Genomic DNA, 72,089 nt, shown 5'->3' with positions numbered 1-72,089 from the left:
GCCACGGCACTCACTCTAGCCCGGGCAACACAGTGAGACTCTGTCTCAAAAAAAAAAAAAAAAAAAAATACCGTACCCATACTTGCAGGATTCCAGATCTGCATGTAGGAAGGGCCGATTTTTCCTGCAGGAAAAGTGGGTTCTGCAGGGCCAACTGTGGGATTTGAGTATACACGGGTTTGGGTGCTGGAACCAATCCCCCAGTGTACCGGAAAGGACTATGGGCGAGAGTGTAGGGAAAGTCTCGCGTCTACTGGGTGGAGAGTAGGTGCTGGCACAACTAACTCTATGAAGGAAAGTTCGCCGAAAGCTTTAAATGTGCATTTTCCACATTTGACCCAACAATTTCACTTTTAGGAATTTACCATATACTCCCATGTGCAAAATAATATGAGGATATTCACTGCTGCATTGTTTGTGCAGCAAAAGATTAGTAATAACCTGTGTCCCCATCACTGGGGTCACATAGGTTATCCTGTTAAATTACGCTGCATGGCACACAATGGAAAGTTATGCAGCTATTAAAAGAATGAGGCAGGTCTCTACGTACCGATATGAAATAATCTCTGAGATATACTATTGAGTGATAAAAGCAAGGTGCAAAATAAGGAAAAGGAGAAGAATAGAGAAACCCCCATTCAAGATGAGTCTCCAAGCCAAAATTCCAAAACACATGAAGAAAGTTAATAAGACACCCACAAAACCAACAGATGAAAGATGAATTCCCTCTGGTTAAAATTAATATAATAATAGCACTGTCTGAAAAATTTTAAAGTGTGTATGTTTGATCTCCTTGCAAAGAAAACTAAAGGAATAATATTTGAAAAACCAAGATTATGACATAAAAACAGGCAGAAGTAAAGCAAGACCATTTGGATACTTAAAAAAACATAAATATTGGAAATAACAAATATAGCCATTGAAATAATTCAATAGAGTTAACTCTAGCTTTAACAGAGTGGAAGATTCAACTGGTTAATTAGAAGATAGTATCAAGTGTCCCGACCCTCGGGACCTTCTGTTACTCGTGGAGGTCAAGGGGGACCGTGCCTGAAAGAGATGGGCAAGAGAAAGGAACGAGACCAAGCAAATGGTTGTCAAGGTCTGCTTTACTTGGATTTTTAGTAGGTCTTATAAGCGTACAGAAACAAGGAAGTAGAAACAGGGAAGTAGAGTGGGGTGACGATGAGGCTTGGGTTTGGGCCGATCAGCCCCAATCAGCCAGGACTTATCAGTATCGAGGCTGTCTGTGACTGATTACTCAACCCCAACCCGGCAGGTGGTCGGGAACAATTGCAGTTAGCACACCCTGGAGCATTCTGTCAACGGAAAAAAGCCAAGTCTGCAAAATAATTTTAAAGAGATTTATTCTGAACCAAATTTGAGGACCATGACCCGGAGCCACTGCCAAGAGGCCTTGGGCAAGTGGACTCGCTGTGGCTGGGTTACAGTTTGGTTTTTATACAGTTTAGAGACAAGGGTTATGGGTAAAGCCATCAATCAATGTGTGGGAGGCATACATTGGTTTGGCCCAAAAAGGAGGGCCATCTCAAAGGGGGGGGGGCTTACAGGTTATAGGTGGGTTTAAAGATTCTTTAGATTGTAATTGGCTAAAGACATGAAGCTTTGTCTAAAGAGGTGGAATGTTTTAACATAAACTGTTTACCAGAGATAAGCCACCATTTGTTGCAAATTGAGGGCCTGCAGGTTTGTCTTGCATACCCTTAGGCCTGTTAATGGGTTACAAAGGAAGTCTCCAAGAAGGGGGGGGGCATGATAAGGCCTGTCTGACCTCCCTCCTCCTGGCAGGCAACTTTGCCCTTGAATATTCCTCTGGCCACGAGGGGGTCCATTCAGTCAGCCGGTAGGGGTTGAGCATTTTAGTTCACAATTTTCCCCTATTGGCCAAGATCTGTCATAGGCAGCATCTATGGCCAAACTTTTATTTTGTCCCATCCGTTGCCAGGATGGTGTGGCTACCTGCCCTGGGTCCATCTAGTCCCTCGGTGGGACCCTTGTGGTCAAGAGGACAGAAGAGCCAAACTGGGGCTTATAGCCAATTAAATAAGCCATACAGGATGGGAGGGAGACAGGAACTCATTAATACGCTAAAATTCTTTAGATGACATAAGAGTAAAATGCAAAATATTAAAGGCAAGGCTACAAAGCTAATTTATCTACAAGTATTGAGATATACTATATTCTTGGGTTTAGTGGTAGACTTGTAGCAAATATAAGCATCATTAATATTTAAGCTAAGGAAGTTTATTAATTTATACTAAGGTGGCTGATAAATTACTCATTATATTTTTTTTGTATAATTTATAACTGATAAAAATTACACTCAGTAAGTTTTAAGTTTATAAAAAGCAGGAAAAAAAAGAACTTTTATGATTGGGATGGATATCTGCAGCATGTGGCCTGAAAAGACAAAGTATTTCTTTTAGTATTTCTTTAGGCTTTTGAGCGTCCCTCCTATATCTGGAGGGTAACTAATTCTATTCCTTAGAATTGGCCCTTACAATCTGGCACGCCCCCTTTTCTGTGATATTCCCTGGGCTCAGAGGGAGGATATTTGAACAGGGCTTTGGGAGATTCCATGGTTTTAAGGTTTTAGAGATTAGGTAAACTTGCTCATTACTTAAAATTTGTCAGGACTCTGGAAAACAAAACAAAAGAATTAGTAATGTTTTAAATAGAGTCTTTTTTTTTTTTTGAGACAGAGTCTCGCTTTGTTGCCTAGGCTAGAGTGAGTGCCGTGGCGTCAGCCTGACTCACAGCAACCTCAAACTCCTGGGCTCAAGCGATCCTCCTGCCTCAGCCTCCCGAGTAGCTGGGACTACAGGCACGAGCCACCATGCCCGGCTGATTTTTATATTATATATGTTAGTTGGCCAATTAATTTCTTTCTATTTTTATGGTAGAGACGGGGTCTCGCTCAGGCTGGTTTTGAACTCCTGATAAATAGAGTCTTTATATGAAAATTTAGTTCCGTCTCATGAGGTTTGAGTTAGCTATATTCATGGTCATATCAGATTTTTTTTTTTTTTTTTTTTTGAGACAGAGTCTCACTTTGTTGCCCAGGCTAGAGTGAGTGCCGTGGCGTCAGCCTGGCTCACAGCAACCTCAATCTCCGGGGCTCAGCGATCCTACTGCCTCAGCCTCCTGAGTAGCTGGGACTACAGGCATGCGCCACCATGCCCGGCTAATTTTTTGTATATATATATTTTTAGTTGGTCAATTAATTTATTTCTATTTTTGGTAGAGACGGGGTCTCGCTCAGGCTGGTTTCGAACTCCTGACCTTGAGCAATCCGCCCGCCTCGGCCTCCCAAAGTGCTAGGATTACAAGCGTGAGCCACCTCGCCCGGCCATATCAGATTTTTAATTAAAGTCTTGGAACTTTGTTTTGTTTTAGTTCAGTGGTATATATAATCTCTAAAGTTATTAGAAACCAGTATTTAAGTGGATTTGTCAGTCCTTTCTATGGCCTTTATTTGAAGAAGCCAATTTTAGACTTAGCTAGAAAGAACCGCTTTCTGAAATGAATCAAAGTAAAATAATAACTTAAAAGATGATAAAACTTGACCAGCCATGGTTACAGACAGTTGACAAACCAAATTGGTTATTTTGTGACATAGCAATTTACATAATAACCATAATTATTACTGATATACATACCAAGACATGCCAATATTTTGTAAAACTAGTATATTAATAACATATAAGTACAGCCCAAAGAAAATTAAACATCATTTTATATTTGACAATGTTCCCTGGATGGTTTTGACACATTAAATAAATCTAATGTCTTTCTTAGACTTTTAGTGATCTTAATGTATAAAAAGCTAGTTTAAGGTCAAAAGGCTGGATTTAGAATTTAACTTTTGGAAAGGTCATCAAATATCAAAGGCTTAAAGCATTTGTTCATATATAATTACAAACCACTATAAAATAATTTAACAAAGAAAGAGAGACATCAAATAAATCTAAAGGTGATAAAGTTATACAGATATAAATCTTAACCTTTTTTTTTTCTAGTTAGTCAGAACCTAAAGAGAGCACAGGGATTATCTGACAAAGTATAAAATGTTTTACCAAAGCATAAAATGCCAATTACCAAAATTAAACAAAAACTTTTTGTACTACACTACCTTTTATATTAAAAGGAAAAAAAAAACATGTTATAAAATTAAAATGAGTACACACTATGTTATTTCATTAAGAGTAAATTAATATTGACAGAAATCTTTGTTTTAGCCAAAATTATTTAATAAATTTTCTTTTATAAACTTTATCTTTACCTGCACGTACCATACACCATTTACAAAACATACTTTAAAACTTTTGATTTTGTCCTAACATTCTCTTTTCCTAAATAACCATTCATTCTAGGACGAAAATTTCATGGAAGATTCTTTTTTTACATTATTCTTTCTGTTAATCTTTTTTACCTTACATTAACCTTTCTTATCAAAAATATATTTCTATATTCATTGTCTCTTTACATTTTTTTCTTACACAAGTGGAATTTTGTTTTTATTTTCTTTCTAAATTTATTTTGATTCAGGCCTTATTAGACAAAGTTACACATTTTAATAACATTCTGTTTTATATTCTTTGGTACACCTTATATGTAGAATTACATACAATGACTAGAATTCTTATTTTTAGTAACTTTAAATTTTAGTGAAAACTTTAAAAAGTAGGAAGTCATGAATTGTTTATCCTAAGACACTTGTCATGAAACAAGATTGTAGGTTACTGTAAAATTATAGCCAAATTAATAATTCAAATATATATATATATTTTAAGTGCCAAAATCCTATTTTTTTTTGAGAAAGGAGACTCAGTGTCTCAAACAAGTATAAGACCTAATAGACAGACTGCAGTACAAGTTAATAAGGAAGCTGAATCTGTGTCTTTTTTGCAGTTTATTAAAAGGTGAATAAAAAATCTTGTTATTCCTATTAATATCATATGACAATTTAGTTTAAAAGAGAAAGCCAAATTTCATTGTATTAGTGTACTAATATTAAAGTTAATCTTAATAAAAATTTATAAACAAATCCATTTAATTTTAACCTATAAGACTATAAGACTTTTATTTTTTTTTTTTTTTTTTTTTTTTTTTTTTGAGACAGAGTCTCGCTTTGTTGCCCAGGCTAGAGTGAGTGCCGTGGCGTCAGCCTAGCTCACAGCAACCTCAAACTCCTGGCTCAAGCAATCCTGCTGCCTCAGCCTCCCAAGTAGCTGGGACTACAGGCATTCGCCACCATGCCCGGCTAATTTTTTGTATATATATTAGTTGGCCAATTAATTTCTTTCTATTTATAGTAGAGACGGGGTCTCACTCTTGCTCAGGCTGGTTTCGAACTCCTGACCTCGAGCAATCCGCCCGCCTCAGCCTCCCAGAGAGCTAGGATTACAGGCGTGAGCCACCGCGCCCGGCTATAAGACTTTTATAAACCTTTTATAACCTTTAACTTTTATATCCACTTAATTTTTAATGATCATTTACATATTGGATAAGTAGTTTTAAAAAACCAATTAAACAAAATAATGTACTTAAACAGAACTCTAGAACAAATGGGCCTGACTGACATTTATAGGACATTTTACCTCAAAACCACTGAATACACATTTTTCTCAACAGCTTATGGGTCATTTTCTAAGATTGACCATATCCGCCGGGCGCGGTGGCTCACGCCTGTAATCCTAGCACTTTGGGAGGCCGAGGCGGGCGGATCGCTCAAGGTCAGGAGTTCGAAACCAGCCTGAGCGAGACCCCGTCTCTACCAAAAATAGAAAGAAACTAATTGACCAACTAAAAATATATATACAAAAAAAAAAAAATTAGCCGGGCATGGTGGCACATGCCTGTAGTCCCAGCTACTCGGGAGGCTGAGGCAGTAGGATCGCTGAGCCCAGGAGATTGAGGTTGCTGTGAGCCAGGCTGACGCCACGGCACTCACTCTAGCCTGGGCAACAAAGTGAGACTCTGTCTCAAAAAAAAAAAAAAAAAAAATTTAAGATTGACCATATCCTAGGACACAAAGCATATCTTAAACAATTTTTTTAAAAAAAATAGAAATTATACCGTGTCTCTTTTCAGATCACAATGGAGTAAATGTAGAAATCAACCCTAACAGGAACTCTCATTTTTACACAAAATCATGGAAACTAAACAACCTTCTACTAAATGATCACTTCATAAACGAGGAAATCAAGATGGAAATCAAAAGATTTTTTTTGAACTAAATGACAACACAAGTTATCAAAACTTGTGGGAGTAAAGTTTATTTTCATAAATGCTTATAAACAAAATTATCTTTTAACAAAACTAATACTTATGTTATAGGGTTGTTTTTCTTTTATCTAGAAGTTTTAATTACACGTGCTAATCATAATGTCAACTCTTAGAAAAATTTAGGAAGTTAAACTTTGAACTGTTAGTCACTAATTTTATTAGTATTCCTAAATATAAAGCTATGAAGGTATAAACTTATATTTAAGAACTTATGTTCTAGTATTTTACCTTATAAATGACCTATTTATAAGGGACATATAATGACATTTTAGGATCATTTTTTTTAACGTAACATAATGACTTTAAGATTTTAAATTACATGAAAATTTTATTTGTATTTATTGCATTTGTATTTACTTAATTTATATTAGCAGCTTACTTAGATCCTCGCTATTAAAAGTTTAAGTTACTTTTTTATTAACCATTTTTATACCCTGTAAATTAGATATATATAACAGAACATGGATCAAAATACAAACTCAAATCTTATTAAAAATAAGCATTTTAATAAGACTTGTTATTTTAAACAAATATAACATTATTTTTAAATTTTGTAAATATAGTGGTTATTTTAGAATATCTTGTTTAAAAGTACTAGCCAATTAGATCTTTCCAAAGCCTTTATATATATATATATTTTTTTTTTTTTTTTTTTTTTGAGACAGAGTCTCGCTTTGTTGCCCAGGCTAGAGTGAGTGCCGTGGCGTCAGCCTAGCTCACAGCAACCTCAAACTCCTGGGCTCGAGTGATCCTTTTGCCTCAGCCTCCCGAGTAGCTGGGACTACAGGCATGCACCACCATGCCCGGCTAATTTTTTTATATATATATCAGTTGGCCAATTAATTTCTTTCTATTTATAGTAGAGACGGGTCTCGCTCTTGCTCAGGCTGGTTTTGAACTCCTGACCTTGAGCAATCTGCCCGCCTCGGCCTCCCAAGAGCTAGGATTACAGGCGTGAGCCACAGCGCCCGGCCAAAGCCTTTATTTTAAGCTAGTTTTTTTTAATCCCATCAACATAAGATCTCCTGACTGTAGACTGAGGAAAAAAAAAAACTTTCAGCACCAATTGTTAGCACCTCAAACAATGATATAAAGCGGTTAACATGCTTTTTACATGAGACTCAAGATTAAGCTGTTTTTTAAAAAAAACTATCTAAATGGTCTCAAAACAATGTTTAGTGCATAAACTTGAGCACATTTATAGAGTAAGATTACATTGAGATTCTCATGGATTTTAACCATCATTCACTTTTTATCTTAAAATAAATTGCTATATAAAAATTAATAATTTAGAATTTTTTTCTAGGCAAAAACTCTATTACAGTAACACAATGTAATCATAACCAGCTAGATTGTAAAGAGTAGGACAAAAATGGACAAGACCAAGGTAACACTAAAGCTTTCAATTTAAGATCTTTCAACTTTCAGGACAACTTTGAATCCCTAACAGTACTGTTAAATGAGTTGAACACACTTTGTGCACAGGCATTGAATGACTGGAGGTAAACTATTTCTGCAGTTAGGATTAAAAGATCAAAACCAAAATGTTTTTTTTTTTTTATACACCTTTAATGATTAAATTTGGTTTTTTTTTCCTTTATTTGTTGTTTTATTTATTCTAATTTGCTGACTCAGGCACATTTGCATTTTTACCTTAAAGTTAAACACATAAGTATTTTTGTTGGTAACCCAGATTTAGTTAATATCATTTGACCAAATATTAATTTTACTTTACTTATCAAAAATCACCCATTACTTTGTCTTTGGCTGAGTTTACATTTTTATCAAACCTTTACACGTCAAGAACTTAAAAATGTCCAGTAAAACCCAGGCAAAAACAAATGTATGCTGACAGTTTGAAAGCATTTTTACTATTACTTTACTAATAACACCTTATTTATTAATAATAACACAGCTTATTTGCCAACGGTTACTAAATTCACATGAAGCATTTGGGTTTAATTTATGAGCGCTTCCTTAATTTTAAAACAGTCTGAAACCTATAAGCCTGACACCTGAAACATGTGATACATGGACAGACATAAAACATACCCAAACATATACACTCTCTCAGACGCACACATACAAAGTTCTGATAAATTTTACCTTGGAATGTTAGCCATGAAATGGTAACACAGACTCACCAGTCTGTAAAAGAAAGCTGGATCTAAATTTCTTCTGACGAGACTGGAACTTGTACACCTGGCAAACTTTAGTTGACCTGATAGGTAACTTAATTAGGCCTGTGGATCAAAGTTTTGGGTAAAGCAGTTTCTATGGCAGTTTGATTTTTTTTTTTTTTTTTCAGTGCAAAATGAGTTTTCTATGTTAGCATTTTAGCTAGAACTGGCTGCAAGGTCTCCAGGTAGCCTTTCAATTGTAAATACCACAAACAATGAGTTATCTTAACATCACTAGGAAAAGTTAGCAGATTTTAGAGTAGCCAGAAAGGAAGAGAGAGATAGCTTGAGACGTTTTAATAGTGGGGGGTCGACCATTTCAGCTCTGAATTTTTTTTTTGATGTAATTTTGCCCTTTCTTAAAAACTTGTGCACAAGAATTAGCTATAACTAGCTGGAGCCCTAGAAAACCTGGCATGCCTTTGAATCTTTTCATTTACAAAAATACTTGCAAGTAGAGACGCCACAAACCAACTGGGGTGCCCCAACAGGAGTCATTTTTCTTGGCCTTCCTCACTCTTAAAGAATTTGTTTGTTTGTTTTCAAGGAACCGAACTGTGGTCTAGGGTTTGGTATGGTGGATCAGAGTGTGCAGCTTGTGGGTGGGGCTCCTCAGTGTTTCACCATTGAGTCGGTCCCACCCTCTTACGTGTCTCAGTTTCTCTTCGAGGGTCTAGTACCTCCGAGCGGGCTCAAAACGCCTAGTGCTCAGCTCTTATGTGCGTTTCCTGACCGAGCCTTCTTTTAATTAATTTGTTGGGGGGTTCCCTGTGGGGCTACTCGTGCCTCGGGGAATCGCCCCAGGCAACTCCCATTCAGGGCCCTGGTCACCCAGGGCTGCCTTGGGTCTGGGAGGAGTGAGCAGCCCCTTATCTTTCGAGCTGAGAAACTCAGTCTCTCATCTATCTACAAGTAGCACAGGTGGGTTCCTTGCGCAAATGCGCAGACAAGCCAATAGAAACTAGTTTTGAGAGGAAAAAAGGCAACGGAGAAAGCCCTTTAGAGTGCACCTCCAAACCTAAATTAGGATCCCAAACAACAATTCCTAGGAAGAACCAGCTCAGAATAAACCAAGACCATTAACTAAAAACGGGAGGTCCGGATCTCAGGAGGACTTACCAGTCCCGCCAAAGGAGAAGCTGGGAGTCGCCTGGCGCCCAGTCCGCGCTGCTCCTTAGGCGGCCCTGAGTCTTCTCTGAGGTCCTGCCGACTACCCCAAAATTGTCAACAGAAAAAAGCCAAGTCTGCAAAATAATTTTAAAGAGATTTATTCTGAACCAAATTTGAGGACCATGACCCGGAGCCACTGCCAAGAGGCCTTGGGCAAGTGGACTCGCTGTGGCTGGGTTACAGTTTGGTTTTTATACAGTTTAGAGACAAGGGTTATGGGTAAAGCCATCAATCAATGTGTGGGAGGCATACATTGGTTTGGCCCAAAAAGGAGGGCCATCTCAAAGGGGGGGGGGCTTACAGGTTATAGGTGGGTTTAAAGATTCTTTAGATTGTAATTGGCTAAAGACATGAAGCTTTGTCTAAAGAGGTGGAATGTTTTAACATAAACTGTTTACCAGAGATAAGCCACCATTTGTTGCAAATTGAGGGCCTGCAGGCTTGTCTTGCATACCCTTAGGCCTGTTGATGGGTTACAAAGGAAGTCCCCAAGAAGGGAGGGGGGCATGATAAGGCCTGTCTGACCTCCCTCCTCCTGGCAGGCAACTTTGCCCTTGAATATTCCTCTGGCCACAAGGGGGTCCATTCAGTCAGCCGGTAGGGGTTGAGCATTTTAGTTCACAAGCTGGAGGGTGGGGTGCTGTTTTTGTCCTAGGAATTTTCCAGGGCAAGGCTCCTGAGTAGGACAAGTCATAGGGGTGTTGAGGGTCCTGGCTTCTAACAATCAAGGAACTTACCAAAAATACACCATGAGAGACAGAAACTGAGATAGATGATAAAGCTTTGTTTTTGTTTGGGGACAAGGCCTCACTATGTTTCCCCGGCTCCTCTTGAACTCCTGGGCTCAAGGGATCCTCCCACCTCAGCCTCCTGAGTAGCTGGGGGATGTAGGCACATACCACCATGCCAGGTAGATTTGATGATGATTGAAATGGAAGGTCATTGAAGAGGTTCCAACACAAGTCTAATTGAGCTGCAGAAGTATAGGATAAAGGGAATAACAGAGAAGCAAGATGTATTTTCCAGAATGAGGAAGACCATGAATGACTGAAAATGGTTCCAAGTATAGAACAAGATAAAGATGTATTCATGCCTAAGTCATTAAAGTGAAACTATAGAACACCAAGGATTATGAAGCAATCCTAAAAAACAAAACAAAAAAACCCCCATCTTTTATTATATAAACAGCCACAACAACGAATTGTGAAATGTACCCCAATGTACCAATCACCCAACTTCAACAATTATCAACTATGTCCCATCCAACCACCACCATTGCCCTGTTTCTCCCTTTGCCCTACAATGAGTTTATTAAAGTAATTCCCAGATATTTCATCCATTCATAGTACTGTATATATCTCCCTAAGAGATAAAGACATTCAATTTTTAAAAACACTATCTAAAATACTCTTATGTGTGAGCAGATTAATGATTCCTTAAAATCTAAAACATAGTTCCTTAAAAATAAAGCTGTTAGCTAGTCACTGTTCAAATTTCCCCAATTGTCTCAATAGCTTTTAAATAGTTGGTTTGTTTGAATCAGGATCCAAACAAAATCCACATATTGCTTTTATTTATTTATTTTTTGTTGTGTTTTTTGAGACAGGTTCTTGCTCTGTCACCCAGGCTGTAGAGCAGTGTCATAATCATGGTTCACTGTTGCCTCCAACTCCTTGGCTCAAGACATCCTTCTGCCTCAGCCTCCCAAGTAGCTGGCGCCACCACACTCAGCTAATTTTTTAAAAATTTTGTAGAGATGGGATCTCACTATGTTGCCCAGGCTGGTCTTGAACTTCTAGTCTCAAGTGATCCTCCTGTCTTTGCTTCCCAGAGTGCTGGGATTACAGACATGAGCCACTGTACCCACCCTTGCTTTTAGTATATATGTTTCTTACAGTGTTTTAAAAAATGTTATAACAGTCCAGCCGTTTTTGGCCATCTGTTGAAGAAAGAGTCATCTACCCTATAGAATTACACACATTCTGGATTTGGCTGATTGCATCCTTGAGGTGCTGTCTAACATGCCCCTCTGTCTCTGCATTTCCTGGAAGCTGGTAGGTGGTTATATCCAGAGGCCTGCTGGAATCCAGATGTAATTTTTTGGCAAAATCGCTCCATAGTTGGTGCTGTGGCTGTATACGGTTGATTCTTGAATAACAGGTTTAAATGTGTGGGTCCGCCTACACACACTTTTCTTCCGCACCTACCATCTCTGAGACAGCCAGACCAACCCTTCCTCTTCCTCCTCAGCCTACTGGAAGTGAAGATGATGAGGATGAAGACCTTTTATTATGGCGGGGCGTGGTGGCTTACGCCTGTAATCCTAGCTCTCTGGGAGGCCGAGGCGGGCGGATTGCTCGAGGTTGTGAGTTCGAAACCAGCCTGAGCAAGAGCGAGACCCCGTCTCTACTATAAATAGAAGGAAATTAATTGGTCAACTAATATATATAGAAAAAAATAGCCAGGCATGGTGGTGCATGCCTGTAGTCCCAGATACTCGGGAGGCTGAGGCAGGAGGATTGCTTGAGCCAGTAGTTTGAGGTTGCTGTGAGCTAGACTGATGCCACGGCACTCACTCTAGCCTGGGCAACAAAGTGAGACTCTGTCTCAAAAAAAAAAAAAAAAAAAAAAAAAAAGCTTTAAAGTAATATATATTGACATTTGAGGGAAGTAACAGAAAGGAACAGAAAAACAATCAAATTGCTGTTAAGAAGGAAGAAAAGAAAGATTTCAACAGAAGGCAGGGAAGAAGAAAAATAAGCAAACAAAAGAGATAAGGTAATAAACAGGAAAAAAACACAAAATAAGTCAGTCCCACTGCATATTTCTGTAACCACTATAGATATACTCACCAACGAAGGCATAATATACGGAACTGAATTGAAATAAACAAACCGTGAAGCTGCCCATAAGAACCTCACCCAAATCTTCCAAAGAGCTCTCAGATTCTTCCAACTCTGATATAACTTGTGTGTTTTGGAATTTTTGAGACTTTGGTAATCTAAATTTTAGTTGAGGAAGCAGAATCAGAGAGGTAGAGTTACCTACACAGGGCTATGTATTCATGAGGGCCAGGGGAAACTGGAAACTGGATCTCCTTTCAATCCAAACATTTTTTTTCCCCATTCACCTGTGACTAATGATTTATTAACAGCAGGACATATGAGAGGCTAAGGCGGGCGGATTGTTTGAGCTCAGGAGTTCGAGACCAACCTGAACAAGAGCGAGACCCCCTCTCTACCAAAAATAAAAAAAATTAGCCGGGCATGGTGGCGCTTGCCTGTAGTCCCAGGTACTCGGGAGGCCGAGGCAGGAGAATCGCTTGAGCCCAGGAGTTTGAGGTTGCTGTGAGCTAGGCTGACGCCACGGCACTCACTCTAGCCTGGGCAACAGAGTGAGACTCTGTCTCAAAAACAAACAAACAAACAAACAAAAGAACAGGACATAAGATTAGTCTAGAACAGACACAGGATTTCATCAGATTTAAAAATTTGCCACACTTTATGAACAATAAAAAAAACAGTGTTGGTCGAAATGTGGAGTGGTGAAGGCTTGAGAGCAATTTGTCAGGCCCCTATAGTCATATGTTCCCTGAAAAGTTTGGAAGGAAACATACCCAAATTGGTAAGAGTGATTCCCTCTTTAGTGGGCAGGGTGAGTTGGGAATGAGTGGTGGTAAAAAGAGACTGTGTGTGTGTGTGCTGTCTTTATAATTTTCTATGGGGAATATGTTCATATATTATGATTTGGTTAAGAGATTTTTCTATCTCCATGGCCACCTCTGAGTGACATGCCATCTCTCTCTGGAGAGTGGCTACAAACTCTAGCCCTGCCCCGACAGACATCCAGGGGAGGTGTGGCCGTGGGTGTCGATGACGCCTCTCGTGGGATACTTCTTTATCCCGGTGGGGGCCTGGTGCGTGTCAACCCAAGGTGAGGTGTCCTCCTCACGGGAAACTCGTTTATCCTGGAAGGCACCCTTGTGGCTCTTCTCTGGCCTGCCTGTGTCCAGCTTATTCGTACCCAGAGAGCCACTCTCTAGGAGAGCCCTCACTGGGAGGACAGTTGGGTTCAGGTGTTTGGGTCAACAAAGTACGTGAAGTAGCAGAAGCGGTGTACTGCTCACAGGTCCCAGAGACAGGAGCAGTGGCCACAAGGCTGACAGAAGTCCAGAGGCAGCAGGTGCTCCACAGCAGGTGGGGAGAGAGAGAGAGAAGGATCTATGGAACCAAAACCTTTACTAGAGCCCAGGACAGTCCCCAAGAAGGTTTCTCATGGGGAATTCTAACTGGTGGGTGCTAAACAACCAGGTACCAGCTCCGTGGAAGTGCCCTGTGGCCCAGAGGTTGTCACCCACTGTGGCATATCTGCACAGTCCACGTGGGATGCAGGGTTACTGGGACAAGTAGGTCGTACGTATCTGGCTGCCCCATGGGGAGGTGGTCACTGGAAGGCAGGTGTGTAGGGCTGATATCCAGATGGGCCACACTGAGGAACTGGGAGGAGGTGGAGAGCTGGAAACCATAAGCCCTGCTTCTGGTGTGGGAAGGCAACACTGAAAATGGAACCAAGGCAACATAAATTCTAAGAATTTACTGTACTCATTAATTCCTTACAATGGCTCTGTATCTGTTAGGCTTTTTGGGGTCATGTATATAACCAGTTAAATATGGAAAGAGAAGAGGGGTGAGGCCGGGCTGGGTGGCGCACACCTGTAATCCTAGCACTCTAGGAGGCAGAGGAGGGTGGATTGCTTGACGTCAGGAGTTCGAAACCAGCCTGAGGAAGAGCGAGACCCCGTCTCTACTATAAATAGAAATTAATTGGCCAACTAATATACATATTAAAAAAAAAAAAACATTGGGCATGGTGGTGAATGCCTGTAGTCCCAGCTACTTGGGAGGCTAAAGTTTGAGGTTGCTGTGAGCTAGGCTGACGCCGCACCACTCACTCTAGCCTGGGCAACAAAGTGAGACTCAATCTCAAAAAAAAAAAAAAAAAAAAAAAAAAATGTAGGTCAGCACTACCTTCACTTTACACACTGAGAGAAAGTAGACTCATAAAACAAGTTACCCGAATCAGTTAAGTGTTGGAACTAAGTTTTAGACCCAAGGATGTGTTTGTGAAGTCCACATTCCACGGCACCACGAATGGGATGTGCTGCTTTCTAGGACAGCCTAGCAAGCTACTGCCTACTCAATTCCGTGGAGCAAGGCTGCTCTTCCTGGGTCTTGGGATCTTGCATCCATGCTATATGACAAGGAATGTCTTACGGGGCTAGACTTGATCTAGTGACAGCAGGTGCAGAAGGCTGGGCAAACTGTGCCATGTCTAGCGTTGAGCGTGGAGTCAGCCTCAGTCTCAGCCAGCCAGGCAGGCTGTCAGAGAGGAAGATCGTGCACTGTGGGAGAGGCGTGCAGCAGCACATCTGTGCCCTGTGTTTGGACAGGCTGGCGGTGGCCCTGGCAGCAGCTGTAGGTGCTGCAGGCCCGGGGACCAATAGATCAGATCAGCAACAAGTGTTACTGGCTGTCACCCTCTGATGTCCTGCATTGTTCTTCCAAATGTGGTGCTGCCTCACTTCTCTCCAAATCTCAGGAAATGTCTTACGATCAATGCTAACCTTGAACCAGCCAGAGAAGGAAATCCTGTTAAAGGTTTCAGAGTATACTTCTTACAGAAGATCAGAAATGCCAGAGGCTTGCTGTCCTATCACCTTATAGCTTAGACATGCGCCTTAGGATAAACCAATCAGACTGTGTCTGTGGTTTCAATCTGGAGCCACAAGACAGCAAGGACAGTGGTGAATTCTTCCTGTTCTGTCAGACCAGTTCCCACAGTTCATGTCTGCAGCATGAACTGAGGAACCACGGGGCTAGGTTTCTGTGACCTTTGGCAATGTTCTAAGCTCCCCAGGCCTGTTTCTACAGCTTTAAAATGGGCATAAAATGCCTGACATATGGTGTGGTAGAATATTAATTGCATAAACTATCTTAGGTTTGAAACTTCATTGGGTTGTTGCAAAGCATCATACCCACCCCTGCCCATGTTATCTTCTAAGCCCAATTCTCTAGGCTTCCTGGTGATTCCATGAGCCAGCCTATGACCTTTCCCCAATATATTCAACTTTCACTTGGTTAAGTTTGGCTTCCCACTAAAAGAACAGTAAGCACTACATCATGGGGTTAGTGGGGGTGTTAGTTCTCTGCGCTATGTACTGGGGCTGCTGGCATGACTTTTGTCCTTAGGGTTAGGGTCATTGACAAGTTAATGGTTGAGAACCTTGCCCTGCCTCTCTCTCCAAAAGGCTAGTAATGATGCTTTGACGCTTCTTGATTCACCTCCTCTAAGATGTCTGCAATCAACCTTTCTCCCTCTTCTTGTGATCGTGAAGGCTCATCCGCTTGAGACTTGTGCACCCAACCTCTTTCCAAATGCCTGCTGGTTGGGGAAGTGGTTTCACCTTGGTGATGGGCACCAAGGTCTTATGATGTCAGGTCTTTGGGCTTCACTTGTCCATGTCAACCCAAGGGTGAAATCCTCACCCAGGACGAGTTCCTTGTTCTGCTATAGGATACTCTTCACTGCTGTGAGCCTGAAACGAAACCTCACAGAGGACAATTCCTCTCAACAGTTCAGAATCTGGATCTTTCAGTCATACAAAATGTTTTTTTATAAAGTAAAGACACAGGAGACTGAAAAAAAAAAAATTTATTACTAAAGATGTGAAGGCATTTACAAAATGCCAAGGAAAATCATTCCCTGTTCATTTTTTAAATCTCAGAGCCTCTGAGGCCTGAACATTCACTAGGTACCAGAAAACAATGCCACTCTTGCACAGCGTGAAGGCTATTTTTGTTTCTCAACACCCCAGTATTAGTTACCCAAAGTTTGCCTCTACTGGGCCCTGACTTATACTTATCGAGTCTCTGTGCACATGTTCAGAGTTTCCTGAGCTGCTCATAAGAGTCACAGCTTCACTTCAGTGTTCCTGCAGGTAGAGGTATGCATAAAATCCTTAGTGTTATGTTCTCTGAGTACTGATAGCAGCTGGAAAATGAGCAAAGGGTAGTACTTAGGAATCAGCAAATTAAAGCCATAAATCTAAGGTGGACAATTCTTCTCCTCAGCTGAAACAGGGTGGATAATGCTTTTATATGAGATACTGTATGGTTTTGTGTACACAGCACACAATGTTTAACAAATTTTATTTCATCTAAGTCTACAAACAGATTTAGGGAAAACCTCCAGACTATTTTCCCGAATGACATAGCAAAAAAAAAAAAAAAAAAAAAAAAAAACAAACATAAAAAAAGAAGAGAGGCGCCCAAGGGAAGATATTTTTACAAAATCTTGGTGGAGAGGCACCCCAGGGATGATCTGGCCTCAGTAAAGAGGCAATTTTCCTGTAGCTAAACTGACCACAAGTGGGAAGGCTGTCCATAGGAGACAGTGGCTGCTTGTATCCTACAGCTTCTAATATAAGCAGCAGCTCCATAGTCACCGAAGGTATTGTTCATAATATACCTTAGTGATATGGGTCCATGATAATGTAGCTTTTATAACATATCCATGGTAAGTACACATTTAATACAAATCAGAAATTCATGAAACTATAAGCCATTTACAACATATAGGACTGTCCCTATACAAAGGGTTCACAATCTGAACTGGCCTTTAAAAATGACAAATAGTCTTAGTATAATATTGTAAACAAATGACTCCAATATAAAAAAAACAAAACATGTAGTATAATATGTAATTATTAAAGACTTTAGGTAAGATTTTCAGAAAACCCAGGGATACATTTTATATCACAAAATGGTCCATATCGCCCAAAAATGTCTTTTGATTGGACAGTAAAATAGTATTTGTTGGAAGCTAAAAATTGAGATAAAGTACATGCCATCGGGAGTGGTAAAGCTTTAATTTCTCCGATTTTCTTCCAAATCAGCTTATTATTAGGGATCTCATGACACAGGAAGAGGTGGTAGCTTTCCACAGGAGCACACTTGGGATTGATTTTGGTGATGTTCCAAGTCAGGGCAATGCCCCTGGGTCTCAAAACCCGTTTCACTTTGAGCTCAGGCTTCTGGGGAGGAAGTGTGTCTCGGATTTTGTCCACCAGTTCAGGTAGTAGTGGTGGTGGTTCTGGGAGAGGTGGCAGGTGCTCAAAGGACTCAAGAACCTAAAAACACATTTGTAAAAAAGTTAAGCAAGCTGGCTTGGTGGGTATCAATTATTTTAAAGTGGTCAACAGCAGTTGTAAAAATATGTATTTCCCATTCTTCAATCCTTTTGTAAGAATAATAAAAGGATATTTCAAGAATTATGTGAGGCTGCCTGGGCGCGGTGGCTCACGCCTGTAATCCTACCACTCTGGGAGGCCGAGGCAGGCAGATTACTCAAGATCAGGAGCTCAAAACCAGCCTGAGCGAGACCCCATCTCTACTATAAAAAAAAAAAAATAGGAAGAAATTTATTGGTCAACTAACATATATAGAAAAAAAAAATTAGCCGGGCATGGTAGCACATGCCTGTAGTCCCAGCTACTCGGGAGGCTGAGGCAGGAGGATCGCTGAGCCCAGGAGATTGAGGTTGCTGTGAGCCAGGCTGACGCCACGGCACTCACTCTATCTAGCCTGGGCAACAAAGTGAGACTGTCTCAAAAAAAAAAAAAAAAAAAAAAAATGCTTATCCAATTTGTTGGATGAAAAAAATGTTTTTAAATTCCTGTAGTGTAAAATTGAATTGAATTATTTTAATTGTGTAAGTAGATTCACAATAGCACTTTCTTTTTTTTTTGAGACAGAGTCTTGCTTTGTTGTCCAGGCTACAGTGAGTGCCGTGACGTCAGCCAAGCTCACAGCAACCTCAAACTCCTGGGCTCGAACGATCCTTCTGCCTCAGCCTCCTGAGTAGCTGGGACTACAGGCATGCACCACCATGCCCGGCTAATTTTTTTATATATATATATGTCAGTTGGCCAATTAATTTCTTTCTATTTATAGTAGAGATGGGGTCTCGCTCTTGCTCAGGCTGGTTTTGAACCCCTGACCTTGAGCAATCCGCCCGCCTCGGCCTCCCAGAGAGCTAGGATTACAGGCGTGAGCCACCGCGCCCGGCCAATAGCACATTTTTAAAAGCACATTAAAGTGTTTTTTTAAGCTGAAATGTGACTCAAATATTTCTTCAGAGTAAAATAAGGTACTTCCCACTCAATTTGGAATGAATAGCTGATACAGAGCAATTCATATCAGTACCTGGGCTGCATTTTGTGTGGCTAGGGTTGTTTCTTTTGAGTTTAAAACAGCTTTTGAAGGTGATTCCAGGGTGGATACTGGATGTTCTGTGAACAATACAAAGTTTAAAAAGTAAAATTTATCTGTAATAATTCCATAGCCTTTAAGCAAATACTTTTAACTCTTGGATAGTAAATAAATGTGAACTAAACTTACAAGACTGTGAAATATGAAGATACACTTTTGATAAGGCCCAAAGGTAACAAATCCAGAAAATTTTCCTTTAGGGTGACAGAAATTCCCTTCTTAAGGTAAATACTTTGGTCATTATGCAACCAGGAACTAGGTACATCTACACATAGGAGAGGGATCCCTGTTCAATGATCTTAGAGGCAAATTTTCTTCTAGTAGGTCAAAGATATCCACAAAAACAGAGACATTTATAATCATGTATGAATATGAGACACATAAGTCCTAGGAATTCAAACTAAGAATCATGCAGGCTAGAAGTTTTCTTCCTTTCCTTTTCTTTTTCTTTTTTCTCAAAGTTAAAGAAATCTCTGATAGGGTCTGTGTTAATCTGGAGGGAATTAGGTATAAACTGTGGCCTGGGGAAAAGGATGGGGAGGAGAGAGGGACAGAAAGGAAAATGGAAGAGAGAGACGGTGAGAGGAAGAAAGGGGGTGGGCAGAAAAAAAGGGGGTGGGAGGGAAAGAAAGAAGGTGGAAGTAGGCACAAGAATGGTTTAAAAACCGGAGGCCGGGTGCGGTGGCTCACGCCTGTAATCCTAGCTCTCTGGGAGGCCCAGGCCAGCGGATTGCTCGAAGTCAGGAGTTCAAAACCATCCTGAGCAAGAGCGAGACCCCGTCTCTACTATAAATAGAAAGAAACTAATTGGCCAACTAATATATATAGAAAAAGTTGGCCGGGCATGGTGGCACATGCCTGTAGTCCCATCTACTCGGGAGGCTGAGGCAGCAGGATTGCTTGAGCCCAGGTGTTTGAGGTTGCTGTGAGCTAGGTTGACGCCATGGCACTCACTCTAGCCTAGGCAACAAAGCGAGACTCTGTCTCAAAACAACAACAAAAAAAAAAAACTGGGGAGAATAAATATAGATAAGAAAAGGGGCTTCATGGTAGAAAGTATTAGAGTTGGATAACTGAAAGTGCCAGAAATTTGAACATATCTAAGAAGCAGTAAAACCATTTTAGGTCCATTGCATGACTAGTGATATAACTATTTAATGTGCTTTATGAATCCCAAAATTAAATTATTTTTATTTTGACTGATAAGGATGAACAAGATTCTGCATTATGTTTCAAAGGTAAATTTATAAGTCTTTTTATTCACTGGCATTAAAAAAATCTTTCCAGAAGAATTAAATGACTTTATGGTCTTAATCTAAGAGAATCTGTACTGCCTTTTCATACTGGTTTAATTAACTAGAACTAGATTTGTAAAATCATAATCTGCAGGTTATGGTTAACCTCCTCACCTCCCGAAGTGTCGGGATTACAACTGAGCTACAATGCCAAAACAAGGTTTTGTTTTGTTTTTTTAAGAGAACTCTCAACAAAGAAAGCATGGCTTTTAAAGTTTGTATTTTTGAAGTGATCTATTGAGACATAATCTATAATTTATACCCATTTTAAGTATGCAGTTCTTTGAATTTTGACAAATATATATAAACATTTGGGAAACAATCACCAAAATACAAACACAGAACATTATTAACCCAAAAGTTGTTTAATGTCCCCTTCTCAGTCAATCCCTCTCACCACTAACTCCACGAAACCACTTGTGTATTGTCACTAAAGATTACATGTCTTTTCTAAAATTTCATATAAATTGAATAACATAACATGTACAATTATTTTCCCCAGCATGTTTCTGAAGCATATATGGAACATGTAGTTGCATATATCAACATTTTGTTCACTTATATTTATTTAGTGTTTAGTTGTATAGCTAATTCCACAATCTATCCACTTGCCTGTTGACAGACACTTGGACTGTTTCTAGTTCTCAATTAGGAATAAAGCTGCTATGAACAAGTGTATAAAACTCTGTGGTAGATGTAGGTTTTCATTTCTTTTTGGTAAATACTTAAAAGAGTAAAATATAAAGTCATATAGTAAAGGTATAGTTAATGTTTTAAGAAAACTGCTAAACTACTTCAAAGGTGATTTTACATTCGTATCTGAATGAAAATAATGAGAATCCAAGGTTGTTCTACCATCCTCACCAACACTTCATGTTTTCAGTAGTTTTCATTTTGGTCATTCTTTTGGGTATGTAGCAGTATCATGTCTTAATTTCTCTAATGAATAATGATGTTGAGGATATGTTCCTGTGCTTATTTGCCAACCCCTTAGATTTAATAAAGTGTCACCTACTTGCTTTGGGTCTAATTTACTCTTCTCTTAGCATCATACATTCATTTTAGATCTTCTAATTTTTCTAATATAAACATTTAATGCTAGTAATTTCCCTCTAAGACCTGCTTTTGCTGCATTCCACAAAGTCTGATATGTTTGCTTTTCTTTTCATTCAGTTCAGAGCATTTTCTAATTTCACTTTTAGATTTCTTCTTTGGCTCATGAGGTTATTAAGAAGTGTATTTCATTTTCAAATATTTTGGGATTTTCTAGCTATCTCTGTTATAAACTACTCATTTAATTCTGTTGTGTCAGAGAATATACTCTGGGCCAGGCGCAGTGGCTCACAGCTGTAGTCCTAGCATTCTGGGAAGCCGAGGCGGGAAGATTGCTTGAGGTAAGGAGTTCGAGACCAGCCTGAGCAAGAGCGAGACCCCGTCTCTACCATAAATAGAAAGAAATTAATTGGACAACTAATATATATAGAAAAAATTAGCCAGGCATGGTGGCGCATGCCTGTAGTCCCAGCTACTCGGGAGGCTGAGGCAGTAGGATTGCTTGAGCCAAGGAGTTTGAGGTTGCTGTGAGCGAGGCTGACGCCACGGCACTCACTCTAGCCTGGGCAACAAAGGGAGACTCTTGTTTCAAAAAAAAAAAAGGAGAGAATATATTCTGTATGATTACAATCCTTTTCTATATACTGGGACTTGTTTTACAAGACCCTAAGCTCTTATTGCAGGTTTCATATGCATTTAAAAGAATTCTATTATGATGGAGTTTAGTGTTCTATAAATGTTAATTAGGTTATACTGGTTGATACTGTTGCTTAGGCCTTATTGTCTTTGTCTACAAATTGCATCAAGTACTGAGGAGTACTGGAATCTCTAATTACTAATTATAATTATTTTTCTATTTATCATTTCATTCCTATCAATTTTGCATCAGGTATTTTGAAGCTCCACTAGTGAGTGCATATACATGTAGTGTACTTTTTTTGAGACAGAGTCTCGCTTTGTTGCCTAGGCTAGGGTGAGTGCCGGACATCAGCCTAGCTAGCTCACAGCAACCTCAAACTCCTGGGTTCAAGCAATCCTGCTGCCTCAGCCTCCCGAGTAGCTGGGACTACAGGCATGTGCCACCATGCCCAGCTAATTTTTTCTATATATATTAGTTGGTCAATTAATTTCTATTTATAGTAGAGACGGGGTCTCGTTCTTGCTCAGGCTGGTTTCGAACTCCTGACCTCAAGCAACCCTCCCGCCTCGGGCCTCCCAGTGTGTTAGGATTATAGGCGTGAGCCACTGCACCCGGCCTACTCTTTTTGATGAAATACCTGCTTTATCATTATGAAACAGCCTTTCTTATTACTTATTCTGAAGTATATTTGTCCAATAATACAGCCACTCTAACTTTCTTATAATTAGTGTTTGCATCCTTTTACATGGTTTATCTTCTATCCTCTTTAATGTATTTGCGTATTTATATTTGAAGCACATCTCTGGCTGGGCACGGTGGCTCAGGTCTGTAATCCTAGCTCTCTGAGAGGCCAAGGCGGGCGGATTGCTCGAGGTCAGATCGAAACCAGCCTGAGCAACAGTGAGACCCCGTCTCTATAAGTAAAAAGAAATTAATTGGCCAACTAATATATATACAAAAAATTAGCTGGGCATGGTGGCGCATGCCCGTAGTCCCAGGTACTCGGGAGGCTGAGGCAGCAGCATTGCTTGAGCCCTGGAGTTTTGAGGTTGCTGTGAGCTAGGCTGACTCCACGACACTCACTCTAGCCTGGGAAACAGAGTGAGACTCTGTCTCAAAAAAATAAAACAAAATAAAATAAAGCACATCTCTTAATCATATAGTTGACTATTAATTCGTTATCCAGTCTAACAATGTCTGCTTTTTAATGGAGTGTTTAGACCATTTACATTTATTATCAGTATAGTGAAGTTTAACTCTGTAATTTCGCCCTTTTATTCTGTTAGTCTCATTTGTTCTGTCTGCTTGTTTGTGGCTTCTCTCGGATTGAATATTTTTTAAATTGTTTTATCTCCACTATTGGTTTATTAACTCTACTTCCACTTGAAGGAAAAACTGTTGCTCTAGGCATTACCATATATATCTTTAACTTATCATAGTTTACTTTCAAATACTACTCCACTCTCATACAATGTAAAGACCCTTAAAACAGCATACTTTTGTTCCTCTGATCATCTTTGGTACAACTACTGTCATATATAAACTTCTACACAAACTTTACAATAGGTGTTATATTCTTTTATGTAGACCCACTTTCCATCTTTTATCATTTTACTGTTACTTAAAGATCTTCATTTCTGATAGCAAAGATCTGCTGGCAATAAATTGTTTATCTGAAAAAGTCTTAATTTTCTTCCATTTTTATTTTTTTTCTTTTTTTAACAGTTTTTCAGCAGATATTCTTCCATTTTTAAAAGACATATTTGCTAGATATAGAATTCTAGGTTGACAGTAATTTTCTCCAATCCTTTTAATAATGTCATTTGATTGCCTTTCTATTTGGAATTTATTGAACATCTTGGACATGTGGGTTTATATTTTTCATATATATATATTTTTTTGAGACAGAGTCTCGCTGTGTTGCCCAGGCTAGAGTGAGTGCCGTGGCGTCAGCCTAGCTCACAGCAACCTCAGACTCCTGGGCTCAAGTAATCCTGCTGCCTCAGCCTCCCAAGTAGCTGGGACTACAGGCATGTACCACCATGCCCGGCTAATTTTTTCTATATATATTTTAGTTAGCCAATTAATTTATTTCTATTTATAGTAGAGACGGGGTCTCGCTCTTGCTCAGGCTGGTTTTGAACTTCTGACCTTGAGCAATCTGCCTGCCTCGGCCTCCCAGAGTGCTAGGATTACAGGCGTGAGCCACCTAGCCTGGCCAATATTTTTCATAATATTTTGATGAGGCCTTATAACTGGTTCCCAGCCCCAGATGATTATATTTTACTTTTTTTGACTAAAATCTGAGAAAAAGGACACTGTTTTGTCATTCTCCCTCTACATTTTGATGTCATGTCCCAGACCTGTTTCTGTGTGTATCCTCTCAGCTGCTGTTGTAATGGTTACAGAAAAAAAGTGTGTACCACAAGAATAAAAGAGATTATAATAACCCCAAACAACCCAGATGTCTTTCAACGGGTGAATGGATTCTCAAAAAGGAGTGCAGGAAAAGAAAATATTTTTATTTTTGAAGAAAAAAAAAATCAGTGGGTGAATGGATAAACAAATTATGATATATCCACACCGTGGGCTACTCATGGCAATAAACGGAAACACTACTGATACATAGCAACAACAATGTGGATGACCCTCAAGAAAATTATGCTGAGTGAAAGAACCCGATCTCAGAAAGACACATATTGTATTATAAAACTAATATTATATTTGTGAAATAATGTAATCATAGTGATGAAAACAGATTAGTGTTTACCAGGGATTAGGGGGCAGGAGGTAGGTGTGGCTATAAATGTACAGAATAGTTCTGTACTTTGATTATGGCGGTAGTTACACGAATCCACGCACAGTAAAATTGCGTAGAACTATAAACAAAATGTACACTAACATATTAAAACAAACTCCATAAGTGGGTCCAGTGAGTTTTGATTTGTTACCCTTCCCTTTTTTAACAAACAGAAAAATTAAAAAATCTTTTACCTGTGTTATAGTTAGATAGGCCTTCTCTTGTCAAATCAATTACAGAAACAAGTTTCTTCTGTACAGCCTAAAAAATTGTTTAAAAAATAAGGTTTGAGCTTGAATAGCTAAAAATGTTTTTTAAAAATGAAACACATAAGTATCATTTAGAAACAAGAGATTGAACATTCTCTAAATATCTTATGGTTTACTTTCCTATGAAACTACTATGGAAAAAAAGCTCTTATAAAAGACTGGTTTCTGAGACTATGACTAGGCAGAGTCTAAATGAATTTAATAAATGAATATGTTTGTGAAATATGTTCATCATTAGCTGTCTGCTTTTCAATGTGTAAGCTAAATTGGAACCTGGTTAGGCTAACTAGTCAGACACTAATTTCTCAGAGAATGAATCACCTAAAGAATGACTTAAGTCCTCCAACATGTAGCAAACACTAAAGTTCCTATAACTAACATATTTAAATGAGCAGTATTCAGACAATATTTATTACCCACCGTAACTTCAGTTTCAGCATTAGGTGGATCGCTGGAATTTCCTGACATAATTTTTCTAATATCTGAAAAGAAAATTATTGAAATATTAATATATTTGACAAGCTTATTAAACAATTTATGAACTTTGTAATATATGAATGCTGAAACACAATGCGATGCTAATTATATAATCATAAAAAGTAACTCAATTGACTTTACCTATTCTAAAGGTTGATGATCCAACTTTTAAAAAAGGTAGATTTTTTGAGCCAAAAGATTTTTTCCCTTCTTTATAATTTTATTAGTAACCCTTTTTTTTAAAACCTGAAAATGATTTTAGTATTTGAGAAAATACACTTGAAAATGCACATTTTGTATTCACAGTATCTTTAGAATAAATTGCCTGAGATAGCTAAGAAGCACTCTTCCTGGAACCAGTAGGAAGTGTCAGATAAATGATTAACAACTTTTTAGTAACTCTCTGATTTACAATCTCAACAGCCCAAACTGTCAGGACAATAAAGTATCGGCAAAGCTTTCTGAAATTAAGATGCATATAACTACAATACAGTAAAAAAAATGAAATGAAAATGGGAAATTATGGGGCCGGGTGTGGTGGCTCACAACTGTAATCCTAGCAGTCTAGAAGGCTGAAGCAGGAGGATCGTTCAAGGTCAGGAATTCAAGACCAGCCTGAGCGAGACCACCTCTCTACTAAAAATAGAAAGAAATTAATTGGCCAAGTAAAAGTATAGAAAAAATTAACCAGGCATGGTGGCACATGCCTGTAGTCCCAGCTACCCAGGAGGCTGAGGCAGAAGGATCGCCTGAGCCCAGGAGTTTGAGGTTTCTGTGAGCTAGGCTGATGCCATGGCACTCTAGCCCGAGCAAAAGAGTGAGAGTCTGTCTCAAAAAAAAAAAAAAAAAAAGAAAGAAAAAAAAAAAAGAAAAGAAAAGAAAATGGAAAATTTTGGATGAGAAATTATGAGCCAAACAAGATGGCTATTTTAAGAAAGGAAAAAGTTATCATTGGAAATTTCAGGTTAAAATTCTTTATGTAAGTGTGGTAAGACACAAACTCTAAAAAGCAACAAAAGTGTTAAAAACAATCAAAGAAATTAAAGTTTAAATCTCGAGTAGACTATGAGAAAACTTAATACAAAAAAAAGTGCAAAAAGCAAACCACCACTACCACCAACAGAAGGCCAAGGCAAACAATTAAAAATAGTGTATGTGAAAGCTAAGTAGTTTTATAACTTGCAAAGTCGCTAAACACAGTAACAAAATAGGCCATAAGCTAATAAAACACAAGGTTAAAAAGAAATGTCAATTATAGTAAGAAATCATTTATTTAGGTAATATTAATTAAAAGTTAGAACATTTTTGAGTACATTTAAAACTTATGATATTCAATTATTTTAAACAAACATTGATTTAAGGCTTTCTAATTTGATGATCATATTCTAATCAACTTAAGATACCTGTTGGATCTGATGTAATTGAAGTTGTCAAATTAGGACTTTCCACAGAAATCAACATAACATCATCATTGTTACTAAAATAAAAAAAATTAAAAACAAAAATAAACTAAACATGCATCATCAGGCTTAAACATGCAATTAGTGGTTAGAGTTCCTCTAGCTTAACTTTCCATAACATGTTTACTGAACAATTTTTGAGGAAATGGCAATCTTAAAATAAAACACCAAAGAAACCCCAGGTATTACCAATTCAATATGACCAAAATTTCATGAAAATCCAATAGTAGACCCATAAAATTGAGTAGGGATTGACTCACAGTGAATCCAAATACAAAATGTATAAATATACAATAGACATAAATGTATAAAATACACAAATTATCACTTGAGAACAGAAACTTGCCTTCATAAAATGAAATGTACAACTGAAAGAAACCCATTAAGACACTGGCTTTTAAAGACTGAAGAATGTAATAAAGCTATTAAAAAAAACCCTGACACTACTCTGATATTTTAAGTTAGAATTTTAAGAAAACCTTAAGACAAATTTAATTAAGCTCATTAAAATCCTATATCAATTTTCCTTCTTTTTTTCTTCTTGAGACAGAGTTTCACTCTGTTGCCTGGGCTAGGTAGAGTGCTGTGGCATCAGCCTAGCTCACAGCAACCTCAAACTCCTGGGCTCAAGCAATCCTCCTGCCTCAGCCTCCCAAGTAGCTGGAACTACAGGCAATGCGCCACCATGCCCGGCTAATTTTTTCTATATATTTTTAGCTATCCAGCTAATTTCTTTCTATTTTTAGTAGAGACGGGTCTCACTCTCGCTCAGACTGGTCTCGAACTCCTGAACTCAAAGGATCCACCCGCCTTGGCTTCTCAAAGTGCTAGGATTACAGGCGTGAGCCATCGTGCCAGGCCTAAAATTCTGTATCAGTTTTCTACACAGCATAATTATACCATTTTCTTGTAGATGCCTTCTATTCTTAGTGTTTGTATTTAGGTCTACAATCCATTTTGAGTTAATTTTTGTATATGGTGTGAAGTAAGTGCTGGAGTTCACCTTTTCTTGTAATTAGTCCAGCAACATTTGTTGAAAAACTTTTTATTAAATTACCATGGCATGCTTATTGTAAGCCATTGGACCACATGTGTATTCTTTAGTCTGTCCACTTATCTGTTATCTATCCTATGTCAAAACCATTGTCTTTTCCTACAGCTTTATAAGAAGTCTTGAACTTGGGTACAGTAAGTCTCCCAACTTTGCTCTTATTTTAAATATTGTTTTCATCTTCTAGGTCGTTACATTTTCATATAAATTTTCAATCAGTCTGTTACCTTTTACCAAAAAGGCTCCTAGGATTTTGATTAGGACTGCATTCAATGTACAGAACAATTTGGGCTGAATTGACATCTTAACAATAATGAATTTTCTGATTCCTTAAAGTTGCGTATCTCACCATTTAGGTCGTCTTTAATTTCTTCAGTAATACCTCATTACATTTATATATAGTTTTTCCTTAAGTATATCATATGTTCTGTTATTGTAAATAATATTGATTCTACATTTCCAATTCCAATTGTTGCCTGTACACAGAAGTGCTAGAGAGAAATAGTATGAGATATATATTTTACTTTTAACTTTCATTGCTTTAGAGATACCTCTCCATCTCAGGATTTTAGAGATTTCTTCTAGTTTGCATGGCGTACTGTTAAGAAGTCTGCTGCCATTCTTATTTCTTATTCCTTTCTATGTGATGTCTTTTCTCTCTCTGGTTATTTTTTTAAGATTTTGTAATCATCACCGACTTTCAGTAATCTGATATGATGTGGCTTTGTATGGTTTTATGTTTCTATTGCTTGGAAATTGTTAGCTTTTTTTTACATTTATGGGTTGAGTTTGGATCAAATATGGAAAAATTTCATTATATTTTCAAATATTTTTTCTGCTCTTTAGTGATATTCCAGTAATATATATTAGATTGCTTGATTCTGTTCCATAAGTTTCTCATGCATTGTTTTTATAGTCTTTTTCCTCGTGTTTTAGTTTAAACAGTTTCTGTTCCTATTTCACTGATTTTCTTTTTAGAGCACTAATTACTGTTAATTGTATCCACTCAACTTTTCAATTTAGTCATCTTTTTCATTCTACAAGTTCATTTCATCTATTAATAAAGTTCAACGTGGGTCTTCTATATTAGTATCTTCCATTTCTCTCAAGTTCATGTTTTCCTCTACACTGCTGAACATGACGTGTATGTTGACAGTATCTGTTTGGGATCTCTCCATTGCTAATCTTTGACCTGTAAAATGTCCCCACGCAGCAGCCTGGGACAATGGTAGGGCTCATTTTATTTGTTTCCCTTCTTTGAGGAATAATGCTGAGCTCATTGTTTAACAGTCCCATTTTTTAATTGTTTACAGCAAAATATCAATTCCTATAGCTATTCATGCTTCACTGGCAGAAGCAGAAAACTTCTGCATATTTATTTTATGAAATCAACTGTTTTAAGAATATTTGATTTTTCCATTCACCTTTAGCCTCTAACAAAACTTGCCACAAAAAATGGGAGGGGAAGGGGGCCAAAAAAAGACTTGCCACATTTCTTCTGTACATAATTTTTCTACTGGAAACAGTAATCAGGAATTAAATGAAAGACTGATAACTACATTTTGTTGTTAAACTACAAGAAAATTTTAACTCTTTTCATATATTCATATGATAGTCAAAATCCCTTATCAATATCTAAAATTTTTCATTTAATTTTTCTTTAATTGCTGCTACCGTACTTCAAATGTAATGCTACACAGGAGTATAAAAAACTAAGCAGAAGCCGGGCGTGGTGGCTCATGCCTGTAATCCTAGCACTCTGGGAGGCCGAGGCGGGAGGATTGCTCAAGGGCAGGAGTTCAAAACCAGCCTGAGCAAGAGGAAGACCCCAGCTCTACTATAAATAGAAAGAAATTAATTGGCCAACTAATATATATAGAAAAAATTAGCCAGGCATGATGGCGCATGCCTGTAGTCCCAGCTACTCGGGAGGCTGAGGCAGGAGGATCGCTTGAGCCCAGGAGTTTCAGGTTGCTGTGAGCCAGGCTGACACCACGGCACTCACTCTAGCCTGGGCAACAAAGTGAGACTCTGTCTCAAAAAAATAAAAATAAAATAAAAATAAAAAGCTAAGCAGAAAGACTTTAAAAAGTAAAAGGGAATTTTTGGCAGTCTTATTGCACTTAGGAGGCAAGGATTAACATTTGCGAACCACCAAGGTAGAGAAGCCCTCATGAACACTCCAAGGTTTCAGATGGAATCCATGGAGGGGGCTATGCCTTAGAGACCAAAGCGAACTAGAGATACAAGGAGACTTACACCAAAAGAATTAAAAGCCTAAAAAGTTATGCCATTCCCTGAGTAGATTAGGTTGTCAGACCCTACTCTATCTGCCAAGCAGAAGAAAAGATGAACCTTGTCTATAGCAAGATGATACCTTTCAGAGCCTAAACAATTTTTTAGAAATTATCAAGCATGCCACCAAAGAGAATCAAATAACTAGAAACTGACAGAAAAGGAGAAAAAGATGTATACATGACCCAAATACTGGAGTTATAAAAAAGGGCATTAAAATAAGAATGATTAATAGTTTTATATATTTGGAAGACAGAGAAAACAGTTAAAACAAATTCAAGAATTCACTAGAAAAGTAGAATCTGTGGAAAAAAAGACTACACTGAAATTAAGTACAGTCAGCTCATATGAAGACACCATTATAGAAGCAAAAAACTAGGGTGAGGAAAGATATTTATAATAAATATATCTGACAACAAACTTAAGATAGGCTACCCAAAATGAAAAGAAGCAAAAATATTAGACTTCATAAAAGATATCCAAGTGACTAACAAACATGAAAATGTGCTTAATTTCATTATTAGAAGGAAATACAAATTAAAACCACAATATGATACTACATACCAATATGGCTAAAATGAAAGAGGTAGATAATACCAAGTGTTGACAAGGATATGCAATAATAAAACTCTCATGTACTTATAGTGAGAGTATAACTTGGTACAACTTCTTTGGTAAACTGATTCACAGTATCTATTAAACCTAAAGACATGTAAAAGAATGTTTACGGCAGCACTATCGATAATTTCCTTGATTTGCAAACAACCCAAATGATCGTAAACTGTTTTTCTTTTTTGAGACAGAGTCTTGCTTTGTTGCCCAGGCTAGAGTGAGTGCCATGGCATCAGCCTAGCTCACAGCAACCTCAAACTCCTGGGCTCAAAGCAAGCCTTCTGCCTCAGCCTCCTGAGTAGCTGGGACTACAGGATACGCCACCATGCCCGGCTAATTTTTTTCTATATATTTTTAATTGGCCAATTAATTTCTTCTATTTCCTGACCTTGAGCAATCCATCCGCCTCGGCCTCCCAGAGTGCTATGATTATAGGCGTGAGACACCGAGTCAGCCAACCATAAACTGAATGATTTTAATTGTGGCGTATCACATGATGGATGTTATACAGCAAATGAGAACCAACCATTGCTGCTAAGCAACAGCATGGATGGATCTCACGATATATAACACAGGGTAAAAGCAGCAAGACACACTGAGTATGATTCCATTTATACAAAAGTGAAAAGCAAGCAAAAACAATTTATGGTGTTAGAACATAGGATGGTGATTACTTAAGTCAGCATAGTAGCAGAGATAGGTGACTGGGAGAGAAGGTATGAGGCAGGCTGCATGCAATTAGTATTTCTTGAACTAGGTGACTGAAAATTTATCATCAAGCTATACATTTATTGTTTCTGTAGTTTTCAGTAGGTAGTACATTCAATTAACATTATGTAAAAAATTATGAGTGTGTAAAACTGTTAATGGTTATCCTGAGCGTGGTGGCTCACGCCTGTAATCCTAGCACTCCGGGAGGCCGAGGTGGGAGGATTGCTCAAGGGCAGGAGTTCGAAACCAGCCTGAGCAAGAGCAAGACCCCGTCTCTACTAAAAATAGAAAGAAATTAATTGGCCAACTAATACATATAGAAAAACATAGCTGGGCATGGTGGCGCATGCCTGTAGTCCCAGCTACTCGGGAGGCTAAGGTAGGAGGATTTCTTTAGTCTAGGAGTTTGAGGTTGCTGTGAGCTAGGCTGACACATGGCACTCACTCCAGCCTGGGCAACAAAGTGAGACTCTGTCTCAAGAAAAAAAAAAAAGGCCGGGCGCGGTGGCTCACACCTGTAATCCTAGCACTCTGGGAGGCCGAGGCGGGCGGATTGCTCAAGGTCAGGAGTTCGAAACCAGCCTGAGCAAGAGCGAGACCCCGTCTCTACTATAAATAGAAAGAAATTAATTGGCCAACTAATATATATATACAAAAAATTAGCCGGGCATGGTGGCGAATGCCTGTAGTCCCAGCTACTTGGGAGGCTGAGGCAGGAGGATTGCTTGAGCCAGGAGATTGAGGTTGCTGTGAGCTAGGCTGACGCCATGGCACTCACTCTGGCCTGGGCAACAAAGCGAGACTCTGTCTCAAAAAAAAAAAAAAAAAAAAAAAAAAAGATTAGCAAATTTTAATAAAGAATAGAAAAGACCACATGCAAAAGAATATAAGATTTCCCAAAATACTGTGGCTGGTAATTCCTTTTTTTCCCCTGTAAACATTTCTTCACACAAAATTCAATGCAAGACATAGGCAATATTAATGTTTCATTTGATCAATACTGGCAAAGTAGTTTGTTTTGGGGTGCCTTAGACCTTTGATGCTCACTTTTCATCTTTAGAAATGACTGCACACAGAGGCATTTTTTCTGTTTAAGAAAGTTTCTTCATCAAATATATGATCTGGTTCATAAACCTTCTCTTCTAGGAGCTTCTGCAGCTCAGCTCTTAATGCCTTTCCTATTTTCTTCTCATTCTAAAAAGAAAAATGCTTTAACTTCCAAATCCAACTATTACTATAGATATAGATGGTTAGTAGATATAGATGGCATTACCATCAGAAAAAACAATAAATAAAACCTCCTGGCTTTCTCTAGAGCCAGGATAATAATGGGTAAGCAACACATTTCTTTTTTAAGAGTTAATTTCTTAAATCTTTTTCCAAATGTTAACATAAGTTGTATGTATACAAAAATACATGAATTGATATGTAGTACAGCTCTAATGGGAACTCCCACACTTGAGTATATTTTAAAAATTGTTTTTAAGTAAACAAAGAAAAAATAAAAATATCTACTTGAAGACATTAGAAAGTTGTGGTGGCAGCCAAGACTTGAGGTACTAAGATCCCAGAGAAGAGGGTACAGAGACATGAACTAGACACTTGCCACTGTGTTCCCCTCAGGGCATTTGTCAGCCAAGCACGAATGCTAACAAGCCAAGCAAAAAATGGCTGAAATCACAGTGGACTGGTATTGAGGAAAAAAATTGGAATATAGGACCAGCAATAGAAGTGGAGTCATAGGACATATCCCAAATTTTCTGGTGGAACTTAGAGGGCTGTACAGCAAGAATGGGGGATAATCAGAGAAGACTAAATTTTATAAGAAACTGAAGATCAACCTTAATTCTATTGCTCTGTAACAATTTACCTAAAAATGTAATGGCGAAAAACCCACATATCTATTGTCTCCGTTTCTGTGGGTAAATAAGCAGGGAGTGGTGCAGAGTTGAGGGATTCTGGCTCAGGGCCTCTCATGAGGTTGCAGTCAGGATGTTGATGAGGGCTGCAGTCATCTGATCTGACCAGGGCTGGGGATCTGCTTCCAAAATGGCTCATTCACATAACTATCGGGAGGATACCTCACCACGTGGAACTCTGCATAGCTTGCTTGATGTCCCCTCATGACATGGCAGTTAACTTACCCCAGAGCAAGTGATCTGAGAGAGCAAGGGAGCTAATGTCTTTTATGATCTACTCAAAAAATGTCACTTTTGTCATATTCTATTCATTAGAATTGAGTCACTAAGCATAGCCCCAAATGGAAAATAGGTCCCACCTTTTAAAGGGAGGAGTATCAAAAAACTTTTTGACACATTTAAAATCCATCATAGGTGCCGTGTTTCTCTGCCGTCTTCCAGAGTATGGGCTGAATCCAGTCATGGCAGACATCATTCAGGGCCTTTACAATTTCCAATATATAATATCTATGATTTAAACATAAAATTAGCCGGTATACTAAGATACAGGTCAAGGATCAAAAACAACAAACAGAATAGAGCTCAAAGTGACCCAGATAAGAGAGTCATCAGAAATGGATCAAAAAATAAGGGACTAAAATGTTCAACACATGGATGGTAAGATGAAGAATTTCACCAGAGAACATGAACCTATAAAAAAGAATCCAATGGAAATGGGAAAACTGAACAAACACAAAATGAAATTAAGAATTAACTGCATGGGTTTGATAACCACGTGGATCCAGTGGAAAAGACGATTAATAAGCTGGAACATACGTTATTAGAAAACATCCAGAGCAAGAAAGATGGACTACACAGAAAAGCATGTAACTGGAATATCAGAAAGAAGATAAAGAATGGCACAGAAACGATCTGAAGAGATAATGGCCAAGAATTTTTCAAAGGTAATAAAAGACATTGAGCCACTGATTCAAGGGCTATAAAGCCCCAATCAGTATAAATAAAAAAGAAATTACCCACCCTGCTACCTAACATTTTATAGTATATTGATGAAAACCAAACATAAGTAGAGTATCTCAAAAGCAGCTAGAGATATTATTGTCAAAGACACAATAAGACATGTTTAAAAACTTTCAACAGAAACACAAGTCAGAAAACAATGTGATGACATCTTACAAGCGCTGGAAGAAAATAACTGCCAACCTACGAATCAATACTCAAGTTAAAACATCCTTCAAAAATAAAGACAAAATGAAGTTATTTCCAGATAAAAATTGACAGCATTTATGCTCAGCAGAAGTATTAAATAAAAACAATAATGGAGTTCTTATGCAGAAGAAAAATTATTTCAGAAGGAAAGATGGAAATATAGGAAGAAATCAAGGGCAAGAAAGAGTAAATATGTGAGTAACTCTAAATGAATAATGACTGTACAGTGATAATATCTTGTGGGATTTAAAATAATATAAAATTAAAATGAATGAAAACATAAAAGATGGAAAGAACAGTGAACAAAGTAAAAGTATTCTGAGGTCAAGCACTGTCTACAAAAACGGTAAAAGTAGTACTTCGTATTAGAATATAATGAGTAAACATCCGTATGATCTTACGTTATTAACCTTTAAAGGAACAATGGAAAATGTATAATTAACAACGTAATGGGGAATGGAAAAAATAGATTAATCCAAAAAAAGGGGCTATAATAAAGAGACAGATGGGGGAAGTGATCATAAAATAGATGGAACAAATAGTAAGATTATAATTACAAACACATACATCAGTAAGATTACATTAAACATAAATAAAATTTCTAGTTGAGATTATTTTGTGATGATTATTTTCAAATTGAATTAAAAACACAGATATGAAACTATTAGAATTCTAGAGGAAAACGTTGGAAATACTCTTCTAGACATTGGCCTAGACAGAGAATTTATGAAGACCCCAAAGGCAATCGCAGCAGCAACAAAAATAAACAAATGAGACCTGATGAAATTAAAAAGCTTCTGCACAGCCAAAGAAACTGTCAAGAGAGCAAATAAGACAACCCACAGAATGGGAGAAAATTTTCGCAAGCTACATATCCGATAAAGGGCTGATAACTGGAATGTATTTAGAACTCAGGAAAATCAGCAAGAAAAAAAATCAAACAACCCTATCAAAAAATGGGCAAAGGACATGAACAGAAACTTCTCAAAAGAAGACAGAATGGCCAACAAACATGTGAAAACATGCTCAACATCTCTAATCATCAGGGAAATGCAAATCAAAACCACAATGAGAGCCGGGCGCGGTGGCTCACGCCTGTAATCCTAGCACTCTGGGAGGCTGAGGCGGGCGGAGCGGATTGCTCGAGGTCAGGAGTTCGAAACCAGCCTGAGCAAGAGCGAGACCCCGTCTCTACTATAAATAGAAAGAAATTAATTGGCCAACTAATATATATATAAAATTAGCCGGGCATGGTGGCACATGCCTGTAGTCCCAGCTACTCGGGAGGCTGAGGCAGCAGGATTGCTTGAGCCCAGGAGTTTGAGGTTGCTGTGAGCTAGGCTGACGCCACGGCACTCACTCTAGCCTGGGCAACAAAACGAGACTCTGTCTCAAAAAAAAAAAAAAAAAAAAAAAAAACCACAATGAGATGTCATTTAACTCCAGTGAGAATGGCCTTTATCAAAAAGTCCCCAAACAATAAATGTTGGCGTGGATGTGGAAAGAGAGGAACACTCCTACACTGCTGGTGGGACGCAAACTAGTTCAACCTCTGTGGAAAGCAGTACGGAGATACCTTAAAGGGGTACAAGTAGATCTACCATTTGATCCAGCAATTCCACTACGGGGCGTCTACCCAAAAGATCAAAAGTCACTTTATGAAAAAGACACCTGCACTCAAATGTTTATAGCAGCACAATTCACAAGTGCAAAGTCATGGAAACAACCGAAGTGCCCATCAATTCATGAGTGGATTAATAAAAAGTGGCATATGTATACCATGGAGTACTATTCAGCTCTAAGAAACAACGATGATATAGCACCTCTTGTATTTTCCTGGATAGAGCTGGAAGCCATTCTACTAAGTGAAGTATCTCAAGAATGGAATAACCAGCACCACATGTACTCACCAGCAAATTGGTATTAATAGATCAACACCTCAGTGGACATATAAGAGTAACATTTATCGGATGTCGGGAAGGTGGGAGGGGGGAGGAGGGGACGGGTATATACAAACACAATGAGTGAGATGTGCAACGTTTGGGGTATGGTCACGCCTGAGGCTCTGACTGGGGGGGGGCATGGGCAATACACGTAACCTTAACATTTGTACCTCCGTAATACGCTACAAATAAATAAATAAATTAAAAAATAAAATAAAAACGTTCCCTTTAATAAATAATTACAAAGCTAGCACCCAGGTAGCCTCTATTCAGATGAATAAATTTTAAATTATCAACACTTGAGAACCCCATATGCCTCTATCCTGTATCATCATAAACTTCCCCCCAAAATAGCATTTGTGGTACTAATTTCCTTGTTCTACTCGGAGTTACCATCTAGCTCTGAATCTCAAAATACTGTATTTTATTTTATGATTATTTTTGATTTTGATTTAAATGGAATCATATTGTTCTTCTGTGTCTGCTTTTCAATAATGCTTTGGTGGGAATAACGCATACTGTTTGCATGTTACTGCAGTTCCTTCACTGTCATTAATGTGTAACTTTCCACTGTATAGATTTACCAGAATTTCCTTTTCAACTGTAGACAGACATTTTTTTCCTATTTGGCTATCCTATCACACATATATACCTGTCTCTACCTAGGGTATATAGCAAGGACTGGGACTGCTAGGTCAAACGAGATCTAGATCTTCAATACTTCTAGATAATGCCATTTTTTCCAAGAATATATATGCCAATTTCGTCAATCAACAACAAAATAGTCAATAAAAACAATTCCCTTCATTTCAAAACCTCACCAATACCCGGTTATTGCCAGATTTTTAAATGTTTTATTTTTTTCCTTACCTGATATGAAATGGTATCTCATTGTGGTTTTTTTTTTTTTTTTTGAGACAGAGTCTCACTTTGTTGCCCAGGCTAGAGTGAGTGCCGTGGCGTCAGCCTGGCTCACAGCAACCTCAATCTCCGGGGCTCAGCGATCCTACTGCCTCAGCCTACCGAGTAGCTGGGACTACAGACATGCGCCACCATGCCCGGCTAATTTTTTGTATATATATTTTTAGTTGGTCAATTAATTTATTTCTATTTTTGGTAGAGATGGGGTCTCGCTCAGGCTGGTTTCGAACTCCTGACCTTGAGCAATTGCCCGCCTCATTGTGGTTTTAATTTGCATTTCCCTGATTACTAATGAAGATGAACACTTTGTTTATTGGCCATTTGGAATTCCTCTTTTGTGAAATGGACGTACAAGTCTTTTGCCCATTTTTCATTTGTATTATCTGGCTTTTATTGATTTGTTGAAGTTCTTTTTATGTATATTCTGGGTACTAGTCCTCTACAGGTTATATGTGCTGCCAGTATCTTCTCCCACTCGATGGCTTGTCTTCTCACTATCTTTTATAGTTCCCTTTGAGAAAAGAAGTTTCTAATTTTAAGGTGGTAAAACAGATTAATTTTTCTTTTATGGCAAGGGTCTCTTAAGAAATCTTTCCCTATCCAAGTTTGTAAGACATTCTATATTTTAAAATCTTTATAATTTTCCTTTAGATATTTAGTTTCTTAATCCACGATAGATTAATTTTTTTTGTATAGCAAGACAATGGGGGTCCAATTTCATATTGTTCCAAACATAAATAGCAAATTAAGATAGCACCATTTACTGAAAGTCACACAATCTCCATCATGTATCACATCATGTACATATAAGCATGGGTTTCTGGACTCTGTTACAATGATCTGTTGTTCAATACTTGCCAATATCACATTATCCTATGACTGTAGCTTTGTAATTTTCTGATTTCTGATGGCCCGTTCCCTCCATTTAGTTTCTCAACTTAAAGGGGTATCCTTGGGCTCTTAACCCATTGCATTTACATACACATTTTAGAATCAAAGAAGCTTATTCAGTTTCATGAAATTATACACTAGGATATCAATAAAACTGACTTGAATAAAAGTGAAAACATTTTATAATACTGCTTTGTCCAAACCATAAACATAGTATAACTTCTGTCCATTTAATTCTTGTTTAATATCTCTCAATGATGTTTTGTGCTTTTCTTCAGAATTACTGCATACCTTGTTAAATGTATTCCTAGGTACTTGATGTATTTTGGTGCTGCTGTAATGCTGTATCTTTTTAAAAATTTCATTTCATCATTGGTTAAATCCAGTATAGAGGGATACAACTGATTTTGTGTATATTTGAGTTCAGCAATCTTGTATAATCTTGTATAAATCCTAGTATTTTATTGTAGGTTTTTTTGGATTTCCTATATACTCTAATCATCCAAGGATAGTAATAATAATATCCCTTCTTTGCTAATCCTTTATATTTTTCTTCTCTGCACCCCCCCCAATTATTGGCATTCCTGCATTAGCTAAGACAAACAGTATGCTATATAAAGTGATGACAGCAGGCATCTTTCTCCTGTTTTGTATCTCAAGGGGAACACTTCCAATGTTTTACCATCAGATTTGTCTTAGGGTTTTCGTAGATAATCTGTCAGATTAAGGAAGTGACCTACTATTCTGAGTCTGCCAAGAATTTGTTTTAATCATAAATACTTTATCAAGTCCTGCATCTATTGTGAGGTGATAATGATTTTTCTCATGGCAAATTACATTGATTGATTTAACTGTTAAACCAACATTGCAGCATTCCTGAGTCAAACTCAATTTTTGCAGATGGTTGAACTTGGTCTACTAGAACCTTGTTTAGGACACTGCATCTATTTTGTGAGTTAAAGTGGGATGTAATTTTCCACTTCTATAAAATTTTAAAATTGACTTTAGTTTCAGCATTATGCTAGCCTCATAAAATGAAATGAAGAATGTTTCATCTTTTTCTATTCTTTGGAATAGTTTGTTTAAAGCTATTATTTCTTTCTTAAATTTTTCATAAACTCGCCAAGGAAGCCATCAGAGACAAGTTACAGATTTGTTACAATTATTTGCAAACTCACTCACCACCTGTCTGAGAGTGCTGCCTGAAACAGTTTGATAAATTGCAGGTTCTTCCTTCAGTACAGTGTTTTTTTCACAGAGACACAAGCCACTGCTAAATTAGACATATTCATCTATAAAGTGCTATATTTCAATGGTGTCTTCAACTTTTTCCTTTCCATCTCAGCACTTTAATTTTCCTTTTTTGACTTCATGAGTTTCAGCATACGCATCAACACAGGGTAATAACAAAGAGTCACTGAAATGTGACTCGCCTTCACCAACTAAATGTTTTCTTGGCAGCAGCTTCCTGGCTCAAAAAATGTGGGCTTCAATATCATGGACTACCGAGGTTATTTCCTGAAGAGTCAAAACCGCATGTTAAATCCTCAAGTATCAGAAATCTACTGTAAATGGTGTAGATCTGAAATGCTTCTCCTTTGTTTTATAGTCTCCTTGTGTATGCATATTTATTTGCATGAAAGGGTGTTTGCTCTTCAAACTATGGCCATCGTTCGGTTTTCTTATTTTTAAATAATCTTAAAAAGCTCCAAAAAATGTTATCAGGAACAAATAAGAAAAGAATTCATTAATATGTCTCCCCTGCCCGCTCCCTTGAACATCAATCCAGGCCAGGACCACCAATCATGTTGCTCTGTTAAACTGAACTAGTTCTTCCCTACCAGGCCCAGATCTTTTTAGCTAGACTGGAGATTACATGTGTTAGCTATTTTATTACTCAATTAGACAAATAAGTTAACCTCTTCACTCTAATTTGAAGTTATCACGATACCACTTTCAACAGCAAGGCAACTAATTTTAGGCACTTTTTCCCTAGTCTTACCTACTTGTCTGTAATTTTGTTAGACAGGGTCTCACTTTGCTCAGGCTGGAGCGCAGTGATTAGTCACAGGCACCAACATAGTGCACTATCCCTTCGAACTCCTGAGCTCAAGCGATCATCTTCCTGCCTAAGCCTCCCAAGTAGCTAAGCTATAGGCACAGGCATGTACCACCACGCCCAGCTTCTGTGTCATTTTTTTAAAACCACTGTTTCATAACAACTCAATTTTTCCAAGTATATAACTGAAAACTACTGGGGTGACCCATAGGGTCACTCTGATCACTATACCAAAGATGGGAAGCATCACAATGAAAAACCTGATCACCTAACTAATTCAAAATTTCAGTATTGTTCAAACAATAATGATTAAAGTTTGAGACTCAAATTCATTCCTTCATAATGAGCAAAGATAGTGATCCTGTGAAAATGATCAATATGAAGCTTTAAGCAATTTTAATCTTGAGATAAGGGCATATGTTTACAAACATAGATTTAGATAAATAAGTTTATGCATTTTTATAGAAATGCCTACCTTTCAGAAACAGACTCATCACGATCCAGTGACAAATTAATCTTTTCACTTGCTTTTTCTGAAGGTTCAGAGTTCACAGAAGTCATTCTTTCAACTGCAATGTTAACTGACTCTGGATTCTTATTCAAAATCACGGTTTCTGAATTTACAACCTATTAAATGGGTGAGAAACATGCAGTTGAAGGTTTAAGGTTGCCAACTGTGTCCTTCCACACAAAATTAATGATAGGTAAAATTTCACTTTGAAAATATCATCACATACATGTGGCAAAACATATTATATGTATTTCAATAGCTATAACCACCATGATTGTGATTTGCCTGCTAAACTAAGCGCAGTGGCTCACGCCTGTAATCCTAGCACTCTGGAAGGCCGAGACAGGAAGAATGCTTGAGCTCAGGAGTTCAAGACCAGCTGGAGCAAGAGCAAGACCCCATATCTACCAAAAATAGAAACAATTAGCTGGGCATGGTAGTCTGCGCCTACAGGCCCAGCTACTCAAGAGGCTGAGGCAGGAGAATGGCTTGAGCCCAGTAGTTTGAGGCTGCTGTCAGCTAGACTGACACCACAGCACTCTAGCCCGAGCAAGAGTGAGACTGTCGCCAAACAAAAACAAATAAAAACTTAAAAGAAATAAAAATGGTGGGCAATCCTTCTGTAGTTCATAAGCAGGATTGGGTTTTCACATTTATGTGTGAGATATGCCTCCCTCAAACCTTGTTACAATTTCAGTTGGCACATTACCTGTCTGATGTGGAAAAAAAAAATGATGGCAGAAATCAACTTCCCAGCTTGGATGGAAACAAGGAAAAACAAATACCTAGGTACTTAGACGTCTAACATTTATTCCTATTATACTTAGTTTTAGGAACAAACACTATACTTTAACAAAATTTTACTTTTGTTATACTTCTAATAAAGACCAGAAATAAATCAGATTGCCAACTCGCTCTTCCAGTTAACGAGTTTATTTAAAAACTGGAAGATCACGTGAGGTCAAGAGTTCAAGACCAGAATCAGGAAGTGTGAGACCTCATCACTACTTAAAAAAAAACAAAAAAACTCAGAGCTGAAATATTTAGTCCATAACTGCCTTCCATTATGATTTCACAATAACAACTTCTCTGCTCTTTAAAATTCCAATAAAAGCCCAACCTACTCATCCTCAGGGCCAGCATTCCTTCTTCCTTTCATGCCATGCCCTTTCCTCCCTTAGATTTTCAACAAAAAGTTTATTTTATTTTCTATCTTAATCTTCAAGTCAAGAATTTTTTCTTGACCGGGCGTGGTGGCTCACACCTGTAATCCTAGCACTCTAGAAGGCCAAGGCGGGTGGATTGCTCGAGGTCAGGAGCTCAAGACCAGCCTAAGCAAGAGCGAGACCTCGTCTCTACTATAAACAGAAAGAAATTAATTGGCCAACTAAAAATATATATAGAAAAAATTAGCCGGGCATGGTGGCACATGCCTGTAGTCCCAGCTTCTCGGGAGGCTGAGGCAAGAGGATCGCTTAAGCTCAGGAGTTTGAGGTTGCTGTGAGCTAGGCTAATGCCACGGCACTCACTCTGTCTCAAAAAAAAAAAAAAAAAAAAAAAAAAATCTTTCTCATGCCACAGTACAAGCATCCCTAATATATACATTAATTCAAAAGGATCAAATGTTTGCCCAACTCATCGACTTTTCTAATGGACAGCATAAATAGAAATAGGTTTAAATAATGTTTCAAAGCAATAGCAAAAATATTTGGTATCCTTTCCAGACAAGGTGGTATAGACTCCCTTTCTCCCTGCACTTCTCTCCTTTAACTGCAACATGAAGAAAAAATTATTATAAAGCTCTAAAACTGTTGAGAACCACCAGGGATGAGAAAAGAATTCATTAATATCCCCCACACTCCCACCTTGAACATCAATTCAAGCCAAGGACTACCAATCATGTTTCTTTGCTAAACTAAACTACTGCTTCCCAACCAGCCCCAAATACTAATTAACATGATACTAGAAATTAACTCTGAAAGTCACTTTATATAAAGAAAAAGGTAACCTTACTAAGTTTTTTTTTAATTCTCTATATATCCTGCACTGGGTGCGCCAAGGAAGCCAGGGACCCATCCTTTACCCCAAACCTGTAGCAGTTGTGGTCAGCCCCTGACTCCACAGCATCAGGAGGCCCATTTTACCACAGCAGCACTGTCATCTGGGTCCTCAACTGACACCTGAGGCAGAGGCACGCCCATTCCACCACTGACCACAGACTGAACTTCCCACTCTACACCAGCACCTGCAGAGACTGAACAGAACAAAGTGGAGCCAGAAGACAGAAGTCGACCAGTACAGCACCGCAAGAGTTCTTAAAAGTTAATTGTCGGCCGGGCGCTGTGGCTCACGCCTGTAATCCTAGCTCTTGGGAGGCCGAGGCGGGCGGATTGCTCAAGGTCAGGAGTTCAAAACCAGCCTGAGCAAGAGCGAGACCCCGTCTCTACTATAAATAGAAAAGAAATTAATTGGCCAACTGATATATATATAAAAAAATTAGCCGGGCATGGTGGCGCATGCCTGTAGTCCCAGCTACCCGGGAGGCTGAGGCAGAAGGATCACTTGAGCCCAGGAGTTTGAGGTTGCTGTGAGCTAGGCTGACGCCACGGCACTCACTCTAGCCTGGGCAACAAAGCGAGACTCTGTCTCAAAAAAAAAAAAAAAAAAAAAAAAAAAAAGTTAATTGTCACCTCTGTGGAAAGCAATATGGAGATACCTTAAAGCGATACAAGTGAATCTACCATTTGATCCAGCAATCCCATTGCTGGGCATCTACCCAAATGATCCAGTGACACTCTACAAAAAAGACACCTGCACTCGAATGTTTATAGCAGCACAATTCATAATTGCAAGGCTGTGGAAACAGCCCAAGTGCCCATCAATCCAAGAATGGATTAATAAAATGTGGTATATGTATACCATGGAGTACTATTCAGCTCTAAGAAACAATGGTGATATAGCACATCTTATATTTTCCTGGTTAGAGCTGGAACCCATACTACTAAGTGAAGTATCCCAAGAATGGAAAAACAAGCACCAGATATATTCTCCAGCAAACTGGTATTAACTGAGTAGCACCTAAGTGGACACATAGGTACTACAGTAATAGGGTATTGGGCAGGTGGGAGGGGGGGAGGGGGCGGGTATATACATACATAATGAGTGAGATGTGCACCATCTAGGGGATGGTCATGATGGAGACTCAGACTTTTGGGGGGAGGCATTTATTGAAACCCTATTTATGGGCATTTATTGAAACCTTAAAATCTGTACCCCCATAATATGCCGAAATAAAAAAAAAAAAAAAGGGAAAAATAAAGTTAATTGTCATTGTAACTATAGCTCAGGATATACACACTTAACACAAACAGGTGTAGCCTGCATATGCTAGGAGTCAGCCTAACCTTTTTTTTTTTTTTTTTTTTTTTTTTTTTTTTGAGACAGAGTCTCACTTTGTTGCCTAGGCTAGAGTGAGTGCCGTGGCGTCAGCCTAGCTCACAGCAACCTCAGACTCCTGGGCTCAAGCGATCCTTCTGTCTCAGCCTCCCGAGTAGCTGGGACTACAGGCATGCGCCACCATGCCCGGCTAATTTTTTTCTATATATATTAGTTGGCCAATTAGTTTCTTTCTATTTATAGTAGAGACGGGGTCTCGCTCTTGCTCAGGCTGGTTTTGAACTCCCAACCTCGAGCAATCCGCCCGCCTCGGCCTCCCAGAGAGCTAGGATTACAGGCGTGAGCCACCGCGCCCGGCCTTTTTTTTTTTTTTTTAGAGACGGGGGTCTCGCTCTTGCTCAGGTTGGTTTCGAACTCCTGAACTCAAACGATCCGCCCGGCTCGGCCTCCCAGAGAGCTAGGATTACAGGCGTGAGCCACCGCGCCCGGCCAAGCCTAACCTTAAAAGCCCTCTGTGTGACTGAATACTGTGAACTTTTGACTAAACCTAAACAGGGTAACTGCCTGCTGAAACAGAGTCCTAGCCTAATCTCAAAGAACCCTCAGTGTGACCTTCTGAGTTTTCCAGGGCACTAGCAAAGAGCTGTCCAGTAAAACCCTTGGCATTCTCTACAGAGCATGCTCTTCTGACAGTGAACTTGCTAGAATCTTTTGCAATCTGGATAGTGAGAATTTCCCAAATCATCAAGTCCTGGTTCTTTTTTAATGAACAGTTCCTCCTTCAACTCATCTCTTCCTTCTCACATTTTACTATAAAAGCAGCAAGAAGAAAGTGAGCCTATTCTTCTATACTTTGCTTATAAATCTTGTTAACCCTGAAAAAAAAAACAACCAAATTCATTGCTTACAAGTACTGCTTCCCATATAAACTGTAGGACTGCAGTCCCCAACCCCTGGGCAGACCAGTGTGGGCCATATGGCCTGTTAGGGACTGGGCTGCAGAGCTCTGCACTGCACCCACCAACCTTGTCCCTGTCCATGGAAAAATTGTCTTCCATGAAACTTAGGAAGGGGAGTAGGAGGTGTACAGCAGGAGGTGAGCAGTTGAGAGCAAGGGAAAGTTTTACCAATATTTACAGCCACTCGGCACCACCACCTGAGCTCCAGTCCCTGCTCCCCCACCAATCACCATCAGTGGAAAAATTGTCTTCCATGAAACCAGTCCTTGGTGCCAAAAAGCCTAGGGACCACTGCTGTAGGACACAATTTGGCTAAGCTTCCTACCACTAAATAACAATAATTTCCTTTCCTTCAGCTTCCAATAACATATTCCTCATTTCTCTTTTTGAGTTCTCACCAACAGTGCTACAAACAGTCTGTTTATGAAGATTTAGGTATTCTCTAAGCCTACATAGGTTCTCTCTACTGTGTTCATTTCCTTCTGCACTCTCACTGGCAGTCTTTAACTTCCAATTTCTATTCAAGGCAATCTAGGCTCTTTAAAAAATCATGTCCCTGGCTCAAGCCTGTAATCGTAGCACTCTGGGAGGCCGAGGCGGGCGGATTGCTCAAGGTCAGGAGTTCGAAACCAGCCTTAGCAAGAGCAAGACCCCGTCGCTACTATAAATTGAAAGAACTTAATTGGCCAACTAATATATATAGAAAAAATTAGCCGGGCATGGTGGCACATGCCTGTAGTCCCAGCTACTCGGGAGGCTGAGGCAGAAGGATTGGTTGAGCTCAGGTGATTGAGGTTGCTGTGAGCTAGGCTGACGCCATGGCACTCACTCTAGCCTGGGCAACAAAGTGAGACTCTGTCTCAAAAAAAAAAAAAAAAAAAAGCCGGAAAAAGAACAATTCTGTCGTAAGTAAAAAAAAAAAAAAAAGGAAATAAAAAGAGAAATATAGAAGAAGCAAAATGAGAGAATAAAACTTCACCAAGATTAATTTTTAAACACCCATACATTAACCATATCTGAACTGCAGTATAGTTTCTTACTATAATATTATAAACAAAAAGCATAAGGGAAGTTTATGAATTTATGCTAATAATTTAGATAAAATGGACAAATTCCTCACAAAGATAATATATAAAACTGATACAAGATGAAAAAGAAAATTTAAATTGCCCTATACCTATTAAAGAGTTGAACTTTTTTATTTCTCATTGAGACAGGGTCTCACTGTCAGCCAGAATGGAGTTCAGTGGTGTGATCACAGCTCACTGCAACTTCCAACTTCCAGGCTCAAGTGATGCTCCTGGCTCAGTCTCTTGAATAGCTAGCACTACAGGTATACACCAACATGCCTGGCTAATTTTTTATTTTTTGTAGTGACAGGGTGTCACTATATTGCCCAGGCTGATCTCAAACTCCTGGCCTTAAGGGATCCTCCTGCCTCAGCTTCTCAAAGTGCTAGGATTACAGGCAAGAGCCACCACTCCCAGCTTGAATCTTCAAGTCAAAATCTTTTTACAAAGAAAGCTCCTTGCCCAGTTTTCTGAAGTAGATTTGACAAAATATATACAAAAGTAATAAAAATCTCACACAAACATTCAGAAAACAGAGGAGAAAGTGCTTGCCAACTCATTTACTGGGGCTAGTATGTGATACCAAAGCCTAATAAAGACATTATTTAAGAAATTCAGTGAATGTACACTGAAGATTACATTTAAATTTTATGCAAAAATACAGATACTAAATTCTACATAATGCATAATGTACCATTATAATATACATGTAATATTTTGAAACTGTACGTGGTACAAAACACATTGGTATTTTGTGTGTACCAAATATAAGCTGGTTGGGGGGTAAATAGATTGACAGATAAATGACAAAAGTATAGTATAATAAAATATTAAAGGTAGATTCTAGGTGCTGAGTATATAGGTATTCACTACAAAATTCTTTCAACTTTGCTGTATGTTTGATACTCTTCATGAGAAAAGATGGGAGAGAGACAGTCTAGGCAATCATTAATCCCCTACTTCCTTAACTGAAGAAATACAAGTGGCATTTACTACTTAAGGGTGTCTTCTCCAGAGGTCAATTCAAGGAAACATTCTAAGTATTAACCTAACTGTCCTTTAAGCCTTCTGTCCTAACTTAGAAATATATTCATTTCTTACAATCCAACTACATACAATGTTAGACTAGGTTAATTAAAATTCCCGTGTGTTTATACCAACCTCACAGGTTGTATTACTGGATAACATGTTTGGTTTCAAACAATTCCTTTGAGATAATATTACTGTTTTAATACGTCTTTGAAGTTTTGCTATTTTTGCCTAGAAGGAAAAGAGAAAAACAAATAAACTAATGTATCATATAGAGATGGAGGGAAAATTATCTGCCAAAGTAGTCTGTGAGACTTAGGCATTTACCCAAATAAATGAGAAATTCTTATATAAGCAAAACATTTAAACCACATTTTATGCTCGTATGATATTCAAGAATAGAAGATAAAAACCTCTAACTTCTAATTGGTCCACAATAAATTAATGTTGGTAAAAATGCCGATCAGCAAGTAATCCTAGCAGAGTAAAACAAAACAAGAAAGTCCAAAAAAGCTTGAAAACAGGTTGCATAAGCTCTAATAAAGGATATATTTAGAACAAAGAAAAACTGCCTATGGTTTAAGTCATTTAATTGACACAGAATGCCTAATATTTCTGAAACTATTTCTCAAGAGCCAATATTGCTAAGATATAATAAAGTCTATTGTCTATGGTATACATTAAGCCTGTGGCCAGGAATCAGATTGGGGTCTCCTTTCCTAATATGAAAGATATCACCAAATTCTACTTTTTAAAAGGACTCAAATAAAATCACATGAAATTAGAAACTTACGAAGAGTTCATCAGCTATTGCTTCATGTTTATTCCTGCACTGTGTATTCCCAATGCGTTCCTTCAATTCTTTCAGTTTATTATCAAATAATTTATAATTTATACTACAGATCTCCTGTCGAATCAAATGTCTGACCTAGAATTTTAAAATAAAAACCAAAACACCCATTTCAAATTTAAAAGCCATTTTCTTTTCTACTTTTGCAAAGTAGCTTTGTTCTTTTCTAGATTTACTATAACCAATAAAACATACTTTATTTATATTTGTATGTTTATATTACTATACCAGTAAGTTTTATAAAACTTGATTAAACTCACAACATATTCAATATTTAAATACACAGACATGCTAGAACTTAATTTATTCTCATAGTACAAATTTTAGTTGCCCACAGTGCCAGCTGAATTCCATAATATACAATTATAGAAATAAATTAAAGACTATGTCCCACTTATATTTAATAACCTAAACTAAAAGTTACTATTTCATAAAAAGGAGCTCTACTTACTGAAAACCAGAGCTCAATGAAAATGTTTGGTTTGTACTAGATATGGAACAAATTATACAAATTTGAGCCTTGACCTTACCATTAATAAGCTATATGACCTTTGGGAAGTTATATCTCTGAGCTTCGTTTTCCTTGTCCACAAATGGGTAAATAATACAATAAATGTTTCTTGAACAAGTGATACTCAAAGAATTTTTATAAGAACACAATAAGGTAATGTGTGAAAGAGTTCCATAAAATAAACAAAACAATGAATTGATATGAGGGGAAATAAATATGCAAATAATCACCATTAGCTGCATGTTTTTAGAAGGTGGCTTTCTTACTGCTAAAACTGAAAGATGCCAGGGACAATTACATAGCAACTAATGTTACCTGACATGATGCATGCTATTCTAACAGAGTATAGTAGCTATCTTATGACAAATGAATGTTTCGTTACCTGGCTATTTTCTTGAAAACAGAGTGGCCCATTTTCAGGGAGAATAATTAATCTCAATGCCCACTGACATGAGCAGCTCTGCTGGGGTCATTCATTTAGAAACATTCACTGTAGTTTTCCTCTCAGTGCATATCCTCCCATAAGCAACTATCGTAACAGGGTAGGTCTGCTGCACTTAATAATGACACCCCCATCATGATACACTGAAGGTATTAGTAATATTTACACCGTTTCCCCCTCAATATCTTGCATCATGGTGCTCAAAACTGGAACACATAGTTCCTATATTAAGCTCTTTTATACTGATATCACCTGGGTGATTAGTTATATTATTTAATTTTATTTCATTATTCTCTAGGTTTTTCCTTCTTGTTTCCAGTTGTTCTCTTCAATGTTGTCTACTTGATCTCTTCCATACTGCTTCGCTAACATTTCTCCCATGGTTTCACAATGTTATTAGACATGATTACCATCTTTACAACTTTTAAATATTTGATCAAACAAGTGCTCAAAATATATTATGTAAACAAACAGTGAGAAACACGTTTTTACCTACAGCCATTACCTACTATTCATGGGTGGGTTTTACAGATCATCACATGCTTGTCAGTTCACTGGCTAGGGTCAATATGTGAAGCTCATACCCAGATGAATCTTGAAAAACTTATCTAAATGTTTTAAACATGTGAACACTGTTTTCTACAGTGTTCTTCAAACTTCCCTGATGAGGAAGAATCACATGGGACACTTGTTAAAATCACAAATTCCTGGGTCCCATCCTGAATTTATCAAACCAATCTTCAGGAAAGGGGGCTGGAAAGTTGTATAATTAACAGGCACTACAAGTGATATCAGGTAAGCCTGAGAAAACAGTATCCTAAAACAACAGTCTTTGACTATTAGCTAAAGAAACCACAACTTAAATAGGTACTTCTGGTGATGCAGATAAAGGGAGGTCCTTAAACTTGATTATTTTGGACCAAGTGTCCACAAAGGAGTGATTCCTCTTGGTTAGAATGAATACTTTTTCTTGTTTAATGGTAACATTCCTCATACAGAAGCAAAACACAATAACCTCCATCAAATATGTCATACATTTTTTCCAATGGTTATGTGCTCAATTTTATGGAGTCGGATGGAAGTCCTGATTTCAATTTGCAGACAGCAAACAGATAAGACTATAATTTGGAGAAGGTACAAATTTAAGTATCTCCCCAATCTATCCCAACTTTCTAAGACAGTGGGTAGAGTGAATAACTTGGACTTGAAAGGAAAAACCCTTCCACTTCAGCAATTTAACTGGAATGAACTAGGCCAAGATCCTTATGAAACCACAAAAGGTTAAGAGATAACAGCTCTAGGACGCTTATGAGGGGAGAATAATTTCAAAATGGGGAGCCCTATATCTCAGTAAAATTCAAACAAGGTGAACACACAAATGTGGTTTAGAGAGATAATTGTTTGGATGTGAATTGTAACAAGTGAGGAAAAGCTAGCTATTTAGAGATAGTTATGTCCATATCAGAACTTGTTTCCTAATGTAGCTACTAATCACTAGAAACAAGATACAGATGGAATTTTTCTTGGATAACTTGGCCTCAGGCTAGATTGATAATTCTAGTACCTCCTCTGCCAGCAATAGAACATTTACTTATTTTTTATTTTGTCACTTTTGGTCTTCCTGGAAGAAAATCAAGAGATATAAAGGGAAAAACTATTGACTCACCTTTTAAGCTGGTTCTGCATGAGTCTTTCAAAAAGATTTCCTTTTATAAAGTGAACACACATTCATAGGATATAACTGCGTAATTGTAATGGTCTGTTTTAGAAACAGTAGTGTTTGTGTTTCTGAAACAGTGTGTAGAATAGATTAGACTAGGAAATGTTGGTCCATTTATCTACCACAAGACTTTTAGTAGTGGTGACATTGTAGTGATAGTAAAATAGTAAAACATGATTATCAAAACAGGTCCTGATCACAGCCATTCTAGTAGAACTGCAGCTCATTACACATCAACTCAGAATTGATCGAACACGTATTAAGACTATAGTACAATGAGATGAAATGAGGCCAAAATAAAAGCAAGAAGTGTGTTTAGTGATGCTATAAAGCAAAATGTCATTTGCTTTATACCACTATCTGTGTTAAGTTTGGAAATTAGGGCAAGTAAACTTAAATGCAGCAGGACTTTGCAATGGACTGCTGGCTTGTCTGAGTCTATGAAGTAGTGGTCAATTGTGATGAGGTCTACAATCAGATATAGCTGCAGATCAAAGAGCTCCACGACTATCACAAAAGAGCTCAGATTGTTTAGCAAAGCTAAAGGTCAAGCAGTGTCGTCTCACAGAGGTTTTTCAGTGTAACGCTGAAAGCCCATTTCTGCAACAGGACTGTACCTTCATATGATTCCCCAGGGGACTCTGCATAAGATCATTTTCAAGAAACTAGAGATGTTTTGGTAATGTACATAATTACCTTTCCCTATCTTTCTGCTAATTTGGTTTTCACACACCAGCTTTGCATCAAGTGAAAGGCATCTATACAATGTTGTTGTGGACATCAGTTACTTTTTACCATTTTACTAGTCAAAAATAAGTTTTTGAAGCCAATATTTCAATATTTTACCTGTTCCAGCAATGCTGTTTGCCTTTCCAGAGCTACAGAAATATTTTCATTAATTTGCTCTGAGGTTTTCATACGCTTAACATTTTCTTTGTTTTCTGAAAACATCCTCTTCTTTTGATAATGGCCTTGGGGAGATGGAAAGATTAAAGATAAGAGGAATTCTCTAATTTAGAGAACCTCTAAGCAAATGGAAAAACTAAAATGTGACAATGGCAGCATTTTTAAAATATGTAACTGCACATGAATATTCCCACAAACGGTTCCTTTAACAAATAATGAACATCTTAGGTAGGGTTGTGGTCTCAGATACACTCCTCTTTCAATCTTAATACACGCACCCCCCCAATAAAAAATGTAATAAATTATATGAATCCTCTATTTATAGTTATATAAGTGGTCCTGCATTATTTTTTATAAACAGGTAACTCAGGCAGACTTACATAATTTTAATAGGTGATATTATTTTTAAGCAACCTTAAATTCATCTTGTTAAATGACTGCTCTGTAGTCTAGACAAGAACACAAAATTGGCTCACGCCTGTAATCCTAGCACTCTGGGAGGCCAAGGCGGGTGGATTGCTCGAGGTCAGGAGTTTGAAACCAGCCTGAGCAAGAGCGAGACCCCGCCTCTACTATAAATAGAAAGAAATTAATTGGCCAACCAATATATATATGTAGAAAAAAATTAGCCGGGCATGGTGGCACATGCCTGTAGTCCCAGCTACTTGGGAGGCTGAGGCAGGATTGCTTGAACCCAGGAGTTTGAGGTTGCTGTGAGCTAGGCTGACCACTCTAGCCTGGGCAACAAAGTGAGACTCTGTCTCAAAAAAAAAAAAAAAAAAGAACACAAAATTTATCCTATGAAATCAGTTTTCTTTTATTTCATTAAATACCTTACTTCTAATGGAATTTACTTTTACTATTTTAATAACTCCAAACTTCATTTTTTAATCACTTTGTGTTTCTATTAATATCTTTCTCTACACATACACACAAATATGTATAGGTGTATATTGTCATCTATTATCTTATACTTAGCATGTGATTTATAAGTGAATCCTATGGAAAGAAATGGGTTCAACAACAATTTTTAAAGACCCGCTCTTGGCCAGGCACTGTGGCTCACACCTGTAATCCCAGCACTTTGGGAAGCCAAGGTGTGAGAATCGCTGAGCCTACGAGTTGTTGGAGGCTGCAGTAAACTGTAATCACACCACTATATTCCAGCATGGGCAACACAGCAGGACCTCATCTCTAAAAAAAAAAACAACAAAAAACAAAAACCCATTCTGTTTTAAAACTAGCCTCCTTCTTAACCTAATAAATAAAACTTCAAAATAAGAGATGTAGATAAAATGAACCACACAATCAATATAAGCCACCTTTTGAGTCTTTTTTTTTTTTTTTGTACTGTAAACAGAGAGACTGATTCCTTATCAGGATTAACTTCCCTTTTGATATGGTGGATACCTTTTCCCCCTCCCCACCAAAAATGGTTCAGTAATAAGATACTCTGAAATACTGTTGTCATTTACTTTTTTCCTCTCTGTATGTACTTTACCCATTTGTATATTTGAGACTTTAAAATCTCCCCAAAGTGATTATTTTAATTTGTCCAAAATACCCCTAAGTATACACTTACTGTTATCAGCATCAGGTGTTAACTGCCTCTTCAGGTCTGTACTTTCACAATTTGAAATGCTAGAATGACAGGTTCTACTAGAGTCTTCATTTTTCAAAACATCAGCAGCACAGTTGTTGGAATTAATCAAATTCACCAAGATAGGTGTTTTCTCGCCAGACATAAAATTTGAGTCTGAACTTAAAATATCACTTTGCCTTTTATCGTGTGACTCTGAATTGGAATTTGTTTCTAAATGAGAAGCCATCTTGTCAATTTTCTTATCATCCAAGGTATTGGTTCCTGTAGACTTTAGCATTTGAATTATATCACTTAATATACTAGGTTGAGAGCAAATGGAATTTAGATTATAAGCCCCTTCATGTTCAAAAAAGGATCTTGTTACATTTGCCTGATATTCAAAATGATTTTCAGAAGTGTTTTGTGAAACTTTTGCCTCTTGTATAAAGAGTTTACTGGGAGAATCTATTATTTTACTTGGACACACAACTTGTTTGGCAACATATTCCAATCTTGTTTCTGAATTAACCATTTCTTCTACTGGTTTTATTAAATTCTGAGGGAATGCTTTACTTTTCTGTAGGAATACTAAATTTTTGTTAGAGTCCAATGAAGAAGCAATGTTTTCAGAATGTCTACATTTGCTAGTTATGACACCAGCACTTAAATTCTGATTATTATTTGGAACATTACTCCCAATTGCTGTTATTTTCAGTGCTTCAACATTCTTTGATTTATTCAGCATCTCGGCTTGCTTCCGGCAACTTGTAGGCATTGTTTTTTTGGCTTTTAATATCTTCCGTTTACTTTTATCTGGACTTGCCATCTTTCATATCCTGGAATTTAAGAAATCATATTTAAATCCAATGCTCCAGTGAAGTTGTTTATTTACAATATTAAAATAATGTTAATACTATCTCTCCAGATTTAGATAATCACTTCATTGGAAATTACATTCACTTTCATGTCACTGAAAACATAAAAATAATTCCAATTTTTTCTATACACCTAAATTACACAAATTCAAATTTTTATTGCTAGTAAGCCTCTACTTCATACTAAGACTGATAATTATCTGACCACTTTTTGTTATATCGCCTCAGCATCATAACCACTCACTTTAAATTTAATCCTCCAATAGCTCACAGTTTAAATGCTCGAAAGATTAAATTGCACTGCTTCAAAAGAACAAATAAAACTTTGAATAAAACATTCCATTTACTACACATAGTGGTACCTTTTTAAGCTTTCCTAATTTTCGAATTTCCAAAATAAATGGTACTACACAAGTAATTTCCGGTAGTCATGAGTATAAAACAAGCACTAAGATACATGACATGATGACAGTTCAAAGAAACAGGCCAATTTTTAAATTTATCTTAACGAATAGTTCATTCTTAATCATTTCTTACAATTTAAGAGGAATTTACTACATAGCAGAGAAAAATGTTAGTGTTTACACCTTAGTATTCACATCACCTTTCATCTGAACTGTGAGTAGGTAAATGGTTTAACTACTTCGGTACGGCGCTCACCAGACAAGAAACCTTGCCCAGAGCTGGCACTCAGAGTCCCCGCACAATAGTTTGTTCTGTGCATTGACGACGAATCTGGTTTGCTCTTGTGTGATGAGGAAAGCTTTAAAGCACTGAAAGCTTGTTTTACTTTACAGGCAGCTTTACTTGTAATGCATATCAGAATAGGTAATATATACATAACATGTTTTTATTACGTTATTTTTAAGTGTTCACAATTTTATTTTGATAAATGAAAAATTAGAGAAGTCATATCACAGCTGTCGGCTAAAGTCCACGCTTGGCTGTGCACATTCATCTGTGGTTGTCAACTATAGTCGACACTCCTACCGAAGTGGTTAAAAGAATGTTGCCAGATTACAAGGAAATCAAAGACCTAACATAAGCAAACAAAGTGAATTATGTTGACACATGACAGACCAGTTATCTATATTTTCATTTACCACTATTTATTTTCTTACTCAAAGTTTTCTTTTACTATATTCTTTTTATTGAGTATATCATTTGATCAAGTACAGTTCCAGGTTTTGTGAGACCTGAAGGTTGAGGTTAGTATTTAAAATTAGGGAAAAAATACAATAAATTACAATTTTTAAAAACCTGACATGTAGGCCGGGCGCGGTGGCTCACGCCTGTAATCCTAGCTCTCTGGGAGGCCGAGGCGGGCGGATTGCTCGAGGTCGGGAGTTCAAAACCAGCCTGAGCAAGAGCGAGACCCCGTCTCTACTATAAATAGAAAGAAACTAATTGGCCAACTAATATATATAGAAAAAATTAGCCGGGCATGGTGGCGCATGCCTGTAGTCCCAGCTACTTGGGAGGCTGAGACAGAAGGATCGCTTGAGCCCAGGAGTCTGAGGTTGCTGTGAGCTAGGCTGACGCCACGGCACTCACTCTAGCCTAGGCAACAAAGTGAGACTCTGTCTCAAAAAAAAAAAAACCTGACATGTATAAACATTACAAACTCCAGAAAAACAACATAATAATTTTTTCATTAAGGGCCTATTGATAATATACCTATAGAATTCTATTTTTCCTCTAAAACTGCATATTTGATTGCCTTTTGATGAATATAATTTTTGTGTTATTTCCATGAGAAAATGGACAAAGCAAATCTTTCCTTTAGCATGGTGAAGTATACATATTTAGTTTGGTAATCAGGATGCATAAAATAAGCAGCTTCACCTAAAGAGACACTTCTTATGTGCTCTGTAAACACTAACATTCTTTTTTTCTTATTTCCGAGGCAGAATTCCTAACAAAAAAGAAAATAAATATGTGCTGTGTAATTGAATATTTCTCACAAGAGAAAAGTTCTACTTTGACTGGAAATCTATGAGAACTAAATCCTGTGAGTTTATACATCTGATAATTGTAGATTTCTTTTCCTGAGTACCTTATATAAATAGAAAGAAATTGGCCAACTAAAAAAAATATATAGAAAAAATTAGCCGGGCATGGTGGCGCATGCCTGTAGTCCCAGCTACTCGGGAGGCTGAGGCAGAAGGATTGCTTTAGCCCAGGAGTTTGAGGTTGCTGTGAGCTAGGCTGACACCACGGCACTCACTCTAGCCTGGGCAACAAAGTAAGACTCTGTCTCAAAAAAAAACCCAACAAAACATATATATATTATATGAAAAATATATATCGTAAGTAACAAATAAATAGACTGTGTAATTTTGTTTTTGAGCAAACTATACAGTTTTCTAATATACTCATTTCTTCCTTCATGTATATGTCCAAAATTCACCCACATGGTTGTGTATAACAACTTATGTTCATGGCGGTGTAATAATCCATTGGGTCAATATACCAAAATTTGTTTATTTAGTCATCTATGAAGGATCTTTGGGTCATTTTTAGTTTATGTTGGTGTTCTTACATTAAAATTGCTGTTTTGAACATTTCCAGCTCAAGGTACGTATGTGTAAACATTTCTTGAGTGTGTTCGTCGAGTAAGTGATAAGGTTTATATGTTCAACTTTTCAACACAACCAAATTTTCTGAAGCAGTTTTGCCAAGTTATTAATACATCCATACAGGCAATGTGCAAGAGTTACCTCTAATCCACATCCTCTAGAAACCTTGGTATTGCCAGATTTGATTTTTACCAATCTATTTGGATACAGAATTATATCTATCTCAATTTATCTTTCCCTAATACCATCTTTTCATATATCATGAAATTTATGTTTCTCAATCTGTAAAAATTCCTGAGTATGTCTTATCTTTTCTTGGGTTGTCTTTTCTCATCTATTTTTAAGACATACTTAACATACTATAAGCAATATTCCTTTGTAATCTGAGGCCGTGGTGCTGTACCATGGCTGTGCAATGCTAAAAATATATAATAGAAATGCAGAATGTATCAGAATGTCTGCTCGAGTGTACTGTTAGATTAAAATTCATAAACATGAGATAGTTATTAACATTATATACTTGATAGCTGATTAAACCTAGGGCACTGAAAAACGATACTTCACCTGGAAAACCTCTACATGAGAATGCTTAGGAAAAACAAGTAAAACTGCCAAGTAGAACACTGAGGGAAGTTAAATACTGGTAACTGTCTAAAAGGCAGTTTGTGTGTTTTAGAATAGAAATCCAATTTATCGCTGGGAGAATAAAAAGCAACCACTCAATCTAATCAGGGATCCTCACCATCACCTACAGAGAACTCCTAACTCTCTTTAGCCAACTTGAATACTTTGTGGTCAAATAAACACATCTCACAAAGATCTTTGGAATCATAATACTGTCCTGTGCAACATGGTAAGAAAGATAAATTCCCTATATTTTATCCTCAAAGTTAAGTCCTTAATCCATTTTGAATCTATTTTAGCATATAGAAAAACAAAGGGAATCTATTTTCATTTTCTGCTCACACGTAGAATTATTTGGGTGATTCTCACTGTTAGCATTTCTATGAATTTGTCTTAAAAGTCTCTTGTAATACTTAAAAATATTTTAACCTAATGTGTGTCTTTTTATAGAATTTAATCCATTTACATTCATTATAATGACATATTAAAGCCTTAATTTACATTAGATTTTATGCTTTCTGAGTATTACACATTGTGTTTACTACATTTAGAGATTTCCAAAAAGAATTCTTCGGCCAACATTTCACCAACCACTGAGGTCAAGAGTGAAAGAGTATCATTTGAGTATATCTTACCTGGAAAAAGGCTAGCTTTTCCTTACTTTCATCATTACCCCCTTTTGTGTCTGTTCATTTAATTTAAAATTTTACATCCCAGATCTTACTCTACTTTTACATTATATAATACTCTCAAGAATAACTTTAGTTATTACATTCTGTAGAGCCAAGTTTACAATAATCATTTTGATATGTTTTAACTGGTTTCAGGGAAAACTGTCAAGGATTTTTTTACTTTCTTATTGAAAAAATATACTAATCCTAATTTTATTTTGTTTTTTTGGTGTTTTTTTTTTTTTTTTTTTTTTTTTTGAGACAGAGTCTCTCTCTGTTGCCCAGGCTAGAGTGAGTGCCGTGGTGTCAGCCTAGCTCACAGCAACCTCAAACTCCTGGGCTCAAGCGATCCTGCTGCCTCAGCCTCCCGAGTAGCTGGGACTACAGGCATGCACCACCATGCCCGGCTAATTTTTTCTATATATATTAGTTGGCCAATTAATTTCTTTCTATTTATAGTAGAGACGGGGTCTCGCTCTTGGCTCAGGCTGGTTTCGAACTCCTGACCTCGAGCAATCCGCCCGACTCGGCCTCCCAGAGTGCTAGGATTACAGGCATGAGCCACCGCGCCCGGCCTAATCCTAATTTTAGTTGGTAACTTCATAGAACTGAATGCATTCATGAAAGCAGCACCTACATCAAGAAATAGGCCGGGCGCTGTGGCTCACGCCTGTAATCCTAGCTCTTGGGAGGCCGAGGCGGGCGGATTGCTCAAAGTCAGGAGTTCAAAACCAGCCTGAGCAAGAGCGAGACCCCGTCTCTACTATAAACAGAAAGAAATTAATTGGCCAACTGATATATATATATAAAAAATTAGCCGGGCATAGTGGCACATGCCTGTAGTCCCAGCTACTCGGGAGGCTGAGGCAGAAGGATCACTCGAGCCCAGGAGTTTGAGGTTGCTGTGAGCTAGGCTGAAGCCACGGCACTCACTCTAGCCTGGACAACAAAGTGAGACTTTGTCTCAAAAAAAAAAAAAAAAAGAAATAGATATACCCAGAATCCCCAAAGTCTAACTGATTCTCTTTCCACTCACTACTCAATTCTCATCCAAGTACTAAGCAGGCCTGACCCTGCTTAGCCTCTGAGATCAGGCGCATTCAGGGTGGTATGGCCACAGACCACTACTCTAATTCAAATGATAACACCCATCATGATTTTTAATACAATACATTAGTGTTGGCTGTTTCTGATCTTTATAAAAATGGATTGGACAGCACATACTTTTTGGTCTAGCTCCTTTACACTTTATGCTTCTGGAACTCATACTTGTTACATGTAGTAAAAGTGCAATCTCTTTTCTTATAGATTATATTCCATTGTGTAAATACATTGTAATTTATCACTTGATTTCTGCTTGCCAGTCATTAGTACAAATATCTACTTTTTGGATATTATAATGTTACTAAAGAAAATTCTTGCTCTTGGTTTTTGGTGAACATACGAACACATTTCTATTCAGCATTACCTAGCAGTGCAAATGTGTATATATGCGTACACACACACAACTTTAGATTTATACTCCCACCAGCAGTTTAGGAACGTTCCAGTTGCTCCACACCTTCAAGTCTTCCTTTTTTTTTTTTCATTTTTAGTCATTTTGATAGGTATTGATAGAAACATCTCATTTGTAATTATCTGACAAATGTAGTGGCACAACTATTCATATGTACATTATTTCTTCTGTGAAATGCCTGTTTAAATGTTTTGTCAATTTTCTTTCTCCTTCTGATTTACAGTTCTTCAAATATTCTAGATACAAAGTATATGTAACGAAAACACTCTGCCCATAATGTGGCCTGCTTCTCACTTTTTAAAAGGTGTCATTCGATAAAAAAGGCTTTTAATATTGCCCACAATTTTTATTGTTTTGTGCCTTAGAGCTTTTTAAAAAGATTGGACACCCAAGTCATTAAGATATGCTAACATTTTTTCTTAGAAACTTTGTTTTACCATCACATCTAAATATGCAGACAATCTAGAGTTGATTTAGAGATATGAGGCAAAGGTATGGAGATTAAGGTTCAGTTTTCCCATATACCTATTCAGCAGACCCAGCATCATATATATTGATACGACCATACTTTCACCAACTGTACAACATTACCCTTGTCACAAGTCAGGTGACTTATGTGCGAGGCCGTTTCTGGACATCCACCCTGTTCCACTGATCCCATTGCATTAGTTACTACCACCTATTTATAAAAGTTTTGATATATAAGTTCTCTTGTTTTGCTCTGTTTCTTCAAGATTATCTTAATTATCTTGGCCCTTTGCATTTCCATATAAATTTTAAAATAAGTTTGTAAATATACACAAAACAAAACAAACCAGCCAGGCACAGTGGCGCATGCCTGTAACCCCAGTATTTTAGAAGGATGAGATGGGAGAATCACTTGAGGCCAGGAATAGAATCCACCCTGGGCAACAAAGCCAGACCGCATCAATGCAAAAAAAATTAATTTCTTTTAGGAGGCTGAGGTAGAAGGATCACATGAGTTCAAGAGTTGGGGGTTTGATATGGAATGTGGCAAAAGGGCCGTGATCATATAGTGGTTAGTACTCTGCATTGTGGAATGTGGCAAAAGACGACGACAAAAAAAGTTGCAGTGACAGCCAGGTGCAGTGGCTCACGCCTGTAATCCTAGCACTTTGGAAGGCCGAGGCGGGCAGATTGCTCAAGGTCAGGAGTTCGAAACCAGCCTAAGTGAGACCCCGTCTCTACTATAAATAGAAACAAATTAATCGGCCAACTAATATATATAGAAAAAATTAGCTGGGCATGGTGGCGCATGCCTGTAGTCCCAGCTACTCGGGAGGCTGAGGCAGTAGGATCGCTTGAGCCCAGGAGTTTGAGGTTGCTGTGAGCTATGCTGACGCCACAGCACTCACTCTAGCTTGGGCAACAAAGTGAGACTCTGTCTCAAAAAAAAAAAAAAAAAAAAAAAAAAAACAAAGAAAGAAAAACATACACCTAGGGGTGGAAATGCATGGTCACATGGTAACTCCATTATTTTACCTTTAAGGAACTGCCAGATCATTTTTGAAAGTGTCTGGACCAATTGCCATTTACCAACAGTGTTGATGAAGGTTCCAATTTTAATACCTCTTTACAAACATTTGTTATTATCTGTTTTAGTATAGCCAACCTGATGCAAGTGATGTGGTGCCTAACTGTCATTTTGATTTGTATTTCCCTGATGGCTAATAACACTGAACATCTATTCGTATGCCTCTTGGAGACTTCTATATCTTCTTTGAAGAAATGTCTATTCAGATTCTTTGCCCATTTAAAAGTTAGGTTATTTGCACTTCTTTTTATCTTCTAGATTAAGTCCCTTATAAAATAGGATTTACAATCCCATCTGTGGGTTGTCTTTTCAATTCCTAGATGGTATATGCTTTCAAAAACTAAAGTTCTAAATCTTGATAGAGTCCAATTTATTTTTTATTTGTTGCTTGTGTTTTTGGTGTCACAGCTAAGAAATCACTACCCAATCCAAGGTCATTTAAGATTTATCCTGTCCTAAAACTTTCATAGTTTTATTAGCTCTTATGTTTAGGTTTTTGATACATTTCAGTTCATTTTTGTATATGATGTGAGACAAGGGTCCACATTCATTCTTTTGCATGTGGACATCCAGCTGTTCCAGTACAATTTGAAAAGACCATTCCTTCCCTCATCGAATTGTTTTGACACTCTTGTAAAAAACCAATTCATTAAGTATAAATGGGAAGGATGGCTGGGCACTGTGGTGCGTACTTGGTGCATGCATATAGTCCCAGCTACCTGGGAGGCTGAGCCAAAGAGCTTGAATCCAGACTAGGCAACTCAATGAGATGCTGTCTCTGCAAAATAAATAATTGGAACATTTATTTTCAGATTCTCAATTCTAATTCACTGACCTATCAGTCTGTCCTTATGTGTGTACGGCATCATCTTGATTACCGTAGCTTTGCACTAAGTTTGGAATTCAGGATAAGTCCTCCAACATTTTGGTTTGTATGTTTGTTTAGGCAGTCTTGCTCTGTTGCCCTGGCTAGAGTGTGGTGTCACTGCAACCTCAAAGTCCTAGGCTCAAGCCATCCTCCTGCCTCAGCCTCCCCAGTAGCTGGGTCTACAGGAACGCACCATTGTGCCTGACTAAACTTTTCTATTTACAGTAGAGACAGGGTCTCACTCTTGCTCCTACTGATCTGTAACTCCTGACCTCAAGCAATCCTCCCATCTCAGCCTCCCAGAGTGCCAGGATTACAGGTGTGAGCCACCACGCCCAGCCCTTTTTGTTCTTTTTGAAGATCATTTTGGCTCTTCTGGGTACCATGAATATTCATACAAATTTTAGAACTTGATTATCAATTTTTACAAAACAAGCTGAAATTCTGATAAAGATTGTGTTGAGGTTGGGCGAGGTAGCTCATGACAGCAATCCTAGCACTCTGGGAGACCGAGGTGGGAGGATCGTTTGAGCTCAGGAGTTTGAGACCAGCCTGAGTAACAGTGTGACCCGGTCTCTACCAAAAATAGAAAAAATTACCCGAGCATAGTGGCTTATGCCTGTAGTCCGAGCTACTCAGGAGGCTAAAGCAGAAGGATCTCTTCAGCCCAGGAGTTTCAGGTTGCTGTAAGCTAAGACTCCACGGCACTCTAGCCCAGGCAACAGAGTGAGACTCTCTCAAAAAAAAAAAAAAAAAAAAAATTGTGTTGGATTTCTAGGTCAATTTAGGGGGTGATGCTATCATTTTTTCTTCATGTAAGATTGCAGTTTTTATGAATTTTAACATTATCACTGTGTTTTTTCCAAGTATACAATATGCTGTTATTAACTATGGTCACTATGTTGCACAACAGACCTCTTGATCCTATTCCTCCTACCTGAAATTTTATTTCCTTTGACCAATATCTATCCAACCTTCCCCCTCCCAGTCACGGTAACCATCACTCTTACCTTTGCTTAAATGAGTTCAACTTTTTTAGATTCCAAAAACAAGTGAGACCATGTGGTATTTGTCTGTGCATAGATTTTTTTCACTTAAATGTCCTCCAGGTTCTTTCACATTGTAAAAAAATAGCAGGATTTTCTTTTTCAAGGCTGAGTAGTACTCCATTGTATGTATATACCACATTTTCCCTATCCATTCATGTGTTGATGGGCACTTAGGTTGATTCCCTATCTTGGCTATTGTGAATAATGCTGCAATATCTTGGCTATTATGAATAAAGCTGCAATAAACATGCGAGTGCAGGTATTTCTTCAACATAATGATTTCATATCCTTTGGATATATACACAGTAGTAAAATTGCTGGATTATTTAGAAATTCTATTTTTAATTTTTTGAGGAACTTCATACTTGTTTTCCATAATGGCTGTACTACTTTCAATTCCTGTCAACTGTGTACAACTGTAACCTTCCCTCTACATCCTTGCCAACACTTGTTATCTTTTATCTTTTATTTATTATTTTTTTTGAGACAGAATCTCGCTCTGTCACCTATGGCTATAGTGCCATGGCGACAGCTTAGCTCACAGCAACCTCAAACTCCTGGACTCAAGCGATCCTCCTGCATCAGCCTCCCAAGTAACTGGGACTACAAGGACATGCCACCATGCCCAGCTAATTTTCTCTATTTTTAGATGTTTGGCTAATTTCTTTCTGTTTTTAGTAGACACAGGGTCTCGCTCTTGCTCACGATGGTCTCCTACTCCTGACCTCAAGGAATCCTCCCACCTCAGCCTTCCGGAGTGCTAGGATCACAGTCGTGAGCCACCATGCCTGGCCATCTTTTACCTTTTTGATGAAAGTCATTCTAACAAGCGTGAGGTAGTATATCTCATTCTGGATTTCATTTGCAGGTTCCCTGATTATTAGTGAATTGAGCACTTTAGCCATTTAGATTTCTTCTTTTGAAATAGGGTAATTTGCCTTCTTGCCACTGAGTTTCTTACATAGTTTGGAAGAATTAACATCACTAAAATGGTCATACTACCCCCAATTTAACCAATTTAATATAATCTCTAATTCCAATTACATTTTTCCCAGAGGGGGAAGAATCCTATAATGGATCATTAACATATTACTACAGAACCACAAGACCCAAACAGAGCAATCATGAGCAAAAAGAACAAAGCTGGAGGCATCACTCTAGCCGATTTCAAAATACACTACAAAGCTATAGTCATTGAAAAACCATCGTACTCATATTAAAAACAGACACATACTCTAATGGATCAGACTAGAGAATCGAGAAATAAATCCACACATTTACAATCAATTGATTTTCACTAAAATGTCAAAAACTCACAAAGGGTAAAGGACAGTCTCTTCTATAAATGGTGCTAGGAAAACTGGATATCCACATGCAATAGAAAAACTAGACCTCTACCTCAAACCATATACAAAAAAATCAGCTTAAAATGCATTAAAAACTTAAATTTAAGACATGAAACTGTAAAACTATTAAAATAAAACATAGGAGAAAATATCCCTATGAAATTTTTCTAGGCAATTATTTTTTGGGATATGGCCCCAAAAGTACAGGCAACAAAAGCGAAAATAGACCAATGAAATTACAACAAACTAGAAAGCACAGCAAAGAAAATCAACAAAGTAATGAGACAAACAGGAAGTGAGAGAAAATATTTGCAAACCATGAATTTGATGAGGTTAATATCCAATAGATTTAAGGGACTATTATTATCTTAATACTATCAAGTCCTCTGATCCATGAACATGGATGTCTATTCTTTTTTTTGAGACAGTGTCTCACTTTTGTTGCCCAAGCTAGAATGCCGTGTTGTCAGCTTAGCTCACAGCAACCTCAAACTCCTGGGCTCAAGCGATCCTCCTGCCTCAGCCTCCCGAGTAGCTGAAGCTACAGGCATGTGCCACCATGTTCGGCTAATATATATATATTCAGTTGGCCAATTAATTTCTTTCTATTTATAGTAGAGACGGGGGTCTCACTTTTGCTCAGGCTGATTTTGAACTCCCGACCTTGAGCAATCCGCCCACCTCGGCCTCCCAGAGTGCCAGGATTACAGACGTGAGCCACCATACCCGGCACTAAACAGGATTTTGATCACAAAAACAGTGGTGATCCAAACCTCTGAAATTGCAGAGCACACAAATTAAGAAAAATGCAAAACCTATCTTAACTGAATTGACCTTACAACACCTAAACATTCTCTTTAAAAGATATCAATACAGTCACATGTCTCTCAATAGCAGGGATACATTCTGAGAAATACATCTTTAGGCAATTTCATCACTGTATGATCATCATGGAGTGTATTACACAAACCTAGATGGCATAACACCCTACACACCTAGGATATATGATATCGCCTATTGCTCCTAGGCTACAAACCTGTATAGCATGTTATACTGTATTATTGAATGCTGTAGGCCACACTGTTTTCTGAATTTCTGGATTGTCCAAGCATATGGAAATAAAATAGATTTTTGCATACTAATCTTGTATCCATCATAACTTATTGCAGCCTTGAACTCCTAGACTTAAGTGATCTTTCTGCCTCAGCCTTCTGAATATAGCTGAGACTAGAGGTACAGTCCCGAACCTGGCTTTTTTTTTAAGAGGTGAGGTCTCGCTATGTTGCCAGGACTGGTCTCAAACTCCTGGGCTCAAGTGATCCTCCTGCCTCAGCCTCCCAAAGACTTGGGATTACAAGCATGAGCCACGATGGCCATGCTACTGAACTTGTTTTTTTTTTTTTGTTTTTTTTTTTTTTTGTGAAACAGAGTCTCGCTTGTTGCCCAGGCTAGAGTGAGTGCCGTGGCGTCAGCCTAGCTCACAGCAACCTCAAACTCCTGGCTCAAGCAATCCTGCTGCCTCAGCCTCCCAAGTAGCTGGGACTACAGGCATGCGCCACCATGCCCGGCTAATTTTATATATATATTAGTTGGCCAATTAATTTATTTCTATTTATAGTAGAGACGGGGTCTCGCTCTTGCTCAGGCTGGTTTCGAACTCCTGACCTCGAGCAATCCGCCCACCTCAGCCTCCCAGAGTGCTAGGATTACAGGCGTGAGCCACCGCGCCCGGCTCTGAACTTGTTTTTATCTGATAATTTTTTGTGGATTCCTTAGGATTTTCTACTCACTAGATGTCATCTGTGTATAGATGTCTTCTCTCTTTCCAATCTCAATTTTATTCTCTTTCCTAATTTTCCCGACTAGATCTTTCAGAACAACGTTGAAGTAGTAAGAGTGGTCATATAGTTCCTGATTTAGGAAGGAAACCTTGAGTTTTCATCACAGCATGGCATTAGCTATGAGTTTTTCACAAGATGCATTTTATCAGACTGACAAAGTTCCACACTTTCCCTACTTTGTTGAATGTTTTTACCATGAAGGGGCATGAATTTTGTCAGAAAATGATTCTCAGCATCTTTTAAGTCAAGCATGTGGCTTTGTTCTCTATTCAATCTATATGGTACAAAACCAACCTTGCACTTCTGAGATAATTCCCACGTAGTAATGATGTACAATCCTTTATGCTTCCTCATTAGCATAGTGAATGAATAAAAACAAAGTGAAACATAAATTTAAAATTTAAATAAAAATCCTTTTCTAATTGCTATTATCTGGTTGAAGATTTTCACATTTACATCCATAAGAGACATCGTTCTGTAGTTTTCTTATGATGTCCTTATCTACTTTTGATATCAGGGGAAATACTGGCCTCACAGATTTTAGTTGGGAAACGTTCCTTCCTCGTCAATTTTTTTGAAGACTATCTGTGAAGAATTGGTATCTTTAAATGTTTGGTATCATTCACCAATAAAGCCAAAAGATTTGAGGCTTTTCTTTGCGTCCTAATTCAATGTCTTTACTTGTCATAGGTCTGCTGAGATCTTGAATCAGTTCCCGTAGTGTCGTTTTAGGATTTTTGTCTATTTCATATATTTAGTGGATTCACACAATTGTGATTTTTGTATGGTATTCCCTTATAATTGTTTTAACTTCTGGAAGGTCAATAGTGACATTCGTTCATTCCTCATTTTAGTAATTTGAGTCTCTTCCTTTCTTTTTCTTCATTAGTCTACCTCGTTGATCTTTTCAAAAACCAATTTTGGTTTCCTTGATTTTCTCCATTTTTGTCAAAAAAAAATTTTTTTTTTTTTTTTAAGACGAGAGTCGCACTCTGTTGCCCAGGCTAGAGTGTCGTGGAGTCAGCCTAGCTCACAGCAACTTCAAACTCCTGGGCTCAAGCAGCCCAGGAGTAGCTGGGGCTACTGCTCAGCCTCCTTCTGCCTCAGCCTCCTGAGTAGCTTGGGACTACAGGTATGCACCGCCACGCCTGGCTAATTTTTTTCTATATATTTTTAGTTGTCCAGTTCAGTTCATTTCTTTCTATTTTTAGTAGAGACAGAATCTCACTCTTGCTTAGGCTGGTCTCAAACTCCTGACCTCGAGCGATCCTCCCGCCTAGGCTTCCCAGAGTGCTAGGATTACAGGCGTGAGCCACCTCGCCCAGACTGCATTTTCTTTAACAATATTTTGTTTTCCCTGATGCTATCAAATCTAACTTTCCTATAAACCTAACCTTTATTTTTTTTTTTAAATTGACCAGAAGCATCACATAACAACATTTTCCCTATTCTACACTCCTTCAAGATCAAATTTAAAGAACACCTCTTCAAGAAAGCCTTCTACCAAGAGAACTACTTTCTTATCTGAATTTCTCCTTAGCAATGTGACATTTCCAGTTACAAAATATGAGGACAGAGATGCATCTTACTTATTTTTATAACCTCAGTGAAATGCCTTTCATATAGAAATTTTAAGAAATGCTGTATGGAGCCGGGGGGTGGAAAAAAAAAAACTGCTGTATGGTGGCTCGCTACTTTGTGAGGCCGAGGCGGGAGGACCACTTGTGGCCAGGCGTCCAAGACCAGCCTGGGCAACAGACTGAGACCCTGCCTCTACAAAAAATTTTAAATAGATTTCAGTTTCTTGAGCAAAGAAAAAGAAAAAATTTAAAAAAAAATTAAAGTTAAAAAAAAAACTTTTTAAATTAGCCAGGCATGCTAGCACACACCTTTAATCCCAGCTACTCGTAGGCTGAGGTTCAAGGATCACTTGAGCCCAGAATATGGAAGCTGCAGTGAGCTATGATTATGCCACTGCACCCTGGCCCGGGGAACAAAGAGTATTGGAAAGCCACTCAGGGTCATTGTCTCTTTGATATAAAGAGTACCCGAAACAGGCAACTTTTGTCATAGCCATCTCATAAGCTACTTCATATCAGCAACACAATGCACAATAGCCCCTCAGTCGTATGCTAAGGGAAATCACATTTAGCAGATACATATAATGCCTCTATATAGTTAATGACTACATTTACTAATATCTATATAAATATCTTATATCCCTATGAGCTTAATCAAGAGTTCAAAAAGTCATATTATATCTCATTATCTCCCCTTCCTCCAGAAAGTTAGAGATTTCTCTCTAGATAATACCTGACTATAATCTGTCCTACCCAGATTGGTAAAGATCAAGGATAAAAAGTTAGCTGAGTTTAATATACTGTACTGTAAAAGTCAGGTTTAAGAAGAATAAGTATCTAAAAGATTAAGTATAGGAGACAGAATGAGATAAAAGAATACAGTTCTTTGTATTTTGTATTATCTCACTCAATGAGAACTAACACTCTTGTGCACTTAAAGTCATACAGTTTTTATTTTTAACTATCCAATATATTACTTAAAATTTGGTAACATCAAATGAAACATCTGTACACACCCACTGTAAGAGAACTATGAAATATGCACAGGCAAAGATGCAGGGATCACAATAGGTTCATACCAGACTTCAAAATATTAAGTAGCAAGGAAATACAATGGAATTAAAGGCTGAGATGATTGAAGTACAGAGTTGATAAGGCAAGGCATAGCAGAAAATTCAAGATGTACCTAGATACACCAGTTCTTAAAACACGCAAATCGTTTCCAATAAGGTACTGCTCATGCAATTTCTGTTGAGGCAGAAGTCAATCTTAGGACGTGTCCTGCACATATCTGCAGATAAGACTAAGAGTAAAATAGATTAAATTGATTAAGATCAGAGTCAACACTTCTAATAAAAAAAAAAAAAAAAGAACTGAGGAATAAACAAGGTAAGAAAAGCATACTTCATAAAAGCTGAATTCAGCATAATTAGTCCTTCATTCAGATGCTTCATTTTTCAAGAACTTTCCTGTGATATAAATTATGTTTTATCTTGAATGTTCTTCCCCATTTGTTTTGCAAATAGTTATGTCGAAGGTCATTTACTGGCTACAAGTAAATATGACAAAAATCACACTGAAAATAGCATTAAGTCCCAATCTAGAAAAACAGCCGAAGTGCATCTAACATAATTTTTCTACTGCGAATTATTCCGTATATTGCTTTATAGCCATACATTAAGTCTTCAGAACAGAAAAACCTACGTCACACAGCAAGCAACTTGTGTTGGCTTATATTAGAAGGTTCATCTTTCAACAGTCAGTTTTCCTAAGTGCGGCAGCGTTTCAACAGAGAAAGCAAAATAATTACTGCTTCGGTTTAGACACACTCTTGAACTTGCTAAAATTGGAGAAAGAAGGTGGGGGAGGGGCCACAGGAAGGAAATAGGTGGATTTTTTTCAAAAAAGATATTCATAACAATGAACTTCAACATTAAAGGCGTCATTAAATCATAGCATCCCTACGCCGGTAAACTCAGCTGAGGCACATACAGTATTTTGGCACTTTACTCAGAATTTGGTATTATCCCTAATGGTCCAGTGCCTACTTCATTACAACCTATATCAAAGGCCACTTGGCAGGATTCAGTGAACCGTTCTGGCATTAGGTTTCCTCAGATAAAGACAGATGACTAAAACAACTCACGGAAATTTGTCAACAGGATACTAAAGTTGGAGGTGGGAATAAATTTCACCCGTTAACCTGTGAAAGCACTCCGGGCCAAGGCTAAGTTTTCTTTTACTTACTAGTCAAGGAAAAAAGAAAAAAAAAAAAACAACAAGAGCGAGGCCACTTCCTCCGCAGCCGTAACCAGGTGCCGCCTCAACCGGGGGCGGCAAACGACTCCCACTTCGCCAGCGCTCCGCTCGGAAAGCGCTGTAGACGCGGCCTTCCGCCCCTCGCGGCGTCTTCCCGGCAGGTCCGAGCCCCAGCGCCCCCGTGGACGCCTTTCAGTCAGCCAGCCCCGCCGCCACCGTCCCGCTCGCCCGGGACTCCGAGGACTCCGCAGCTGTACCTCAGAGAAGCGCGCGGCGCCCGCGAAACCGCCGCTCGGCCAACCGCTGCTCGGCCAACCGCCGCTCGCCCGGCCCCAACGTACCTACGCCGGGAGCTGCTCTGGGTGCAACCGATCCGAACCGCAACTGCCGCTCACAATGGTGGTCCAGGAGGGACCAGGGGAGGTAAGAGTCTCCCGCCGCCCAACCCCGGCTGCCTCCGAGCCAATGGCAGCGCGAACGTGCCGTAGCCTAGCCAATCAGACACGACCGTAGGAGTGGGCGGGGAGAAATGCAGTTAACGGAAGTGGAAGTCGACTGAGGGCCGCCCGCTGTTCGCTTCCACGAGCGCTTCTTCCCGGCAGCCCCTGGGGCAGCTTTTTGCGTCCCGTTACTCCCCCTCCCCCACCTCAGTCACGGAATAGAGCGCCTAACTAGGTCGTTTTTTTTGTTTTTTTCCTGAGCGACTCATGCAAAAAATTTGGATAGTTTTTCAAAAATTATTACTAATAAAATGTATTTACGAAAACAATTTGAATTTTACAATATTGTATTAAAATATTTATCTTGATGACTGAGTTTTTTTGACGACCCTTTTACATTTTGTGACTTAGGAGAGTGGCCCTCAGACTGTTGTCTTTTTCTTGAGTTCCCTAATTTGTCCCAGATGCCTACCACCCTAGGTTGCCTCGGATTTCTGGAGGCCTACTGCTAGAGAATGGCCCTCTCGGTGGTTATCACGTGCTCACCCAATAGGTCGTCATGGCGTCTCCTCTGAGGGAAATGCCCGAACTCTAACCGTCACCTATGTCGGTAAAGCCCCCTTTGTCACAGACGGTAGAGCTGCCTGCCTTGGCCTAGTCACTTCTGGCTACCAAAAAGCCGAGACAAAGCCAATCTAGAAAATTAAGTCATTAACTAACAGAATCGCATCCGTTAAACCAGCAGGTTCCCCAAATACGGTCCAGGGATTTCAGGATCTGAAATGTCAGTACAATTTTAATAATAATGTGAAGATAGTATTTATTTCATTCTTTCAGTCAGGAGAGTTCCCTGGAATCTTCCAGAAGCTTTTAGAAAATCGACATGGGAGGCCGGGCGTGGTGGCACAAGCTTGTAATCTTAGCACTCTGGGAGTCCGAGGCGGGAGGATTGCTTGAGCTCAGGAGTTCCAGACCAGCATGAGCAAGAGTGAGACCCCGTCTCCACTATAAATAGAAAGAAATTAACCAAACAACTAAAAATAGAAAAAATTAGCGGGGCACGGAGACGTGTGCCTATAGTCTCAGCTACTTGGGAGGCTAACAGAATGAGACTCTTGACTCAAAAAAGTTCACAACCCCCCTCGCTGCTAAATTTGACTAGTATTAATTTAAAAAAAAAATGATTTGATGATTTTTTTTTTTTTTTTGAGACAGAGTCTCGCTTTGTTGCCCAGGCTAGAGTGAGTGCCATGGCGTCAGCCTAGCTCACAGCAACCTCAAACTCCTGGGCTCCAGCGATCCTTCTGCCTCAGCCTC

General features: G+C 38.2%; 1 protein-coding gene and 1 non-coding gene across 6 annotated transcripts; one reads left to right on the top strand and one right to left on the bottom strand.

The window, feature by feature from the left end:
• Positions 1-15,903: 15,903 nt before the first annotated feature.
• Positions 15,904-70,776, bottom strand: ATF7IP2 (activating transcription factor 7 interacting protein 2). 5 transcript variants are annotated; one of them, XM_012785078.3, is made up of 13 exons: positions 70,321-70,776; positions 69,478-69,622; positions 69,260-69,376; positions 53,570-54,405; positions 51,928-52,052; positions 48,352-48,486; positions 47,691-47,789; positions 41,069-41,220; positions 26,926-26,999; positions 25,466-25,527; positions 24,971-25,037; positions 18,923-19,008; positions 15,904-17,847 (listed from the first exon to the last, which is right to left on the bottom strand). In XM_012785078.3, the coding sequence occupies exons 4-13, from the start codon at positions 54,393-54,395 to the stop codon at positions 17,434-17,436; spliced, it is 2,040 nt and encodes a 679-aa protein (XP_012640532.1). In that variant the 5' UTR covers positions 54,396-54,405; positions 69,260-69,376; positions 69,478-69,622; positions 70,321-70,776; the 3' UTR covers positions 15,904-17,433. The 5 variants fall into 5 exon arrangements, with proteins under 5 accessions (XP_012640532.1, XP_012640540.1, XP_075851213.1 ...); XM_012785086.3 differs by having other exon boundaries at positions 70,674-70,774; XM_075995098.1 differs by lacking the exon at positions 48,352-48,486 and having other exon boundaries at positions 70,674-70,774.
• On the top strand, positions 41,719-41,823 carry LOC142862518 (small nucleolar RNA U13). The gene has a single exon (XR_012913604.1). It is a non-coding gene; the product is annotated as a small nucleolar RNA U13 (small nucleolar RNA).
• Positions 70,777-72,089: the final 1,313 nt, after the last annotated feature.

Source organism: Microcebus murinus, chromosome 19 (assembly GCF_040939455.1).
Source record: "Microcebus murinus isolate Inina chromosome 19, M.murinus_Inina_mat1.0, whole genome shotgun sequence".
In the NCBI taxonomy this organism is placed as follows: Eukaryota; Metazoa; Chordata; class Mammalia; order Primates; family Cheirogaleidae; genus Microcebus; species Microcebus murinus.
This window is presented reverse-complemented; position numbering and strand designations above follow the sequence as displayed.

Coding starts and splice junctions, on each gene's coding strand:
- ATF7IP2 (XM_012785078.3), bottom strand. CDS start 54,395: ATGGCAAGTCCAGATAAAAGTAAACGGAAGATATTAAAAGCCAAAAAA. Junction 25,528..26,925: donor AATTACATCAGATCCAACAG/GTATCTTAAGTT, acceptor TTTTCTTTTCAG/ATATTAGAAAAATTATGTCA. Junction 25,038..25,465: donor ATGCTGAAACTGAAGTTACG/GTGGGTAATAAA, acceptor ACAATTTTTTAG/GCTGTACAGAAGAAACTTGT.